The sequence below is a fragment of the Nannobrachium achirus genome, assembly GCF_963921795.1.
Source record: "Nannobrachium achirus genome assembly, chromosome: 16".
In the NCBI taxonomy this organism is placed as follows: Eukaryota; Metazoa; Chordata; class Actinopteri; order Myctophiformes; family Myctophidae; genus Nannobrachium; species Nannobrachium achirus.
In genome coordinates this window covers 1525036-1577500 of record NC_137823.1, presented here as the reverse complement: position 1 = coordinate 1577500, position 52465 = coordinate 1525036, and the positions used below count along the sequence as shown (strand labels likewise).

The 52465-nt window shown below is 45.2% G+C and overlaps 1 protein-coding gene across 3 annotated transcripts; it reads left to right on the top strand.

Moving 5' to 3' along the window:
* Positions 1-16001: 16001 nt before the first annotated feature.
* Positions 16002-52247, top strand: LOC308301323 (14-3-3 protein beta/alpha-like). 3 transcript variants are annotated; one of them, XM_080745272.1, is made up of 7 exons: positions 16002-16098; positions 21916-22009; positions 28093-28414; positions 43851-43974; positions 47990-48153; positions 48434-48529; positions 51173-52247. In XM_080745272.1, the coding sequence occupies exons 3-7, from the start codon at positions 28115-28117 to the stop codon at positions 51227-51229; spliced, it is 741 nt and encodes a 246-aa protein (XP_080601398.1). In that variant the 5' UTR covers positions 16002-16098; positions 21916-22009; positions 28093-28114; the 3' UTR covers positions 51230-52247. The 3 variants fall into 3 exon arrangements, with proteins under 3 accessions (XP_080601398.1, XP_080601397.1, XP_080601399.1); XM_080745271.1 differs by having other exon boundaries at positions 28090-28414; XM_080745273.1 differs by lacking the exon at positions 21916-22009 and having other exon boundaries at positions 16023-16098; positions 28090-28414.
* Positions 52248-52465: the final 218 nt, after the last annotated feature.

Sequence of the window (52465 nt, the reverse complement as noted above, 5' to 3'; positions counted from 1 at the left end):
TCTAGTGCTCTATGCTAGAGGGTCCTAGTGCTCTATGCTAGAGGGTCCTAGTGCTCTAATGCTAGAGGGTCTAGTGCTCTATGCTAGAGGGTCCTAGTGCTCTATGCTAGAGGGTCTAGTGCTCTATGCTAGAGGGTCCTAGTGCTCTATGCTAGAGGGTCCTAGTGCTCTATGCTAGAGGGTCTAGTGCTCTATGCTAGAGGGTCCTAGTGCTCTATGCTAGAGGGTCCTAGTGCTCTATGCTAGAGGGGTCTAGTGCTCTATGCTAGAGGGTCTAGTGCTCTATGCTAGAGGGTCCTAGTGCTCTATGCTAGAGGGTCTAGTGCTCTATGCTAGAGGGTCTAGTGCTCTATGCTAGAGGGTCCTAGTGCTCTATGCTAGAGGGGTCCTAGTGCTCTATGCTAGAGGGTCTAGTGCTCTATGCTAGAGGGTCCTAGTGCTCTATGCTAGAGGGTCCTAGTGCTCTATGCTAGAGGGTCCTAGTGCTCTATGCTAGAGGGTCCCTAGTGCTCTATGCTAGAGGGTCCTAGTGCTCTATGCTAGAGGGTCTAGTGCTCTATGCTAGAGGGTCCTAGTGCTCTATGCTAGAGGGTCTAGTGCTCTATGCTAGAGGGTCCTAGTGCTCTATGCTAGAGGGTCCTAGTGCTCTATGCTAGAGGGTCCTAGTGCTCTATGCTAGAGGGTCCTAGTGCTCTATGCTAGAGGGTCCTAGTGCTCTATGCTAGAGGGTCTAGTGCTCTATGCTAGAGGGTCTAGTGCTCTATGCTAGAGGGTCCTAGTGCTCTATGCTAGACGGGTCCTAGTGCTCTATGCTAGAGGGTCTAGTGCTCTATGCTAGAGGGTCCTAGTGCTCTATGCTAGAGGGTCCTATTGCTCTATGCTAGAGGGTCTAGTGCTCTATGCTAGAGGGTCTAGTGCTCTATGCTAGAGGGTCCTAGTGCTCTATGCTAGAGGGTCAAACCCTAGTGCTCTATGCTAGAGGGTCCTAGTGCTCTATGCTAGAGGGTCCTAGTGCTCTATGCTAGAGGGTCCTAGTGCTCTATGCTAGAGGGTCCTAGTGCTCTATGCTAGAGGGTCTAGTGCTCTATGCTAGAGGGTCCTAGTGCTCTATGCTAGAGGGTCCTAGTGCTCTATGCTAGAGGGTCCTAGTGCTCTATGCTAGAGGGTCCTAGTGCTCTATGCTAGAGGGTCCTAGTGCTCTATGCTAGAGGGTCTAGTGCTCTATGCTAGAGGGTCTAGTGCTCTATGCTAGAGGGTCCTAATGCCTATGCTAGAGGGTCTAGTGCTCTATGCTAGAGGGTCTAGTGCTCTATGCTAGAGGGTCCTAGTGCTCTATGCTAGAGGGTCCTAGTGCTCTATGCTAGAGGGTCTAGTGCTCTATGCTAGAGGGTCCTAGTGCTCTATGCTAGAGGGTCCTAGTGCTCTAATGCTAGAGGGTCCTAGTGCTCTATGCTAGAGGGTCCCTAGTGCTCTATGCTAGAGGGTCCTAGTGCTCTATGCTAGAGGGTCTAGTGCTCTATGCTAGAGGGTCCTAGTGCTCTATGCTAGAGGGTCTAGTGCTCTATGCTAGAGGGTCCTAGTGCTCTATGCTAGAGGGTCCTAGTGCTCTATGCTAGAGGGTCCTAGTGCTCTATGCTAGAGGGTCCTAGTGCTCTATGCTAGAGGGTCTAGTGCTCTATGCTAGAGGGTCTAGTGCTCTATGCTAGAGGGTCCTAGTGCTCTATGCTAGAGGGTCCTAGTGCTCTATGCTAGAGGGTCTAGTGCTCTATGCTAGAGGGTCCTAGTGCTCTATGCTAGAGGGTCCTAGTGCTCTATGCTAGAGGGTCTAGTGCTCTATGCTAGAGGGTCTAGTGCTCTATGCTAGAGGGTCTAGTGCTCTATGCTAGAGGGTCAACCCTAGTGCTCTATGCTAGAGGGTCCTAGTGCTCTATGCTAGAGGGTCCTAGTGCTCTATGCTAGAGGGTCCTAGTGCTCTATGCTAGAGGGTCCTAGTGCTCTATGCTAGAGGGTCTAGTGCTCTATGCTAGAGGGTCCTAGTGCTCTATGCTAGAGGGTCCTAGTGCTCTATGCTAGAGGGTCTAGTGCTCTATGCTAGAGGGTCCTAGTGCTCTATGCTAGAGGGTCCTAGTGCTCTATGCTAGAGGGTCTAGTGCTCTATGCTAGAGGGTCCTAGTGCTTTATGCTAGAGGGTCTAGTGCTCTATGCTAGAGGGTCCTAGTGCTCTATGCTAGAGGGTCCTAGTGCTCTATGCTAGAGGGTCTAGTGCTCTATGCTAGAGGGTCCTAGTGCTCTATGCTAGAGGGTCCTAGTGCTCTATGCTAGAGGGTCTAGTGCTCTATGCTAGAGGGTCTAGTGCTCTATGCTAGAGGGTCCTAGTGCTCTATGCTAGAGGGTCTAGTGCTCTATGCTAGAGGGTCTAGTGCTCTATGCTAGAGGGTCCTAGTGCTCTATGCTAGAGGGTCCTAGTGCTCTATGCTAGAGGGTCTAGTGCTCTATGCTAGAGGGTCCTAGTGCTCTATGCTAGAGGGTCCTAGTGCTCTATGCTAGAGGGTCCTAGTGCTCTATGCTAGAGGGTCCCTAGTGCTCTATGCTAGAGGGTCCTAGTGCTCTATGCTAGAGGGTCTAGTGCTCTATGCTAGAGGGTCCTAGTGCTCTATGCTAGAGGGTCTAGTGCTCTATGCTAGAGGGTCCTAGTGCTCTATGCTAGAGGGTCCTAGTGCTCTATGCTAGAGGGTCCTAGTGCTCTATGCTAGAGGGTCCTAGTGCTCTATGCTAGAGGGTCCTAGTGCTCTATGCTAGAGGGTCTAGTGCTCTATGCTAGAGGGTCCTAGTGCTCTATGCTAGAGGGTCCTAGTGCTCTATGCTAGAGGGTCCTAGTGCTCTATGCTAGAGGGTCTAGTGCTCTATGCTAGAGGGTCCTAGTGCTCTATGCTAGAGGGTCCTATTGCTCTATGCTAGAGGGTCTAGTGCTCTATGCTAGAGGGTCTAGTGCTCTATGCTAGAGGGTCTAGTGCTCTATGCTAGAGGGTCTAGTGCTCTATGCTAGAGGGTCAACCCTAGTGCTCTATGCTAGAGGGTCCTAGTGCTCTATGCTAGAGGGTCCTAGTGCTCTATGCTAGAGGGTCCTAGTGCTCTATGCTAGAGGGTCCTAGTGCTCTATGCTAGAGGGTCTAGTGCTCTATGCTAGAGGGTCCTAGTGCTCTATGCTAGAGGGTCCTAGTGCTCTATGCTAGAGGGTCTAGTGCTCTATGCTAGAGGGTCCTAGTGCTCTATGCTAGAGGGTCCTAGTGCTCTATGCTAGAGGGTCTAGTGCTCTATGCTAGAGGGTCCTAGTGCTCTATGCTAGAGGGTCTAGTGCTCTATGCTAGAGGGTCCTAGTGCTCTATGCTAGAGGGTCCTAGTGCTCTATGCTAGAGGGTCTAGTGCTCTATGCTAGAGGGTCCTAGTGCTCTATGCTAGAGGGTCCCTAGTGCTCTATGCTAGAGGGTCAAACCCTAGTGCTCTATGCTAGAGGGTCCTAGTGCTCTATGCTAGAGGGTCTAGTGCTCTATGCTAGGGGGTCCTAGTGCTCTATGCTAGAGGGTCTAGTGCTCTATGCTAGAGGGTCCTAGTGCTCTATGCTAGAGGGTCCTAGTGCTCTATGCTAGAGGGTCCTAGTGCTCTATGCTAGAGGGTCCTAGTGCTCTATGCTAGAGGGTCCTAGTGCTCTATGCTAGAGGGTCAAACCCTAGTGCTCTATGCTAGAGGGTCCTAGTGCTCTATGCTAGAGGGTCCTAGTGCTCTATGCTAGAGGGTCCTAGTGCTCTATGCTAGAGGGTCTAGTGCTCTATGCTAGAGGGTCTAGTGCTCTATGCTAGAGGGTCCTAGTGCTCTATGCTAGAGGGTCCTAGTGCTCTATGCTAGAGGGTCCTAGTGCTCTATGCTAGAGGGTCCTAGTGCTCTATGCTAGAGGGTCAAACCCTAGTGCTCTATGCTAGAGGGGCCTAGTGCTCTATGCTAGAGGGTCCTAGTGCTCTATGCTAGAGGGTCCTAGTGATCTATGCTAGAGGGTCCCTAGTGCTCTATAATAGAGGGTCCCTAGTGCTCTATGCTAGAGGGTCAAACCCTAGTCCTCTATGCTAGAGGGTCCTAGTGCTCTATGCTAGAGGGTCCCTAGTGCTCTATGCTAGAGGGTCCCTAGTGCTCTATGCTAGAGGGTCCTAGTGCTCTATGCTAGAGGGTCTAGTGCTCTATGCTTGAGGGTCCTAGTGCTCTATGCTAGAGGGTCCTAGTGCTCTATGCTAGAGGGTCTAGTGCTCTATGCTAGAGGGTCCTAGTGCTCTATGCTAGAGGGTCCTAGTGCTCTATGCTAGAGGGTCTAGTGCTCTATGCTAGAGGGTCCTAGTGCTCTATGATAGAGGGTCCCTAGTGCTCTATGCTAGAGGGTCAAACCCTAGTGCTCTATGCTAGAGGGTCCTAGTGCTCTATGCTAGAGTGTCTAGTGCTCTATGCTAGAGGGTCCGAGTGCTCTATGCTAGAGGGTCTAGTGCTCTATGCTAGAGGGTCCTAGTGCTCTATGCTAGAGGGTCCTAGTGCTCTATGCTAGAGGGTCCTAGTGCTCTATGCTAGAGGGTCCTAGTGCTCTATGCTAGAGGGTCAAACCCTAGTGCTCTATGCTAGAGGGTCCTAGTGCTCTATGCTAGAGGGTCCTAGTGCTCTATGCTAGAGGGTCCCTAGTGCTCTATGCTAGAGGGTCAAACCCTAGTGCTCTATGCTAGAGGGTCAAACCCTAGTGCTCTATGCTAGAGGGTCCCTAGTGCTCTATGCTAGAGGGTCAAACCCTAGTGCTCTATGCTAGAGGGTCCCTAGTGCTCTATGCTAGAGGGTCAAACCCTAGTGCTCTATGCTAGAGGGTCCTAGTGCTCTATGCTAGAGGGTCAAACCCTAGTGCTCTATGCTAGAGGGTCCTAGTGCTCTATGCTAGAGGGTCAAACCCTAGTGCTCTATGCTAGAGGGTCCTAGTGCTCTATGCTAGAGGGTCAAACCCTAGTGCTCTATGCTAGAGGGTCAAACCCTAGTGCTCTATGCTAGAGGGTCAAACCCTAGTGCTCTATGCTAGAGGGTCAAACCCTAGTGCTCTATGCTAGAGGGTCCTAGTGCTCTATGCTAGAGGGTCCTAGTGCTCTATGCTAGAGGGTCCCTAGTGCTCTATGCTAGAGGGTCAAACCCTAGTGCTCTATGCTAGAGGGTCCTAGTGCTCTATGCTAGAGGGTCAAACCCTAGTGCTCTATGCTAGAGGGTCCTAGTGCTCTATGCTAGAGGGTCAAACCCTAGTGCTCTATGCTAGAGGGTCCTAGTGCTCTATGCTAGAGGGTCCTAGTGCTCTATGCTAGAGGGTCAAACCCTAGTGCTCTATGCTAGAGGGTCCTAGTGCTCTATGCTAGAGGGTCCTAGTGCTCTATGCTAGAGGGTTAAACCCTAGTGCTCTATGCTAGAGGGTCAAACCCTAGTGCTCTATGCTAGAGGGTTAAACCCTAGTGCTCTATGCTAGAGGGTCCCTAGTGCTCTATGCTAGAGGGTCCCTAGTGCTCTATGCTAGAGGGTCCCAAGTTCAAACCCTAGTGCTCTATGCTAGAGGGTCCTAGTGCTCTATGCTAGAGGGTCAAACCCTAGTGCTCTATGCTAGAGGGTCCCTAGTTCACCCTAGTGCTCTATGCTAGAGAGTCAAACCCTAGTGCTCTATGCTAGAGGGTCCTAGTGCTCTATGCTAGAGGGTCCCAAGTTCACCCTAGTGCTCTATGCTAGAGGGTCCTAGTGCTCTATGCTAGAGGGTCCCAAGTTCACCCTAGTGCTCTATAGAGGGTCAAACCCTAGTGCTCTATGCTAGAGGGTCCCAAGTTCACCCTAGTGCTCTATGCTAGAGGGTCAAACCCTAGTGCTCTATGCTAGAGGGTCCCAAGTTCAAACCCTAGTGCTCTATGCTAGAGGGTCCCCTAGTGCTCTATGCTAGAGGGTCAAACCCTAGTGCTCTATGCTAGAGGGTCCCAAGTTCAAACCCTAGTGCTCTATGCTAGAGGGTCCCAGGTTAAACCCTAGTGCTCTATGCTAGAGGGTCCCAAGTTCAAACCCTAGTGCTCTATGCTAGAGGGTCCCAAGTTCAAACCCTAGTGCTCTATGCTAGAGGGTCCCAAGTTCAAACCCTAGTGCTCTATGCTAGAGGGTCCCAAGTTCAAACCCTAGTGCTCTATGCTAGAGGGTCCCAAGTTCAAACCCTAGTGCTCTATGCTAGAGGGTCCCAAGTTCAAACCCTAGTGCTCTATGCTAGAGAGTCCCAAGTTCAAACCCTAGTGCTCTATGCTAGAGGGTCCCAAGTTCAAACCCTAGTGCTCTATGCTAGAGGGTCAAACCCTATAGTGCTCTATGCTAGAGGGTCCCCTAGTGCTCTATGCTAGAGGGTCCCCTAGTGCTCTATGCTAGAGGGTCCTAGTGCTCTATGCTAGAGGGTCCCCTAGTGCTCTATGCTAGAGGGTCCTAGTGCTCTATGCTAGAGGGTCTAGTGCTCTATGCTAGAGGGTCCCCTAGTGCTCTATGCTAGAGGGTCAAACCCTAGTGCTCTATGCTAGAGGGTCCCAAACCCTAGTGCTCTATGCTAGAGGGTCAAACCCTAGTGCTCTATGCTAGAGGGTCAAACCCTAGTGCTCTATGCTAGAGGGTCCCAAGTTCAAACCCTAGTGCTCTATGCTAGAGGGTCCCAAGTTCAAACCCTAGTGCTCTATGCTAGAGGGTCCCAAGTTCAAACCCTAGTGCTCTATGCTAGAGGGTCCCAAGTTCAAACCCTAGTGCTCTATGCTAGAGGGTCCTAGTGCTCTATGCTAGAGGGTCCTAGTGCTCTATGCTAGAGGGTCCCTAGTGCTCTATGCTAGAGGGTCAAACCCTAGTGCTCTATGCTAGAGGGTCAAACCCTAGTGCTCTATGCTAGAGGGTCCCTAGTGCTCTATGCTAGAGGGTCAAACCCTAGTGCTCTATGCTAGAGGGTCCCTAGTGCTCTATGCTAGAGGGTCAAACCCTAGTGCTCTATGCTAGAGGGTCCTAGTGCTCTATGCTAGAGGGTCAAACCCTAGCGCTCTATGCTAGAGGGTCCTAGTGCTCTATGCTAGAGGGTCAAACCCTAGTGCTCTATGCTAGAGGGTCCTAGTGCTCTATGCTAGAGGGTCAAACCCTAGTGCTCTATGCTAGAGGGTCAAACCCTAGTGCTCTATGCTAGAGGGTCAAACCCTAGTGCTCTATGCTAGAGGGTCAAACCCTAGTGCTCTATGCTAGAGGGTCCTAGTGCTCTATGCTAGAGGGTCCTAGTGCTCTATGCTAGAGGGTCTAGTGCTCTATGCTAGAGGGTCCTAGTGCTCTATGCTAGAGGGTCCCTAGTGCTCTATGCTAGAGGGTCAAACCCTAGTGCTCTATGCTAGAGGGTCCTAGTGCTCTATGCTAGAGTGTCTAGTGCTCTATGCTAGAGGGTCCGAGTGCTCTATGCTAGAGGGTCTAGTGCTCTATGCTAGAGGGTCCTAGTGCTCTATGCTAGAGGGTCCTAGTGCTCTATGCTAGAGGGTCCTAGTGCTCTATGCTAGAGGGTCCTAGTGCTCTATGCTAGAGGGTCAAACCCTAGTGCTCTATGCTAGAGGGTCCTAGTGCTCTATGCTAGAGGGTCCTAGTGCTCTATGCTAGAGGGTCCCTAGTGCTCTATGCTAGAGGGTCAAACCCTAGTGCTCTATGCTAGAGGGTCAAACCCTAGTGCTCTATGCTAGAGGGTCCCTAGTGCTCTATGCTAGAGGGTCAAACCCTAGTGCTCTATGCTAGAGGGTCCCTAGTGCTCTATGCTAGAGGGTCAAACCCTAGTGCTCTATGCTAGAGGGTCCTAGTGCTCTATGCTAGAGGGTCAAACCCTAGTGCTCTATGCTAGAGGGTCCTAGTGCTCTATGCTAGAGGGTCAAACCCTAGTGCTCTATGCTAGAGGGTCCTAGTGCTCTATGCTAGAGGGTCAAACCCTAGTGCTCTATGCTAGAGGGTCAAACCCTAGTGCTCTATGCTAGAGGGTCAAACCCTAGTGCTCTATGCTAGAGGGTCAAACCCTAGTGCTCTATGCTAGAGGGTCCTAGTGCTCTATGCTAGAGGGTCCTAGTGCTCTATGCTAGAGGGTCCCTAGTGCTCTATGCTAGAGGGTCAAACCCTAGTGCTCTATGCTAGAGGGTCCTAGTGCTCTATGCTAGAGGGTCAAACCCTAGTGCTCTATGCTAGAGGGTCCTAGTGCTCTATGCTAGAGGGTCAAACCCTAGTGCTCTATGCTAGAGGGTCCTAGTGCTCTATGCTAGAGGGTCCTAGTGCTCTATGCTAGAGGGTCAAACCCTAGTGCTCTATGCTAGAGGGTCCTAGTGCTCTATGCTAGAGGGTCCTAGTGCTCTATGCTAGAGGGTTAAACCCTAGTGCTCTATGCTAGAGGGTCAAACCCTAGTGCTCTATGCTAGAGGGTTAAACCCTAGTGCTCTATGCTAGAGGGTCCCTAGTGCTCTATGCTAGAGGGTCCCTAGTGCTCTATGCTAGAGGGTCCCAAGTTCAAACCCTAGTGCTCTATGCTAGAGGGTCCTAGTGCTCTATGCTAGAGGGTCAAACCCTAGTGCTCTATGCTAGAGGGTCCCTAGTTCACCCTAGTGCTCTATGCTAGAGAGTCAAACCCTAGTGCTCTATGCTAGAGGGTCCTAGTGCTCTATGCTAGAGGGTCCCAAGTTCACCCTAGTGCTCTATGCTAGAGGGTCCTAGTGCTCTATGCTAGAGGGTCCCAAGTTCACCCTAGTGCTCTATAGAGGGTCAAACCCTAGTGCTCTATGCTAGAGGGTCCCAAGTTCACCCTAGTGCTCTATGCTAGAGGGTCAAACCCTAGTGCTCTATGCTAGAGGGTCCCAAGTTCAAACCCTAGTGCTCTATGCTAGAGGGTCCCCTAGTGCTCTATGCTAGAGGGTCAAACCCTAGTGCTCTATGCTAGAGGGTCCCAAGTTCAAACCCTAGTGCTCTATGCTAGAGGGTCCCAGGTTAAACCCTAGTGCTCTATGCTAGAGGGTCCCAAGTTCAAACCCTAGTGCTCTATGCTAGAGGGTCCCAAGTTCAAACCCTAGTGCTCTATGCTAGAGGGTCCCAAGTTCAAACCCTAGTGCTCTATGCTAGAGGGTCCCAAGTTCAAACCCTAGTGCTCTATGCTAGAGGGTCCCAAGTTCAAACCCTAGTGCTCTATGCTAGAGGGTCCCAAGTTCAAACCCTAGTGCTCTATGCTAGAGAGTCCCAAGTTCAAACCCTAGTGCTCTATGCTAGAGGGTCCCAAGTTCAAACCCTAGTGCTCTATGCTAGAGGGTCAAACCCTATAGTGCTCTATGCTAGAGGGTCCCCTAGTGCTCTATGCTAGAGGGTCCCCTAGTGCTCTATGCTAGAGGGTCCTAGTGCTCTATGCTAGAGGGTCCCCTAGTGCTCTATGCTAGAGGGTCCTAGTGCTCTATGCTAGAGGGTCTAGTGCTCTATGCTAGAGGGTCCCCTAGTGCTCTATGCTAGAGGGTCAAACCCTAGTGCTCTATGCTAGAGGGTCCCAAACCCTAGTGCTCTATGCTAGAGGGTCAAACCCTAGTGCTCTATGCTAGAGGGTCAAACCCTAGTGCTCTATGCTAGAGGGTCCCAAGTTCAAACCCTAGTGCTCTATGCTAGAGGGTCCCAAGTTCAAACCCTAGTGCTCTATGCTAGAGGGTCCCAAGTTCAAACCCTAGTGCTCTATGCTAGAGGGTCCCAAGTTCAAACCCTAGTGCTCTATGCTAGAGGGTCCTAGTGCTCTATGCTAGAGGGTCCTAGTGCTCTATGCTAGAGGGTCCCTAGTGCTCTATGCTAGAGGGTCAAACCCTAGTGCTCTATGCTAGAGGGTCAAACCCTAGTGCTCTATGCTAGAGGGTCCCTAGTGCTCTATGCTAGAGGGTCAAACCCTAGTGCTCTATGCTAGAGGGTCCCTAGTGCTCTATGCTAGAGGGTCAAACCCTAGTGCTCTATGCTAGAGGGTCCTAGTGCTCTATGCTAGAGGGTCAAACCCTAGCGCTCTATGCTAGAGGGTCCTAGTGCTCTATGCTAGAGGGTCAAACCCTAGTGCTCTATGCTAGAGGGTCCTAGTGCTCTATGCTAGAGGGTCAAACCCTAGTGCTCTATGCTAGAGGGTCAAACCCTAGTGCTCTATGCTAGAGGGTCAAACCCTAGTGCTCTATGCTAGAGGGTCAAACCCTAGTGCTCTATGCTAGAGGGTCCTAGTGCTCTATGCTAGAGGGTCCTAGTGCTCTATGCTAGAGGGTCAAACCCTAGTGCTCTATGCTAGAGGGTCCTAGTGCTCTATGCTAGAGGGTCCTAGTGCTCTATGCTAGAGGGTTAAACCCTAGTGCTCTTTGCTAGAGGGTCAAACCCTAGTGCTCTATGCTAGAGGGTTAAACCCTAGTGCTCTATGCTAGAGGGTCCCTAGTGCTCTATGCTAGAGGGTCCCTAGTGCTCTATGCTAGAGGGTCCCAAGTTCAAACCCTAGTGCTCTATGCTAGAGGGTCCTAGTGCTCTATGCTAGAGGGTCAAACCCTAGTGCTCTATGCTAGAGGGTCCCTAGTTCACCCTAGTGCTCTATGCTAGAGAGTCAAACCCTAGTGCTCTATGCTAGAGGGTCCTAGTGCTCTATGCTAGAGGGTCCCAAGTTCACCCTAGTGCTCTATGCTAGAGGGTCCTAGTGCTCTATGCTAGAGGGTCCCAAGTTCACCCTAGTGCTCTATAGAGGGTCAAACCCTAGTGCTCTATGCTAGAGGGTCCCAAGTTCACCCTAGTGCTCTATGCTAGAGGGTCAAACCCTAGTGCTCTATGCTAGAGGGTCCCAAGTTCAAACCCTAGTGCTCTATGCTAGAGGGTCAAACCCTAGTGCTCTATGCTAGAGGGTCCCAAGTTCAAACCCTAGTGCTCTATGCTAGAGGGTCCCCTAGTGCTCTATGCTAGAGGGTCAAACCCTAGTGCTCTATGCTAGAGGGTCCCAAGTTCAAACCCTAGTGCTCTATGCTAGAGGGTCCCAGGTTAAACCCTAGTGCTCTATGCTAGAGGGTCCCAAGTTCAAACCCTAGTGCTCTATGCTAGAGGGTCCCAAGTGCAAACCCTAGTGCTCTATGCTAGAGGGTCCCAAGTTCAAACCCTAGTGCTCTATGCTAGAGGGTCCCAAGTTCAAACCCTAGTGCTCTATGCTAGAGGGTCCCAAGTTCAAACCCTAGTGCTCTATGCTAGAGGGTCCCAAGTTCAAACCCTAGTGCTCTATGCTAGAGGGTCCCAAGTTCAAACCCTAGTGCTCTATGCTAGAGGGTCCCAAGTTCAAACCCTAGTGCTCTATGCTAGAGGGTCAAACCCTATAGTGCTCTATGCTAGAGGGTCCCCTAGTGCTCTATGCTAGAGGGTCCCCTAGTGCTCTATGCTAGAGGGTCCTAGTGCTCTATGCTAGAGGGTCCCCTAGTGCTCTATGCTAGAGGGTCCTAGTGCTCTATGCTAGAGGGTCTAGTGCTCTATGCTAGAGGGTCCCCTAGTGCTCTATGCTAGAGGGTCAAACCCTAGTGCTCTATGCTAGAGGGTCCTAGTGCTCTATGCTAGAGGGTCTAGTGCTCTATGCTAGAGGGTCCCCTAGTGCTCTATGCTAGAGGGTCAAACCCTAGTGCTCTATGCTAGAGGGTCCCAAGTTCAAACCCTAGTGCTCTATGCTAGAGGGTCCCAAGTTCAAACCCTAGTGCTCTATGCTAGAGGGTCCCAAGTTCAAACCCTAGTGCTCTATGCTAGAGGGTCCCAAGTTCAAACCCTAGTGCTCTATGCTAGAGGGTCCCAAGTTCAAACCCTAGTGCTCTATGCTAGAGGGTCCCAAGTTCAAACCCTAGTGCTCTATGCTAGAGGGTCCCAAGTTCAAACCCTAGTGCTCTATGCTAGAGGGTCAAACCCTATAGTGCTCTATGCTAGAGGGTCCCCTAGTGCTCTATGCTAGAGGGTCCCCTAGTGCTCTATGCTAGAGGGTCCTAGTGCTCTATGCTAGAGGGTCCCCTAGTACTCTATGCTAGAGGGTCCTAGTGCTCTATGCTAGAGGGTCTAGTGCTCTATGCTAGAGGGTCCCCTAGTGCTCTATGCTAGAGGGTCAAACCCTAGTGCTCTATGCTAGAGGGTCCTAGTGCTCTATGCTAGAGGGTCTAGTGCTCTATGCTAGAGGGTCCCCTAGTGCTCTATGCTAGAGGGTCAAACCCTAGTGCTCTATGCTAGAGGGTCCCAAACCCTAGTGCTCTATGCTAGAGGGTCAAACCCTAGTGCTCTATGCTAGAGGGTCCCAAGTTCAAACCCTAGTGCTCTATGCTAGAGGGTCCCAAGTTCAAACCCTAGTGCTCTATGCTAGAGGGTCCCAAGTTCAAACCCTAGTGCTCTATGCTAGAGGGTCCCAAGTTCAAACCCTAGTGCTCTATGCTAGAGGGTCCCAAGTTCAAACCCTAGTGCTCTATGCTAGAGGGTCCCAAGTTCAAACCCTAGTGCTCTATGCTAGAGGGTCCCAAGTTCAAACCCTAGTGCTCTATGCTAGAGGGTCCCAAGTTCAAACCCTAGTGCTCTATGCTAGAGGGTCAAACCCTATAGTGCTCTATGCTAGAGGGTCCCCTAGTGCTCTATGCTAGAGGGTCCCCTAGTGCTCTATGCTAGAGGGTCCTAGTGCTCTATGCTAGAGGGTCCCCTAGTGCTCTATGCTAGAGGGTCCTAGTGCTCTATGCTAGAGGGTCTAGTGCTCTATGCTAGAGGGTCCCCTAGTGCTCTATGCTAGAGGGTCAAACCCTAGTGCTCTATGCTAGAGGGTCCTAGTGCTCTATGCTAGAGGGTCTAGTGCTCTATGCTAGAGGGTCCCCTAGTGCTCTATGCTAGAGGGTCAAACCCTAGTGCTCTATGCTAGAGGGTCCCAAGTTCAAACCCTAGTGCTCTATGCTAGAGGGTCCCAAGTTCAAACCCTAGTGCTCTATGCTAGAGGGTCCCAAGTTCAAACCCTAGTGCTCTATGCTAGAGGGTCCCAAGTTCAAACCCTAGTGCTCTATGCTAGAGGGTCCCAAGTTCAAACCCTAGTGCTCTATGCTAGAGGGTCCCAAGTTCAAACCCTAGTGCTCTATGCTAGAGGGTCCCAAGTTCAAACCCTAGTGCTCTATGCTAGAGGGTCAAACCCTATAGTGCTCTATGCTAGAGGGTCCCCTAGTGCTCTATGCTAGAGGGTCCCCTAGTGCTCTATGCTAGAGGGTCCTAGTGCTCTATGCTAGAGGGTCCCCTAGTACTCTATGCTAGAGGGTCCTAGTGCTCTATGCTAGAGGGTCTAGTGCTCTATGCTAGAGGGTCCCCTAGTGCTCTATGCTAGAGGGTCAAACCCTAGTGCTCTATGCTAGAGGGTCCTAGTGCTCTATGCTAGAGGGTCTAGTGCTCTATGCTAGAGGGTCCCCTAGTGCTCTATGCTAGAGGGTCAAACCCTAGTGCTCTATGCTAGAGGGTCCCAAACCCTAGTGCTCTATGCTAGAGGGTCAAACCCTAGTGCTCTATGCTAGAGGGTCCCAAGTTCAAACCCTAGTGCTCTATGCTAGAGGGTCCCAAGTTCAAACCCTAGTGCTCTATGCTAGAGGGTCCCAAGTTCAAACCCTAGTGCTCTATGCTAGAGGGTCCCAAGTTCAAACCCTAGTGCTCTATGCTAGAGGGTCCCAAGTTCAAACCCTAGTGCTCTATGCTAGAGGGTCAAACCCTAGTGCTCTATGCTAGAGCGTCCCCTAGTGCTCTATGCTAGAGGGTCAAACCCTAGTGCTCTATGCTAGAGGGTCCCAAGTTCAAACCCTAGTGCTCTATGCTAGAGGGTCAAACCCTAGTGCTCTATGCTAGAGGGTCCCAAGTTCAAACCCTAGTGCTCTATGCTAGAGGGTCCCAAGTTCAAACCCTAGTGCTCTATGCTAGAGGGTCCCAAACCCTAGTGCTCTATGCTAGAGGGTCCCAAGTTCAAATAGGATTATTTTGATGCCTGAAAAGATTTCTGTCCATACAGGTTTGTGGTTGTGTTCCTCCATCATATGGACTCCTCTGCAGTGCATTCTATGATGTATAATAGTTTAGGCCAGGGGTCTTCAACAGGGGGTCTGGGACCCCTAGGGCATACATGGGCAACTGGCGGCCCGGGGGCCACATGTGGCGGCCCGGGGGCCACATGTGGCCCCCGGGCCCCCACCTTCATTTAATGCGGCCCACAGGTTAATACCGGAAAATTGATATATTATTGATTTCAGCTGTTATAATTCCTAACATGACCCGCTTTAATTCCGTCAGTCTATATTAGTAGCTTAATGACAAGTATAGTAGTATTAAAGTGTATTTTCTTATGTCCAATGTATTTGTGTTTAGGTTCATAAAGTTAACATGAGTACATAACTAAATGAGTTTGAAATTAAAGGATTCCAATAAAAAAAATAACAAAATATTATTTAGGATTCCAATTCAAAAGAAGAAAAAATAGCCTGCGATGCGTTTTGAGCTTGTAGATCTGCTATTTTTGCTTCTTTTGTATGAGATAGTAGAATGACAAAGTTGGACATTGCATTATGCATTGTGGCCCTCTGGAGTGAAGGTGGAAATATAGCGGCCCTCGCCATCATCAAAGTTGCCCACCCCTGCCCTAGGGGGTCCTCAGAGTTACTACAGGGGGTCCTCCACATCTTTGTGTGATAGAAACCTTTTTGTCCTTTTTTATATTAACCTCTTGAACTCTAGGCATCCATATTCTGAGAACTTTAGCCAAAAATGGCAGATCTACCATTTTTGGCGAAAAGGTTTGGTGTAGAGGTTTGGTGTAGAGGGGAAAAAGAGCAGACTACGTACAGAGTGAAAGGTCAAGTTTATTAACTATTGACGGTTCAAGTGGTTAAATATCTGAAAACACAAATTAACATGAATCCAAAATACACTGATGATTGTGCTGTCAAACGATTCAAATTTGAATCTATGAAAAGGTTGTGGGTGTCCCTGCTTCATCTCTCTCTCAACTAAGGGGTCCTCGGCCTGAAAATGTTGAAGACCCCTGCTATAGAGCATCGCAGAGGAAGTGGATTCCTGGTGCCACTTAATATTCCCCATTCATTTTCACCATAGACTTTTACAAGAATATTTATAACAATTATGTTAAGCCTCGAACCAAGCCATCCAGGATGGCAGTAAATCATGACCCTAAAACCTTTGTTTCTATGAAAAGAACATTTTGAAAATCGCTAAACAAAGGGTAGTTATGTAGTATATTAAATAATGTAATATTAAAATATATTTTCACATAGGATCAAAGGTTGTATGGTCATGATTCACTGCCATCCTGGATGGCTTGGTTCGAGGCTTAACATGTTATACATATTTTTGTAAAAGTCTATGGCGAAAATGAATGGGGAATATTAAGTGGCACCAGGAAACCACTTCCGCTGCGATGCTCTAATAGGCTAATATCAATCTATGATTGTATAATAGTATAGGCTAATAGAGGCCTATACTATTATGTGTTGGACTAGGCTGAACCTCCCTAAATAAAATAAATTCAAAAATTACAAAAGAAAACAATAAGTTAATTAAAACAATTCAAACTGAATAAATTAAAAACCTCCCCCCCATCTCTCTCTCCCCCCCCTCTCTCTCTCTCCCTCCCTCCCTCCCTCTCTCTCTCTCTCTCTCTCTCTCTCTCTCTCTGCCTCTCCCTCTCTCTCCCCTTTCCCTTTTCTCGTCATTCATTGGTTCACAAACTGCACATTAAAGCAGTGGGCGGGTTTTTAGCGGGGCCATGATCTGCCACCATTGGCCAGCGGCCCCGTCGAACGTTACGTCTCCCATTGGCTCCGACGTGGCCGGGGCCCCGCCCCCTAACCCCCCCCCCCCCCCCCCCCCCCCCCCCCCCCACACACACACACACACAGACAGACAGACAGACAGGCTAGGTTGTAACGTTCCTCCGTACGGCTCACAGCAGCTTGCTAGCTTCAGTCAGTACAGCAGCACCAAGAGAAGCCTCGGAAACAGGTCAGAAATTACACACATTTATAGACATATATGGACATATTTATACATATTTATACATATTTATACATTTATCCACTTATGCCGTCAGCAGACGTCTTTTGACGCCGTTTCGCTTCGGGTCAGTGCGCGTGTTTGTCATTTAAATGTAATTTTTCTTTGACGCTTTAAAGCCCGAAGAATCGGGGCTGCACTAAAACACTACTACCGCAATCTGGGAACCCAGCGTTGAAAAAGGGGGGGAAACAGCGCCCTCTTTGTTCTCGAGAGGTTACTACTACCGAAAATAGCAGATCTACAAGCTCACGGCGCGTCGCTGACGCGACGCGCTGTGAGCTTGTAGATCGGCTATTTTCGGTTCAGCGCTATTCTACGTTAGCCCCGTTCGGGCTAGTAGCGTCATGCTAACCTGATTCAGCCTGTATTGGAGAAGAAAAACCCAAACGTTGCTGTTTAGAGCTTTTTGATGGCTTTTATGATCTGTGATTTTGTGTTTCTTATTCATAACGGGTGGTTTGTAGATTGTGTGATGTTTATGATTATGATTAATGATGATCTGATTATTGATGATGAAACATGGATGCTTTATGGATGATAATGACACTGCAATGAGACATGATGTGTGTGTGTGTGTGTGTGTGTGTGTGTGGGGGGGGGGGGCTGTGTTCACTGGCTGGGCTGAAATGCACGTGTCATGCACTGTAAATCTACAATCTAGGGGAATTTATTTTATTTTAACGCGTACAGGACACAAATAAATCCATTGCATTTGAATGACCAACAACAACAATCCACTGACAATGAATTGCATTGAAGTGAAATTGGGGTGTTGAAAAATGCACTGCAGCAGCTGTGAAATTGAATGTCAGAATGTCCTTTTGTGAATAATTGCAGTGCGTTGAAGTGAATTGCATTGCAAATTTAACTGGTATTTATGATTACAATATTCCATACAGTGTCAGGTATCTTTTAGTCCTAATATAGCAGTGATGACATGGAGCTCTGATATGAGTGACTGCTACACTAGATAACACCAGTCTGGTCTAGATTAGATCTGAGATGAGACTAGAATAATGTAGACTAGACTATGATTTAGATTAGATCAGACACTACAATAGAGCATCGCAGCGGAAGTGGATTCCTGGGGTCACTTAATATTCCCCATTCATTTTCGCGATAGACTTTTACAAAAATATTTATAACAATGATGTTAAGCCTCGAACCAAGCCATCCAGGATGGAGGTGAATCATGATCATATAACCTTTTTTTCTATGAAAAGAACATTTTGAAAATCGCTAAACAAAGGGTAGTTATTAAATGTAGTATATCAAATAATGTAATATTAAAATATGTTTTCACATAGGATCAAAGGTTATATGATCATGATTCACCTCCATCCTGGATGGCTTGGTTCGAGGCTTAACATAATTGTTATAAATATTTTTGTAAAAGTCTATGGCGAAAATGAATGGGGAATATTAAGTGACCCCAGGAATCAACTTCCGCTGCGACGCTCTATAGGTAGAGTATGATTTCCCCCTCTGAAATGATGTTACATTGTGTCCATGGTGTCCTTGTCTTTAACCCATTTAGGCCTAGAATTATTGAATGCTTTAACTATTGAAAAATAGCAGATCTACAAGCTCACAGCGCGGCACCACTGCAAGCTTTTGAAAAAAAAAAAAAAAAAAACGTTTTTCTTCTTTGAATATATCTTTTTAAAAGCGAACATTTGTAACTCGAATATTTGCTTCTGGGTGGTCCCTGGAACAGCATACTTTGAGATGGGGGTCCTTGGCCAAATACATGATAATTTTGGGGGGTCCTTGACGAAAAAGTTTGAACCGCTCATTTAGGATTTAGAAGACATTTCTAGTGTCGGGTCAAAGATATTCAAAGACTTGCACAAATGTTCACGATTCTTAAAAAAATAGCAGAACTACAAGCTCACAGTGCGGCACTCGGTGCCGTGTGGTGAGCTTGTAGATCTGCTATTTTTGAATACTTAAAGCATAAAATAATGGTTAAAGCGGTTCAAAAAGGCCTTCTGCGTTCAGGCCTCAACAGGGTATATTTGGAGATTTCAGGGTTTGTTCTTGAATCGGTATTCTTGACACACTGACCTGCTGAAAAGCGCTCTGGTTAACATTTAGGACAGGGGTCTTCAACGTTTTCAAGCTTGTAGATCAGCTATTTTTGGCTAATGTTCTCAGAATATGGATGCTAGGGGTTCAAGTGGTTAATATAAAAAAGGAGAGAAAAGGTTTCTATCACACACAAGATTTGGAGGACCCCCTGTAGTCACTCTGAGGACCCCCTAGGCCCTAGGGGTCCCGGACCCCCTGTTGAAGACCCTTGATTTAGGCCTTTCATCTTTGGCTTCAGTTGTATCCAGGCACCTTCATCAGGTGTAGAAACAATTCATGAAACGTTGACATTTTGACACATTTAGACATAATGGCTATATATGGGCATGTTAGGGGACGCCCACCCACCGTCTACAGAGATCCGCCATATATGGGCGTGTTAGGTTTGTCCACCTATCCACCCATACAAGGCAATTTGATGAATGCATTTACCTGAAATTAGGGATGGGACGATTATCCCTATTATCGTTTATCATGATAAAAAAGCCACTCCCGATAATCGTATCGTGGAGATTTTATTGATCGTGATATCGTCCTCCGTCATGCACTGGGATCAATTCACTTTTTACTTGCCGAGCTGCATATCCGGTACCACTTAAACCCTCTATCATTGGTAAATCGGACCTGGCAATAACATACTTGATCACTCTCTACCAATAAATCTCTTTGACAAAACATAGCAGATCTAGCTCACAATGCTCACAATGTGTCGATTAACGCGATATTATTGCGATAATCAAAATCCATTATCCTGGGGCGGAACATTTGCCAAAAGATAGCAGATCTCACAACGCGTCGCGTTGTGAGCTTCTAGATCGGCTATTGTTTGGCAATGACATTTGATAGAGAGTGAAAAAAAGACGGTATCAAGTCTGTATATTATAAGTACATTTTACCAATTTTAGAGGGTTTAAGTGGTACTGGATATGCAGCTCTGCAAATAAAATGTGAATTCCAGTGCATGACGGAGGACGATATCACGATAAATTAAATCTCCATGATAAGATTATCGTGAGTGTTTTTTATCACGATAAACGATAATATCGCGTATCGTCCCATCCCTAGTCGCACGATATGCTATTTTTTGGCAAATGTTCTGCCCAATGAAAATGGATGTTGTGGATATTTTGATTAATATCGTGAATCTTAATTTCTTTGGTCACAGTAATCGTGACATGAAATGTTCCTATCGCCCCATCCCTACCTGACAGATCTTAGATCTTAACATATAGACATATTAATAGGGGTGGGCGATATGGCGATAATTATCGTCTCGGCGATACAGCTTTGCCACGATATGCCTTTTCAGATTATCGTTTCTCTCGTGATACAAACAGTCATACAGAAAAGGCTCTGGATACAGCGAGTGCACGTTCTATGAGTCGCTGCTCTATTGCTTAATTTATACTTCTATAGTACGGTGGTGTAATTCACCAAAAAGAACAGATCTACAAGCTAACAACGTGTCGCGGCTCAACGTGTCATATGGCTTGAGGATCTGTCCCTTTGCTTTCACGGCCCCGCCCCCGGGCAGCACGCAGACAGGCTCCGAGTGTCTACTCTACACTCTACAGTGACTGACCGGAGCACCGAGCAGCACGGCACACTGGTCCACGACCACGATTTAGTTTCACTTTCACGGGACTTTATAAAGCAGTGATGCAGCTTGCCCTGCATTCTTTGGAGCATATTTTTAATAATGGATGCATTAAACTAACAGGACGCAAACTACTTTATCCGTCCTGCTATCGCTATCAGCCATCTCACTGCAAACTGCTGAGCTGTGTGTGTGTGTGTGTGTCAGTGGAGTCCACAGCTGTGTGTTCTGGCAGTATTGATGAGGTGATTTAGATCGCCTTGTAAATGCATGCTTCTGTTTTTATTAACTACAAACAAGTAGCTATAAAGTGCTTTGTTTGTTATGCTTTCACCGTTGAAGCATGCGTGTGTCTCCCGGTGAAATCGTAGCGTCTATTTCGCGTCTATTTCATAATTGGCTTAGTTATAAAACCATGCCATTTTTGTTTAGTAGAAAAGCTAAAAGCTAGGATGATAACTGTATTGTAAAATACGGAGTAATTCTGTAAAAAGAAAGCTTGTATCATAACAAACCTCCTGACTTTGGTTGGTCGTAGGGTAATTTGTTTTCCCCCAAGTTTCAATGGTAAGGCATGGGTTGTTGTCAACCTGTGGGACGAGACCCCCAGAGAGGTCCCGAAATGATTTAGCCAAATTGTTTTGAAAATAGCCGTTCTACAAGCTCACAACACTCAAAAACATTTTATGGGAACCCATAAAACATTTCTTAAACCCATTTGAATGACCTGAACCATCATCACACCAACTAGTAAATATTTTGAGGTAAAAGATGTTAATTGTTTAATCAAAAATCAAAATGTTATCATTAAAAAAATCATAGATTAGGATATCTATCTTTCTATATGCAGCATAACAATGAATAGATTATCAATAGAATATCTGTGTGGGTCTAATAATCATAATGAACCTAAAAACTCGCATAAAACAGTATCGTGATAATATCGTGTATCGTGATACTGCATGAAGAGTATCGTGATAATGTTTTTTTCCAGTATCGCCCACCCCTACATATTAAGTAGCTTAGTTCTTTTAGCAACTTAACACTGATTTTAATGTGGTTATTCTTAAGACTGTAGCTGCTGCTTTGCTTGCGCACAATGAATTTCACTTGCCCTTTTACTTGTAAATTGGTATTGTTGACGATAAAGTTGAACCTTGAACCTTGAGTTACATTTTGATGGCGTCGAGCAGAAACCTCTTATCTCCATCATTTAACCTTTTGTGTTTTTCCGTAAAAATGAACGCCCTACTTCAGGGGTGGGCAACTTTGATGATGGCGTGGGCCACTATATTTCCACCTTCACTCCAGAGGGCCACATTGCATATTGCTACATCCTACTTTGTCAATCTAGTATCTCATACAAAAGAAGAAAAAATAGCAGATCTACAAGCTCAAAAAGCATCGCGGCAGGCATCAACTAAAACACATTGTCACGATTATGACATTTTACACAACATAAGTGGCGTTTCCAAAAAGCCTCTTAATGTGCATTTAAGGCTTATTCACAAAAGCTTTTTATGGAAACACTTATATATGCGAATAAACTTTCATTATCTGCAAAATATTTTATCCGCTTGGAGGAGGTGGATTTTGAGGCTTTATCGAATAAAGTAAATGCGCATTTGTGAATGGAAACGGGTCAGACAATAAATGTGAATACATTATGACATTCTGGTCCATATCGCCCTCCTTTAACACTTTACCCCGCCGCTTAATTAACGTCCATTAATAGTGTTAGCCCACGGAGTGACCCTTCGTCACCACACCGTGTTGCGCGTGGCAAATGTGCCCGATCTACAAGCTCTCAGCAGCTCGCATCTGCACATCTCTCGGTCTGGAAAAATCAGCCCCATCCCAGCTCTCTGCACTGTGTGCAAGCCCGCGGGAAGTATTTACAGCAGGTCGGTCAGACGGACCCAGGCAGGATCTCCCAAGAATCGCATTTCATCAGTTTAATGGAAACAGGCTAAATTCGCTTTGATATCAAAAGCAGAAGTATGACCCCCACCTCTTGTTGCATCAGTGGTTGCCGTAACAACGAGCTCTCCTCTTATCTGTGTGGTTTCTAACAGGAAGTGCCAGCGACCAATCAGCTACTCCTCCTCCCAACACCAGGACCCTCCCTCCTCCTCCCCTTAGCGACAGTCTGTGCATCCTCACCCACTGGTAGGTCTGTTTCTGATTGGTTCATTCAGTGCTTCTCATCCTGAGGGTCGGGACCCCCAGATAATTAATGTGCAACATTGTTTTCTCACTCAACAGTAAACACACCAACATAAAGTTTAAGTGTATAGAGGGTATCTGCACATTTCTAAAGTGGCAATTTAAAGGCATATTCCACTTTCAACAGGGAAACAGCTTATGGGCTTTTCCACACACACACACACACACACACACACACACACACACACACACACACACACACACACACACACACACACACACACATTTTAACCATTTATTTATGTCCACACAAAGGAGATGCATACAAGGACACAAATATTATAGGTGCAGTAGAGTTACATTTACAAAATCATGTCATATGTCCTCATGATACAATAGCAAGGCACTTTGTACTCTACGGGTATAAGTAACAGCGTCTCCGCCATATGTGGCGGCTGCCGATTATAGCGGAGACAGAACAATACTTTGCCAGCCTTTTTGCCTCTTTTTTAGGCATCCCAAGTTGTTGTAACCCTCTAACAACCAGCCTGTGGGTATGTCCTAGGCTGCCAAATATAAAAACAAATAGTCTGCACCTGTACCCCAGCTCTGAGATCGTATGTAGGAGAGGTTGGTATTTAATGACCTTGGTCATGAAAGCTTCCTCTAGGCTAGGGTCAAAGGTACAGGCCATCTCTAATATCGAAACTTCCCTGGACTCTTCATTAACCACAACAACATCTGGTGTATTTGCTGTCAAAGATGCAAAAATGTCCAAGTTATCACAGAGATGAAACATGGATGGAATGACACGGGAATGTTTGTACATTCTCACTGAGGGTGCATGATATTTTGATATGTCCTTTGCAATGAGTTCCACTATTCTATCATGGCGTGCTATGTACATCCCTTTGTATGCATAGCAGCCATTCAAGATGTGTGACAGTGTTTCAGTGATCTGTTCTGTGGTGTGATGCAAGCAATGAGGAACCTGAGTGCTGGGGAACCAGATGGAAAGATTGAGTCTGGTGGGAAGGACTTGTAATCTGGCTTTAACTGTGAATGTGATAATGTCCTCATTGAGTGCAGTGTTCTTTAGGAATGAGTGTGAGACAGAGTGGTCAGCATAGGGGAGACATGCAAGTTTCCCTTGGAGTTTTAGTCCAGTCCAGTGTTGTTGTTGTTGATGCTGGTGTCGATCCATGAGGACCCGTCTGGCACCTGTAGCTGTTAGCAGGTGACTGTGACCAGCATAGGTGGCTGTTGCCCTGACCTGGATGAGAGGGTCAGTTATAATGTCCTCTGAGACCCTCACAGTCCCAGAGTCAGACCTCACCCACTCCAGAGTCACTCCAGTGCGGACACAGAGGTCGTTCAGATCTGGCCAATCTGACCAGACCCCAAAACCAGCAGAACAGGTCTCAAGTTTCCCACTGGGTTTCCTCTTAAATCCCAGAAAGTGGGGCTCTGACTCCCTGGCCAGTGGGACCTTACGCCTCCTTAGGTCCAGGAACAGGGAGGAACGAGCCAGCTCCCTTACATCCTTGTCGTCGTTGTTAAGCATTTTCAGAAGATGGGAAATCCTCATGCTGGTGTATATCCATTCTATATTGGGCACCCCAAGCCCACCCTCCCACTGTGGATGGAAGATGATGTCACGGGTGCTGTGTGAATTAAGTCCAAACCATTTTCGCACTAGGCTCACTGTTTGGTTGTTCATTTCACACAGTACTTTCTGTTGGATGTGGACATTAGAAAACAGGTGTTGAACTTTAGAGAGCGCCACCTGTCTGACAGCTTCTAACTTCATTGTCAGAGGAAGCGGACATCTGTCAATCAGGTCGAGCCGGGATGTAAAATCGGACAAGATGTTATTGACCTGCTCCTTCCATTCTCCTGCTATGTTAATCTTATGTCCAAGGTAGGTGTATGTCTCATGGAGAGCATATACACGCAGGGGTTCTGAGGCTATGGTGAATACTGGGGGTGTGTCCGTTTTGGAATGGTACCACCGGTTCCCTCCACTCCTCCTCTCATACAAGACAGCACATTTTGTGTTTTTGACCTCTAGGCCTGACCACTCTAAAAAACGATCTGTCCTGGAGAGCATGTTCTTGATTGTACTCTCTTCCCTAGAGGCCAATGAAATATCATCCGCATAGCCCTGTACAGGATTAGGGGAGATTATGCCATGGGGGGCACACTGACACATCCACTTTATCCACTGATTGGTGGCAATTATAAAATTAACTGCGCTCCATGGACAGCCAGTTTTAATGCCGATCTGTAACGGTGTTGGCTTTGTTAGATTCTTCCCACAAATGACTTGAATAAAGGAGCCGCAGTAAACATTTTTCACAATATCGATAAATATCTGGGGCAGCTGTATTTCCTCCAGCGATTTAATCATGACATTATGATTTAATGTTCCAAAGGCGTCTCTGAAGTCAAGGAACACAGAGTACAGTTTGCAAGACTCATGCTTAAAGTCATCTATCCCCGTTTTAAGGCTAAAAACATGTTCGTTCATACCCTGCCTGTTGATGTACGCCTTCTGCTTGGTGGACAAGATGTTATCATCCACCAGCCATGGAAGGACTCTGGCCAGGATGCACTTCATGAATACCTTGTATATGGTGGGTAACAGAGATATGTCCCTCCATGATGTTAAATCTTCGGGGATATTGTCCTTTTTGGGGATACGGTGGATTAATGCTCCCTTCCATGTGTCTGGTACTTTTCTGTTTTCCAAACAGACATTAAAGATTGGCGTCAAAATATGACATGACTGAGTGGATTTTAGAGTCTCATATGTCACCCCATCTATGCCACTCGCTTTACAGTTGGGGAGGCCATGTAAAACAGCCTGCACCTCTTCTACTGTAAAGTGCTCTGTGTTAGGGAGGAATGTGGGTTCAGGTGGTGGCACATCTCTGTGCCAAGGTGGGGGTGGAAGTTCATTATTTCGCCCAGGGTTCTTACATTTATTGTCATAAAAGGACTGTATGACAGTAATGTCACTGGGGCAGGAGGGAGGGTTGGGGTACTCACTGTTGTTTAGGATCACCTGGATTGCCTTAGATCTCCTGTTCTGCCAGAGATCAGCAAGTTTTTTCCTGCTAACTTTGCGCCCCCTGTTGGAATTGGGGCGCGCTGCAGCTGTTTCCAGTGACGGCAGGACGGTGTCGCGCAGGAAGCACAGCTGGAGGCGAATCCAGTCAGCTGTTGTAGTAGCTGTCAAAACATCAGGTTGTGGATGTAGACGTGGGAACTTCTTCAGAACTCTAGCCACATATTTCAGAAGTTGTATTCCAAATGGTGTACCACCGTGGCTCTGAGCAGCGAAAACTCCGTTCTTGAAGAATATTCCAATAAGTAGTTTAGCGAGCTTTTCCCACTTTGCCGGATCTCCGGAGGAAACAAAGGTCTCGGTCTCGCACGGCCGCTTGGTGTTCAACCGGTCCCTGTAGATCTTCTCATGGGCCTGGAAATCCTCCCATTGCTGCTCCGACAGCGGACGGACGTACTGCTGGAAGTCATCCGGGCTTGGTGCCTCTCTCCCCGGGTAAATATTCGCGGGGGGGGCGCTGTCGGGGGGCCGAGACGGTTTGTAGATTCTACCCGTGAGTAGTGCCTCCTTGTACACAAGCCTGATCGCCGTGATCAGGCACATAATCCACAATAGTTGCAAATGCATCTCAACTCTGCACCAACTACATTAACGGTGGTAGTTACAACGGGTGCGGTTGTTAATAGTTTATAGAAACAACATTGGCGTTCACCGGTGCTTCACCTCTGTGCTGCTACACACACACACACACACACACACACACACACACACACACACACAACCATTGTAACTTCAAACTCCATTTTAACCCTGATAGATTTGCTATGGCAAAACGATGAGGAAAAAGGCTACAGACACACAGGCTATGCTACACACGCACGTTTTGCTATGGCAACACGCTGAGGAAAAAGGCTACAGACACACGCACAGCCACTCTATGGAGCGGTTTACCACCGCTCAAAAATAATTTTAAGTTATAGAAAAAACACCGCCTGCTCACGTATTAGGAGGGTAGTATGAGTCACCAGAAACAATGGGTGTTTTTAATGAATCTATCATGGTTAAAATGGAGTTTGAAGTTACAATGGGTGTGTGTGGGGAGAGGCCCTGGGCCTGGAGGGCCTGGTAACATTTACATCAAATATCTAAATATTGAATCAAGCTAATTAAAAACTGCGGCCTGAAAAGGTTGAGAACCACTGGATTAATAGATTGATTGAATACTTTATTAGTCACACATGTAAAAACAGCATGGGGTACGGTCAGACATTTAGGCCAAAAGGATGAAGACGATGATGATTGTAAAACGGACCTGTAAATAACGTACTTGATACAGTCTTTTATTTGTTTTTTCAAACTTTTTCACTTTGTCAAATCTCTTTGCCAAAAAAATGGCCGATCTACAATTAGATCTGCTGTTTCTTGGCGAATGTTCCGTCCCGGTATAATGGACGTCGGGGGATATTTTGATCATTGTGCTAATATGGTAAATCGCAATGTCTTTGGGTCACAGTAATCGTGATGTGAAATCAGGGGTGTCGCACCAAATTCTGGGCCCAGAATTAGACTGAGGAACGCATTATTACGCATATTTTATGCTTTAACTATTGAAAAATAGAAGATATACAAGCTCACTAGCGGCACTGAGTGCCGCGCTGCGAGCTTGTAGATCTGCTATTTCTGAAAAAAAATATATATATATTTTTGTTGAAAAACCTATGTTACTATGTCAGTGGTGCTCAAGCGTTTTCATGTGAAGGACCCCTAAAATGATATGTATTATTTGGCCCACGGACCCCCATCGCAAAATATTTAGTTCCAGGGACCCCCCAGAAGCAAAATTTGAATTACAAATGTTCGCTTAAAAAATACATATATTCAAAGATTTGCACACATTTTCACGACTTTTGGGAAAATGGGCCCTGGTAACTCGGTCCCACTTTCCCCCTCCTTGTGACGCCCCTGTGTGAAATCTTATCATAATATGATAAGATTATGATAAGATAATTACTACAAAACATGCTGCAAGTAATGCTCCCAAGAAAGAAAACGTGTAAATCCATTGATCCAAACTGTAGAAGACCGTGGCGTGCTTCTGCTTTAGCTGTCTGCTTTATAGTCCAGTAATTTTAGGCCAAAATTAGGCTAAATCTAAAACAAATTGCAATAGTAGCAAACTCAACTGATTTTGTATCCTCAATATGTCCTTAGTGAGAGAAAAAAAGTCCCAAGGAATCCCATCAGGGGAAAGTTTTGAAAACGACCTACCTACCTTCACTTACTATACACTACAGTGTAGTGTATAGTAAGTACTATTGCAATTTGTTTTAGGTTTTTTCATATAATGACTGGACTATTAGCTGTGTACAGCAGATGCTCCGCAAGCTTCGTAGCCGACGTTAAAGAGTACACTGTAAACACTTTCTTTTGTAATAGACTTTTTTTACACTGTAAAAACGTTTTCTTTTGTAATACACTATTTTAGTGAAAAATAAAAACTACAAAAAGGAGAAAATGACAGGATGAGCATATAAGGAGGGGAGGAGGTAGAAAAGACCAATGGCCACTATTTCTGACATGGCTGCAAGCACTATAGCACAATATATTACCACAGGTCTACTACTAAATAGTAGTTTTAAATAATTGTAGTGGAATAAAAGTACATTTGAAGTTGACAGCTATACCACTGTGGGTGTGGTTTGACTTGGGGGGAGTGATTTAGGGGTGTAGGTAAGTACCTATTGTCCCTCCCATTGTCACACCCACTTCTGGCCACCTAGAGGTGTAAAAATGTTCCTTGCATTCAAATGGCTTTTTAAGCACTTTGGGGTTTATGGTGCAACAAGTTTAAAATGTCCATAACATCTTCAAATATGCTCCAATTTCAACAAATGATACATCATATGAAAGCTTAGATTCTGTACTTGGATAACCTGTACAAAAAAGAAAAGTGACCAATGCAGACATAAGGAACAAAGTACCAGACCTAGTCACATATCGTCTCCATCCCTAGCAGCCCACCACCAAACCGACCAATCATGGACAAGACGGAGCTGATCCAGAAGGCCAAGCTGGCGGAGCAGGCGGAGCGCTACGACGACATGGCGGCCTCCATGAAGGAGGTGACGGAGCAGGGGGCGGAGCTGAGCTGCGAGGAGCGCAACCTGCTGTCGGTGGCCTACAAGAACGTGGTGGGCGCGCGGCGCTCGGCCTGGCGCGTCATCTCCGCCATCGAGCAGAAGAGCACGGAGGGCGGCGCCGAGCGCAAGCTGGCCATGGTGAAGGAGTACCGCGAGAAGGTGGAGGGAGAGCTGCGCGACATCTGCAACGACGTGCTGGTGAGTCCCTGGGATCTGACGTTTATTAGACCGGGTACGCATTATGGCGTATTATTAGATTATGCTTTAACTATTGTTTTAGCGTTCATTGGCATCTTTTAATGGGTGGGTGTTGGGGGCATCAACATGTTGGGGGCAGAGTGGTAGAATGTTGGTTCTAAAATTGGGTGGTAGCACATCATACTGTTCTTCTATGGAATCATGGTGTGCAGTGAAAATAGCCCACGTACAAAAGCTCTCAATGTGTCTGCCATCCCTGCACCCAGCAAGAAAACCACAACATAATAGAGCTAGGAAAGTACTCACCGAAAGTAGCTGGTCTACAAGGCTTGTGATTGGCTACTGGACTTTAGCTGCCTAACTTTAGTGTTCCCAGTAGGACAACATTATAGTTATCTATGAATGCCTACCATTAGGGCTTCTACGGTGGTAATGTAAAGTAAACTTGAGTGCAAATCATGCATTCACACCATAGTTTTATGCCTTTTATTATTATCAAAGCTAACAGTTCAGACACCATTTATGCATCTTCAGGTACCATTTAAAATAAATATTATGGAGGGGAAAGGAACTGGTTGGAATAACGTGTTCCTTCCACTCGCTAGGTCCAAACAGGGGAAATCCCCCCTGTCAGGTGAAAAGAAGCAACTTGGGCTCCTCGTGCATAGAAGGAAGCATGAGGTCAGTCCGTTGTCTCCCCAGGCGCGGCAGAGGGAGAGCAGAGCCCAGGATTACATAGGCAATTGGCACTGGGTGAAAAAATAGGTTACAAAATCTTGGTGTAAAAATCTTTAGAAAAAAAAAGAGCTTGTCACCACATAATGACTATACAACTCTTTTTCCCCAATTAATTTCACAATGAATCAACCAAAATGGCAAATGTACAAGTGAGCTTGTACATCTGTGATTTTTGAATTATTTAGAAAAAATATTGAACATGTTTGGCAAATGAATTGAATTTCTTTTTAACTTAAATCTTCTGGTCTCGGGTCTTCTCCCCCTTTTCTTGAAAAGCAACAGTTTTGGACACTATGGGGTTTCCTAATGTTCTCACACAGTAAAACAACTAAAGAAAGTGTATCAAGCTTCAGTAAAACTCTCCTCACTCAAGCATGTAGACTGGGTGTGTGTGTGGGCGTCTGTCTCTCCTATGCAAGCTTCTCTAGCATTTACAGTACAATGTTAGAATAATTAGCCAGTGTTCCTGTCGAACCGCTGAGCACATAATGACTACTTCTATGAAGCTCCGAGAAGGAGCAAAGAGATATTTATATTCACTGATATATTCTCCACAAGTAATACATTTATACATTTATATTCACTGATATATTCTCCACCAGTAATACCTGCGACTTAGAAACATTTGATTTGATTTAGGGCTGCAACTTATCATTTGCCTTTTTATGCTGATTATTTTCTTGATTACTTTTTTTGGAATCAATGAAATATCAATAACCGAGAAGCAGGTTTTTACATTTGATTTGATTTAGAATAGAACGGTGCCTGTGAGGTTTGTTGAATCATGACAAGAAATTATGATCGATAATTGTGAATTCGGTTAGTTTTGCATGACATGGATTACGTTTTGGGTTGTGTGATTAATTGCGATTATTTAATTACAGAAAATTAAGGCGATTAAAAAAATTAACGCATTTTAATCGCACTTAGTTTTTGCATCACAGAGCCTTCAGTTCCGGGCATACCGATCATAGCGATGCACCAACCAAGAAGAGACAACAAACGCAAAGGAAGAAGTAGCCAATCAGAGCGCTTTGCTTGGCCTAGTGGATGCAAAATTTAGATTAAAAAAACTCACTCGTTGATTCACTCATACAACAAAATGTGTTTTACTTGAAAAAAAAAGCTTCTCAGGTCAAATATCGATGTGCGATTAGAATGCGATTAATTAATCACAGAGCCTGTAATTAATTAGATTAACAATTTTAATCGCATCCCAGCCCTAATATTTAGGTTATGTGTCATATATGTGCAACTTCAAAACCTACAGACTAAACAGAAATTTCTACCACTTTTTGTGGTCACATGTTCAGATACTGGATTCTGATTGGCTTAAATCGGTGGTAAATCAGTCAACAACCTTGAGTTGGCTCATGGACCCCGCCCACTGTTGTGTTGCACATGTATAACTAAATAACCTTACAAGTTACACCTGTGTTTTCTTTCATTTATATGGTAGACGTGGTAGAAAAGCAATTTACCATTCGAGGGTCATGGGTTGTTGGCTGATTTACCACTGTTTCAGGGTTGTTTGATTTACCACTGAAACAGTGGTAAATCAGCCAACAATCCACTCCCTCTCATGGTAAATGGCTTACGTAATGGACCGTATGTCAAATCCCGCCCCATTTTGCTCTTAGGTGGGACGAAAAAACCAGGGCAGATTCTTTTATAATGGAAGTGGATTGGGGAAAAAGATTTTTCATAGCCTCATTATAGCTATTTAAAGTACCAAAAGAAACACATCTACGTGATATTAATACGAAGGGAAGAAAAAAGTACAGTAGTTACATTGCAAAACAGGAGTTTTCCCCCGAAAATATATGTTAGTTTAATCCTCTGGAACAGGCAGAGGACAGAAATAGATAGAGAAAGCGCAGTGCATCTTGGGTAGGAATCTGACAGCCAGCCTATAATTCCACTGCATAATAGGCTGGCTGTCGTAATTCTGCCCATTTAAAATATTTGTACCCAATCAAAACTCTTAGTTACATTGATAAGGTTCATGTGAACTAGTCTGTTGAAGCTTATTCATTATAATGATCGAAATCGCTATGACCGCGCAGCGCCGTACTGCACGCTGGCCGTGCTCTGCGTCACGGCACCGCGGTGAAGACTGAAGAGAGATTCTCCCACTGCATAACTCCACCCCCGGTAGCGAAAAGTGAATGTTTTTTTCTGGTTGGCCAGTCAGGGAGGCGTGATTTGGAATTGCACACGCGTTCTGGGCAAACCCCGCCCATGGAAGCTTTTGATTGGCTGAACCGGCGCTAGGGAGCGCTCCTTTTTGGTCGCTTGGACCGCACGGAGGTGCGTTTATCGTGGGCATAAATATAACGATTGCATTCACCACGGCTTCGTAACTCGCGCGGCCGGCGCTTGCAATGTCGTGGACAATAATCAAACGCCTCCGCCCAGAACTCATGTGCAATTCCAAATTAAGCGTCAGGGAGTCTCAGGGACCAATCAGAAGGCTGACAAACGGTCTATTGTCAACGACAAAAACACAATTAAATAGTTGATTGATCACAATTATTTGAGTGACAAATGAATGGTCATGTAAGATGTCATAATGGTGACAGCCCTAGCGTTGATGCTGGGCCTCCAGACGGTGACATTGCAGAGCGGAGCGGTCAGACTGGTCACTCAGGGTGATTCTCATCAGGAAGCAGAAAACCTTCTGTCCTCTGCTCCATCTGTGGTCGGTGGAATGACCTTCCTCTCTGCCTGCTCTCCTTATACACTGTAGCAGGGACTGGACCATGTGAACATTTCATGTCATGATTATCCTTTTATGCTTTAACTATTGAAAAATCACACCCGTGTGAAGTGGAGCTGTGTGTGTGTGTGTGTGTGTGTGTGTGTGTGTGTGTGTGTGTGTGTGTGTGTGTGTGTGTGTGTGTGTGTGTGTGTGTGTGTGTGTGTGAGTGTGTGTGTGTGTGTGTGTGTGTGTGTGTGTGTGTGGATCATGTGTACCGATTTTTGTGACATTTGAAGAAAATATGTAGGAAAAGGAGCAAAAAGTGTGTTTTGGAGAAAATTCAAGATGGCGGAAAATCTATCCTGGCGCAAATGGGCGTGGCCTATATATTGACCCAAGGAATCCAGGGAAAAAAGAATTTTAATTTTCCGATCTACGGTTCAAGAGTTACGGGGCAAAACGTAAAGTGGGCCGTTATAGCGCCACCATGAGGCCGAGTGATGTAATTATTTTTCGATTCATTCTTAAAATCATTATGAATCTCCTCTCCGAGGTTTGAAACTGTAGCTCCTATGGTTTACGAGAGAAAAATACTTGAAAGTGATTTCTTGCATTGTCCCATTATAAGTCAATGGGAACAATTAAGCGTCGTTTTTTGCCGATTACGTCGGCATTGTAAGGCGGATCGGAACGAAAGGTAATAGAACACCATTCCCGTCCGAGCCGCACATTTTGATGTATATATTGCGCGAGTGGCGTAAATGGTGCGGCACTAGTTACGCGGCGAAGTCAGGCTACATACACACACACGGACAGACACACAGACCCACACAGCCACGTATAGGGAGCTGCTCCAAAAATAGCAGATCTACAAGCTCACAGCGCAGCACCGAGTGCCGCTCTGCGAGCTTGTAGATCTGCTGCTTTAGAAAAATCGTGAAAATTTGAATTTTGACCCGATTCTATAAGTGTCTTTTGAATCCTTCTAAGGTTTTTTGAAAAACCCTATGTTTCTATGTCAGCAATCTGGCCAGCCATCGTCAAAGAAAAGGTCCTTTTCACTTCAACTGGAGCTCAGTTAGTCTGTTCTTGAGACAGAGAGACTACTATGTCAGGGGTTCTCAAACCTTTTCACGTGAAGGACCCCCAAACTGATATGTATTTGGCCACGGACCCGCATCTCAAAATATTTCGTTCCAGGGACCACCCAGAAGCAAAATTTTAGTTACAAACGTTCGCTTTGAAATATATATTCAAAGATTTGCACACATTTTCACAACTTTTTCAAAAATAGCAGATCTACAAGCTGGCAGCGCACTGTGAGCTTGTATATCTGCTATTTTTCACTGGTTAAAGCATTCAATAATTCTAGGCCTAAATGGATTATTGTGACCAAAGACATTGCGAGTCACGATTACAATTTAGCACATTATCGCGATTCGTGATAATGAAAATATCCCCATCATCCATTTTCCTGGGTCGGAAAACTAGCCAATCTACAAACTCATAACGTGTCGCAATGCGAAGCGTTGTGAGCTTGTAGATCGGCTACTTTTTGGCAAAGAGATTTGGTAGAGGGTGTGAAAAAAAGACTGTACCAAGTACGTTATTGCCACCCTTCCAGGTCTGTTTTATCAATTCTAGAGGGTTTAAATGGTATAGCAGCTTACTGTATAGGTCAGTGGAAAGACTCTCTGTCTGCACCCATATACATCCCTATATACAGTATGCTGCGTCTGATCTCAGCTGATCTATCATGGGTCTTGCTGAGCCCCATAGGGCAGGAGCCTATCTCCTGTTTCTGTAGCATAAGGCAGCTTGATGTACACAACATACTGTTACACCTCTGGACATGATGCTGGTATGTCACAGGGACTTACTGTACACCCAACCCAACCCTTGATACATACTCTAGTCTAGTAAGGTAAAAAGCACCTCAAACTCTACTTACTAACAACACTTGTGTAAATATACTTTCTCAATTCAACACGTGCCGCTTGGCAATCACTAACAGGCTGTTGAGATGCTCATAGTGTAGCAACCACCATGTAAACATTGGATGTGATTCAGGATGGTTGTCTGATGCATTTAACCTACTGTACTTAGTATTTATTTATCGTTGCCAGGGTTGAACTGCTAGGCTGTTGCCAGCTGATTATCTGTGGCGTTGATAACGTTTTGCTGGAGTGCGTGTAGTTTAAGACAGATTGTGAGGTTCACTCAGTGTTTACCTGTTAGTTATCCGAGTTGGTCTGAGACACTACGTTGTTCTCTCTGCACTTTACTTTGACTATCATTATGATCTACAAGCTCACAGCGCGGCGCAGCGCTGCGATTTTTGAAAAATCGTGAAAATGTGTGCAAGTCTGTATATTTCAAATCCTTCTAAGGTTTTTTGAAAAACCTATGTTTCTATGTCAGTGGTGCTCAAACCATTTCAGGTGAAAGACCCCCAAAATGATATGTATTTGGCCACGGACCCCCATCTCAAAATATTTAGGTCCAGGGACCCCCCAGAAGCAAATATTTGTTAAAAATGTTCACTTTAAAAATACATATATTCAAAGATTTGCACAAATGTTCATGATTTTTCAAAAACAGCAGATATACAAGCTAGCAGCTGTGAGCTTGTATATCTGCTACTTTTCAATAGTTAAAGCATTCAATAATTCTAGGCCTAAGTGTGTGTGTGTGTGTGTGTGTGTGTGTGTGTGTGTGTGTGTGTGTGTGTGTGTGTGTGTGTGTGTGTGTGTGTGTGTGTGTGTGTGTGTGTGTGTGTGTGTGTGTGTGTGTGTGTGTGTGTGTGTGTGTGTCAGTACACTGGTGTCATTGTAACATCATCAGGCTGTGTGGGATGCGCTGGAGTCCTGGGGGGGAAATTCCCCGTCAGTGAACTTTAACCTCTGTCTGTCTGTCTCTCTCACGCTCTCTCTCCATCATCTGTGTGTGTGTGTGTGTGTGTGTGTGTGTGTGTGAGTGTGCGTGCGTGCGTGCGTGCTCTGATATAGTGAGTTCTAGGCAGCTCCAGACTGGGTGATTGTGTCTTGTGCCTTCAGGACACCCATTGCAGTGTGTCTCCCTGATGCCTGAGCTCATGCGTTTCACTGCTACCACGTTAGCACAGACACACTAATCTACAGGACACCCATTTACTTAAACAGCCGCTGACATTTTAAAAAAGGGGGGAAAAAACTGCTCTTTTTATTTGCTAATATTGTTATGTCATTGTGGGTAGGCAATAAGCCAATCAAATTAATTTACTGTACTGTACTAATGGTCATCTGTTGTTGAGGGCGAGGGGCAGATGAAGTAGGGCTGTCACCATTATGACATTTTACATGACCATTAATTGTCACTCAAATAATTGCGATTAACGATTTAATTGTGTTTTTGTCCTTGACAATTACATTTCTGTTTGGCTTTTAGGCTTTGAAGTTGAGTTTACCAGTTGAAACATTATTTTGGGGTCACGGCCTGAAAAGGTTGAGAACCACTGTTTTAGACGCTCTCTCCTATTGTCTCCATAGTTCAGCAACACTGTGTGTGTGTGTGTGTGTGTGTGTGTGTGTGTGTGTGTGTGTGTGTGTGTGTGTGTGTGTGTGTGTGTGTGTGTGTGTGTGTGTGTGTGTGTGTGTGTGTGTGTGTGTGTGTGTGTGTGTGTGTGTGTGTGTGTGCGCGCGCGTGTGTGCGTGCGTGTAACTGTTTTACCCCCCCCCCCCTTCACCACTATAGTGGAATTTGAGAAACAGACCAGCTATTTTTGGCTTTTGCCTCATCCTTGGACACGGCAAGACATTGTAAGAAATGTCTTTCATACAGTAGTCGCTGTTGTACTTTTGGACGTCCTCGTAAGTATAGTAAATGTAAACGTTTACATGCTGTAACTGTAACTGGGTCAAGAGATTGATGCTGCAGTTGGATTAAGTGTAGTTATGTCTGGTCCACACACGCACGCACGCACGCACGCACGCAGGCAGGCACGCACGCATGCACACACACACACACACACACACACACACACACACACACACACACACACACACACACACACACACACACACACACACACAGGAACAAGAGGCTTTTTGAAATGCTCCTACAACAACAGTGAACACTGTACAGGAAATGTCACAGGTTCAAACCCCTCCAAAGGGAACCCTGGAGGAGAACAGCAGTATTGATGTGTTTTAAATGATCGCTCAAAATGCAGACATTAACAGTAAATAATGTCTTTCTATTAGGGCTGTCACGATTATTACATAATCGTCTCATCGCAATTATTTGACATAATCGCAATTATTTGACATAATCGCAATTATTTGACATAATCACAATTATTTGACATAATCGCAATTATTTTGTGATAATCGTCATAATCATTTACGTGTTGAAAAATGTTTATATATGTTCAAACATAAAAAAATTGTGGAAATAGTCGACCTACAGGCTCACGACGCGTTGTGAGCTTGTAGATCTACTATTTCCACTATCGAGTTTCTTTTTCAAGTATAAATTTGTCAAATATGTCCGTCATTTCTTTGCATATTTAGGTCATGTGTCATATCTGCCATGTGCAACTTCAAAGCCTAAAAGCCAAACAGAAATGTAATTGTCAACGACAAAAACACAATTAAATCGTCAATCGCAATTATTTAATTAATCGTCATGTAAAATGTCAATCGTGACAGCCCTATATCTCTCTCTCACCCCCCCCCCCCCCCCCCATGTTAGATATGCAGAATACCAGATTATATCTATAGTGTGGATATGGATAAACTGTATGGAGCCATATTTACACAGCAGGCTTACATATTCACTGTGGAAGTCACTAATCCACAGACAGTCTTAATGCACACTACACCCCCCCCCCCCCATGTACACACACACACACACACACACACACACACACACACACACACACACACACACACACACACACACACACACACACACACACACACTGCTCTATTTCAAGATAGATTTCAAGAAGATATCTCAACAAGATAAATGGTGTTTTTACTTTTATGGTTAATTAGGTTTTTTTTAGGCTTGATTACGTAGGCTTCTTTGTAACCCTGCTGTTGCACACCCCCCAAACATATCCGATCTACAAGCACACGATGCGTCGCGGCGCAGCCTCAGCTCCTAAAACACTGTCCTCACAAATACAGTAATACAAACGTGTGTGTGTGTGTGTGTGTGTGTGACATGTAGGTCAGTGTACGTTGAAGTGTTATTGTAGCATCTGGTTGAACAGCTGCTGCTACAGTCATCATTACATAAGGTTGTCTTCACTGTTTCTCTGCACTGGACACTATAGTGATTTGTCCTTCATCACTAATGGACACTATAGTGATGTCTCCTTCACTGGACACTATAGTGATGTGTCCTTCACTACTGGACACTATAGTGATGTCCTTCATCACTACTGACACTATAGTGATGTGTCCTTCACTACTGGACACTATAGTGATGTGTCCTTCATCACTACTGGACACTATAGTGATGTGTCCTTCATCACTACTGGACACTATAGTGATGTCCTTCATCACTACTGACACTATAGTGATGTCCTTCATCACTACTGGACACTATAGTGATGTCCTTCATCACTACTGACACTATAGTGATGTGTCCTTCACTGGACACTATAGTGATGTGTCCTTCATCACTACTGACACTATAGTGATGTGTCCTTCATCACTAATGGACACTATACTATAGTGTCCATTAGTGATGAAGGACGCATCACTATAGTGTCAGTAGTGATGAAGGACACATCACTATAGTATAGTGATGTGTCCTTCATCACTACTGACACTATAGTGATGTGTCCTTCATCACTACTGACACTATAGTGATGCGTCCTTCATCACTAATGGACACTATAGTGATATGTCCTTCATCACTACTGACACTATAGTGATGCGCCCTTCATCACTTATGGACACTATAGTGATGTGTCCTTCATCACTAATGGACACTATAGTGATGTGTCCTTCATCACTACTGACACTATAGTGATGCGTCCTTCATCACTAATGGACACTATAGTGATGTGTCCTTCATCACTACTGACACTATAGTGATGCGTCCTTCATCACTAATGGACACTATAGTGATGTGTCCTTCATCACTACTGACACTATAGTGATGTGTCCTTCATCACTAATGGACACTATAGTGATGTGTCCTTCATCACTAATGTACACTATAGTGATGTGTCCTTCATCACTACTGACACTATAGTGATGTGTCCTTCACTGGACACTATATTGATGTGTCCTTCATCACTACTGACACTATAGTGATGTGTCCTTCATCACTACTGACACTATAGTGATGTGTCCTTCATCACACAGTTCTCATAATTGGTTCTACTGCGCAGAGAGAATCAATAATAAGTAGACTTGGTAACCTGTCTAAAGAAAGTAACACTTCTTTAAAGAACCTTGGAGTGGTCATTGACGCTGAATTGAATTTTAATACACACATTAATCATGTCACCAAGATTGCCTTCTTTCACCTTAGAAATATTGTGCGAATTAGAGCCTATCTGACATTGGACGATGCAAAAACGCTGATCCACGCTTTTGTTTTCTCTCGGCTTGATTACTGCAACGCACTTCTCTCTGGTCTGCCAAAGAAAACAATTGACAGTTTACAACTTGTTCAAAATGCGGCAGCCAGAGTTTTAACTAAAGCTAAGATGAGAGAACATATTACTCCAGTCTTAGCGTCGCTACACTGGCTCCCGGTTGTTTTTAGGATTGATTTTAAAATTCTTTTACTTGTTTATAAAGCTCTAAATGGTCTGGCACCTTCGTACCTCTATGACTGCCTGCATAGATACGTTCCAAACCGCCCACTCGGGTCTTCTAGTGCTGACCTACACGATGTGCCTAAAATGAAATATAAAAAATATGGTGAAGCAGCTTTCTGCTTCTACGGACCGACAGTTTGGAATAAACTCCCACTACACCTAAGACAGGCAGCCTCTGTGGATAGCTTTAAAGCACAGCTCAAGACCTATTTCTTTACTCTTGCTTTTAGCTGAATTCTTTAATCTCTTTGATGCTATTGACGTCCACGCTGTTCTGAAATTGTTCTTCAATGTTTTATGTTTTTATTTTTCTGCTTTATTGTATTCATGTGTATTTAATTTTTTTCTGTTAAGCACTTGTGCTTCATTTTCTGCTCTGTAAAGCACTTTGAGCTGCATTTCATGTCATGAAAGGTGCTATACAAATAAAGCTTTATTATTATTACTAGAAGCTGGGCCGCCCTTCGGGCGGCCCAGCGTCTAGTCGGCGACCTGGCCAACTCGGGAACGATGTAAATAGGGAATGAATGCCCCGCCCTTTAATGCAAACCCCATTATACCTGTTGTCATAGGACCCGTTTTGACCATCTGTTTGCCTGTGTCCATTTATGCCCATATATGGAGATATCTGTATCTGTCTGTCTGTCGGCGTCCATTTTATGTCCATATATGGAGATCACTGCAGATATAGTTCTGGGTCCATTTTATGCCCATATGCCCATATATGGAGATATCTGTCTATTTGCGTCCATTTTATGCCCATATATGGAGATCTCTGTATCTGTCTGTCTGTGTCCCTTTATGCCCGTATATGGAGATATATGTTTATCTGCGTCCATTTTATGCCCATATATGAGATCTCTGTCGCTTTTTGTTTGTTTCTTCTTTAAGCAGAATACACAGCCTGCTTAAATCTGCATCATTCAAGTCATCCTCCCAGTCCCACGCTTTGTCGCTTGTCTTATGTTTGTCTTTGTCTCTTTTATTTTATTTTTTGGAGCGGACCCCATGAATGCCCCACCCTTTAATGCAAACCCCAATATACCTGTTGTCATAGGACCCGTTTTGACCATCTGTTAGCCTTTGTCCCCACCCTTTAATGCAAACCCCAATATACCTGTTGTCATAGGACCCGTTTTGACCATCTGTTTGCCTTCTGTTAGCCTTTGTCCCCACCCTTTAATGCAAACACCAATATACCTGTTGTCATAGGACCCGTTTTGACCATCTGTTTGCCATTGTCCCCTTATGCCCATATATGGAGATCTCTGCACACACAGTACCGGTTGCGGAAAACTCTGATGTCAGACATCAGCTCCGCATTCGGGGATTCATTTTATGCCCATATCTGGAGAACGCGCGTGCCGGTGGGAAGAACGGTTCTCGAGATTCACATACATACATACACATTCACAGAGATTTTTTGTTGACTCCTGGCGTACGTGATGTCAGAGCCTTTTATGAAGTGATGTCACAATGAGTCAGCGATTGTGCCGATTTCCTCAGGAACAGCCTGATGTCAACAATCAGCTCCGCGTAAGGAGATTCCGAACGTTTCGCGCCGGTTTCGGAAAACCGCGAGTCGGGTCGGGTCGAGGCCCGGCACTGCACTCCGCGCGGCGGCGGGGAACGCGCGTGCCGAATCTGAAGCCGGTGGGACGAACGGTTCTCGAGATACGCGGATTACAAACAAACAGACAGAGATTTGTCGCATTTATAGATAGATTATTACTAATGGACACTATAGTGATGTGTCCTTCACTACTGGACACTATAGTGATGTGTCCTTCATCACGAATGGACACTATAGTGATGTGTCCTTCATCACTAATGGACACTATAGTGATGTGTCCTTCACTACTGGACACTATAGTGATGTGTCCTTCATCACTAATGGACACTATAGTGATGTGTCCTTCACTACTGGACACTATAGTGATGTGTCCTTCATCAATACTGGACACTATAGTGATGTGTCCTTCATCACTACTGGACACTATAGTGATGTGTCCTTCATCACTACTGGACACTATAGTGATGTGTCCTTCATCACTACTGGACACTATAGTGATGTGTCCTTCATCACTACTGGACACTATAGTGATGTGTCCTTCATCACTACTGGACACCATAGTGATGTGTCCTTCATCACTAATGGACACCATAGTGATGTGTCCTTCATCACTACTGGACACCATAGTGATGTGTCCTTCATCACTACTGGACACTATAGTGATGTGTCCTTCATCACTACTGGACACCATAGTGATGTGTCCTTCATCACTACTGGACACCATAGTGATGTGTCCTTCATCACTACTGGACACCATAGTGATGTGTCCTTCATCACTACTGGACACTATAGTGATTTGTCCTTCACTGGACACTATAGTGATTTGTCCTTCACTGGACACTATCGTGATTTGTCCTTCACTGGACACTATAGTGATGTGTCCTTCATCACTACTGGACACTATAGTGATGTGTCCTTCATCACTACTGGACACTATAGTGATGTGTCCTTCATGAGTGATTCACTACCGGACACTGACAGACACCCCCAGGGTTCCAACCCAGGACTTTGTGCATGTGTGTATACTGTGTAATTTAAATCTGTGGTTCAAATCAAATTATTGGCTCAGGAATAACACTAATAAATCTCCTTGAATTCAAGGCTCCATGGGGGGTGTAACTGATAGAAAATAGGTACTTTTTGGGGGGACTGCTCCTTTTAAAGGGGAATACCGCTCATTTTCAACTGAACTATATGTCATTAATATACCTTAGAGTTGTTGTGTGGAAATAAGAAAAAAGCCCCGCCCCCTTCTGTGTTGCCTAGAACTGATTGTGTGATCAGTGACATCAGGAAGATGTACTCTGCAAGCCATGTCACTCTTTGGCTTGCAGAGTACATCTTCATGATGTCACTGATCACATGGCTCCACAATCAATCCTCCAGTTCGAGGCAACACAGGAGACATTACAACTAAACCGTTGCAAGGCGTTGCAGAGAGACATTACAACTAAGCCGTTGCAGAGAGACATTACAACTAAACCGTTGCAGCTCGTTGTAGAGAGACAACTAACTGCAGAGAGACATTACAACTAAACCGTTGCAACGCGTTGCAGAGAGACATTACAACTAAACCGTTGCAGAGAGACATTACAACTAAACCGCTGCAGAGAGACATTAACACTAAACCGTTGCAAGGCGTTGCAGAGAGACAACTAAACCGTTGCAAGGCGTTGCAGAGAGACATTGCAGCATGTCTGAATCGCTACGCCGCAGGTCACTGCTTTGGGTATGCTGTTGCAAGATGCAGTTTGTTGTGTTGAATGACAAACACACTCCGCTCCAACACCACATGATGCAGTTTGTTGTGTTGAATGACAAACACACTCCGCTCCAACACCACATGATGCAGTTTGTTGTGTTGAATGACAAACACACTCCGCTCCAACACCACATGGGGTTGAGTTCATACAGGAAACGGGGTACGAGTGTTGTTCTGGTTCACACAGGAAGTGGAACACTGTTGATTGTTTGTGTCTGTGGCTTTTCTGGGTGAAGTCACTGCTCGTGGCGGAAGACCGGTGACTCACTCACGTCAGTCTCTTTACACCCAGGGACACAGGGCTTATTATAGGCACACAAAAGATGATCTAAAACAAGGGTCTTCAACAGGGGGTCCGGGACCCCTAGGAAGCCCTCAATGTTACTACAGGGGGTCCTCCAAATCTTTGTGTGTCCATAAAGTTGTCCATGTTCTGATAACTGTAGCCAAAAATAGCAGATCTACAAGCTCACAACGCCTCGCGCTGCGAGGCGTTGTGAGCTTGTAGATCGGCTATTTTCGGCAAAGCAGGGTTTTCAAAGTGGGTGACGGGGCACCCTGGGGTGCCGTGACGGCAGTCCAGGGGTGCCGCGAGATAATTTGATAATATTTGGAATTTATTTGGACACACATATCTATACTATAATTTTGCGAATGTCTGCCTGAGTGAGTGAGTGTTTGTCACAGCGTTTCTCCTCAGTGGCTGGAGCAATTGATCTGAAATCGCATCACCATTAGCATATGAACACACCTGACATAACTGTGAAGCCTGTTTGTCACTTTAACAAATCATATGCTGTATATTAGCATTTTGATGGTGTATCTACTATCTATTCTGCATCTAGCATGAGGCATATCTATTCTGCATCTAGCATGGGGCAACATGTTTAACCAGGTTTGTGTGTGTGTGTGTGTGTGTGGGTGTGTGTGTGTGTGTGTGTGTGTGTGTGTGTGTGTGTGTGTGTGTGTGTGTGTGTGTGTGTGTGTGTGTGTGTGTGTGTGTGTGTGTGTGTGTGTGTGTGTGGGGGGGGGGGGGGGGTGGGGGGGGTGTTGGCTGGCCCTGTTACAGATGTTGTCATGTAGATCGGTACACAGTATCTCTGTAGCCTTTAAACGAAACGGGTATTTCTTACATTGATGCTCCTACATATTATCATGCAAGCACCAGAAAGTTACTTTCCATCCCTCATATACTGTGTGCACAGTGCACACCCCATAACCCACACACTGCACATCATTTCGGAGCTCATATCTTTGAACGGGTAAGGACTAGTTTAGTATAATTTTAAACTTGAAGTACAAAGTTATTTTCAGTCAGTTCTAACCAAAATGGCTATTATCTCAATGTTTTCCTTGCAACATAATCACTAAAATATCATCACTGTTGGTCAGAAACCTCGTATCTCCAAGTTTCAAATGTGTACGTCTTTTGGTAAAGCAAAGCCCTGCTTCATCATACAAGACTGTCGCACGAAACTAAACAGCCGATCTACAAGCAGTGTGCATTGTAGATCTGCTGTTTTCACTAGTTTAGAACATTTTATAGATGATAAATACAAAACGGTTTTGGACATACAAGGTTTCCACCCAACAACGACAATATGCTATAAATATAAGGTGCTGAAGGTGAACATTATAATGTAGGGGTGCCTCGGATTAAAAAAATAGTTATGGGGTGCCCTGAGACAAAAAAGTTGTCTCTCAACCTGTTTTTAATGTTGGGAAACGACTTTGTCTTTCTGACAAACTACTCAGCCTTTATCAAGAATGTCGTACCAACCTAGCACGTCTGTTAACCTCCATTCCTGTCTGTCTGTCTGTCTGTCTGTCTGTCTTCAGGGTCTCCTCAACAAGTATCTGATAGAGAACGCCACCAACCCCGAGAGCAAAGTGTTCTACCTGAAGATGAAGGGAGATTACTTCAGATACCTGGCCGAGGTCGCCTCTGGAGAGGACAAGAAAGGTCTGTCTGTCTGTCTTCAATGTGACTGCTTTCATTCAGGGATGGCTTACATACGGCCTATCTGCAGCAGGGCATACGAGCGCGAGCGGCGCGGGGAGCGGAGCGGGCCGTTTTTGACGTGAGCGAGAGCGAGCGTCTTTTCAAATGGGTCTGAGCGGCTTTGGAGCGAGGATTTTTCCTCCGCTCCTTGGAGCGCCGACCTCCTCCGCTCCTAGCCGATCCTGTTGGGTCCGCGCACCACATGTTGCCAACAAACAGTCTCTCGGCTAGTCCATGGCAGCGCAGCCATCATGATGAGCCATGTCGGCACCGTGTAGAGGAGAGGAGACAGAGAAATGTATAGATATCATCCACACAAGTAGGCTACGTTATAATAAGTAGCCTACCTTGTGTCAGTTAAGTTATAGACTATATCATCACCACCAGCCAGTCAAAGGATACGATTTGAAATGAAAGTTAGACTGATTTGGCTGAATGAAAAACACACGCCACGAGTCGCTTCCCTCTCTTGGTTGTGGTGATTAGCCTAATCAATAACCAACAGGATTTAATATTGCCCGTCTTAAAATACAATGCCTTAGATTGCCTAGACAGATCTCCATCAAACCGAGGCTCACGTTACCGCAGGCATTTGTGTTGGGAACACACTGGCAAAGGAGAAAGTGTTTCGGACATGGTAGCAAACCTTTTTTTTTTTTGCTGCTTTTTGACGACCCTGAGCGGAGCGCACGATACGCAAATCAAGGTGAGCGGCGGAGCGGGGGCGAGCGGAGCGGCGGCGGGGGCGACATGAGCGAAGAGTGAACGGTACCATAGACCCCTGGAGCGCGGAGCGGCTTTCCGACCCGCTCCACTCTGCTCGTGTGCTCTGATCTGCAGTAGGGATGGGACGATACGTGATATTATCGTTTATCTATATTATTATAAGCTCACAACGCGCCACGTTGTGACGCGTTGTGAGCTTGTAGATCTGCTATTTTTTGGCAAATGTTCCGCCCCAGGATAATGGATTTTGATTATCGTGATAATATCGTAAATCAGGATTTTTTTTGTCACAATAATCGTGATATGACATTTTCATATCGTCCCATCTCTATTCTGCATCTGCAGTACTGTAGGTTCAATCCCCCCAACTCCATAGCTGTGTTGGGTAATCCTCAATATGACATGAAGGTGAACTGTAAGAGACCATCTCTACCTCCCATATTTAACCAGAGAAAGGTATTAACAACAACTTGTGACTGAAATAAGACCATTTGGACACACTAGGCCAGGGTTCCCCAATAGGCGGCCCGCGGGCCATTTGCGGCCCGCGGGGGGGCTACTGTCTGGCCCCCACCAACCCCAGTAATAATGGTGGTATAAGAGCAGCAACAACAGTAGTATATCGTCGTTGTCGGGTGGAAAACCTGTATCCAAATTTGTACGTTCTTTCGCAAAGTAAAGCCCTGCTTCATCATGCAAGGCCGTCGCACAAAAGCAGTGAAAACAGCAGATCTACAAGCACACAACGCCTCGCGGTGCGAGACGACGTGTGCTTGTAGATCGGCTGTTTTCACTAGTTTAAATCATTTTTAAAATGATAAATGCAAAACGAACGGTTTTGGACATACAAGATTTTCACCCGACAACGGCGATATCTGAACTGTCACTGGAGTAGCAGGAACGCCACCGTCGCCCACTGCAATGTCGTGGCCCTCGGCTTGGTACCCTAGACATAATTCGGCCCTTGGGGGAAAACTAATTGGGGAACCCTGCGCTAGGCTGTCTGTCTCCTTACAACAACGACATACTCTTCAATGCACAGAGACCCAGCCATTCCTCAACCTGGCCACAGAAGCAAGGGAAAAAACCCTTGAACATTGAACAGAGCCTGGGCTCTAGGTGGGCTGCCATCTGCCTCCACCGCCCGCTTGGGTTGAGAAGGAGAGAGGGGGGAGGGGGGAGACACAGAGATGCACACGGCACCAGCAATGATAACCATAGAATCACAGTTCCTATCAAATTTACAATTTACAATCGTAACTGCTCACTGCCGTGATTAAAATCGACTAATGTCTTCAGTTGCCACCATTTTCTTACCTTTTAACGTGCACAGTGGTGCACGGATCATGCGCAGATAATGCACGGATCATGCACCACGTGTGTGCACACTGTTCACAGCTTTCCAACAAAAGAAATCCGCTTGGAAATCCGTTCAGGCATTCATATAGTGTTTTCTGCCCTCTCCAGAACATGAATGCAGTTTTTTACTATGGTGAAAGAAATGTAAATGCCCTACCTGACGGCAGCAGTCAAGAGAATTGCCGTGTCCAAACTCTCCTGAACTTGAATGCAGCATCTTATGTTGAAAGAATTGCCCTCTCTGTGTAGAAATCCATGCCGTTACGCCACATCTCCAGTATTGACTTGATTACGCTTAGTTCAGTGTGGTATCAAATAGCTGACCTCCAAACTCACAACGCAGCGCGACACATTGTGAGCTTGGAGGTCTGCTATTTTCGTTTGTCACCAAAAGGTCCTTTTGAAAATGTCAGCCCCTGCCTCTAAAGCCTCTATCAGAGTCCAGGGTGAAGAGCTATTCACCGCAAATTTTAGGTGTAAAGCTATCCACCTAAAGTGAGAAAATAAGTGGAGGCCATCATAGTCAGTCACGGTGAAGTCCTATCACTGTGACTGACTGGTCTAGATCGACCAATCAGTGAACGGGGTGAAGAGCCTATCTGTCTGAAAGTAAAAACAGAGAGATGTGTCGGGACTCGCAGTGGAAAGCGATGACATGACGTTGTAGTTTTATGACTCAAAAAGACTACACCGCGGTTGATAGCTCTTCACCGCGGTACCGACTCTGATAGGGGCTTTACATTCTCTGCACGTACCTGCTAGATGGCACATGTGTTGCAGAGTCACAGTTTAAGTGCTGTGCAACACGCTCGTTGACGCCATCAATGGAGAACAATAAAGGCTTGGGTTAAAAAGAAACAGGGAACTTTGTGCATTACAGGCCAGAATTTGTGGAGAGTGGTTGGACAACTCTTGGTCCTCTTGAGGCTGCTAGTGTGAAGTTAACATTTTTACACTCCCAAGAGTTATAGGGGTCCTTGAAATAAAAATAAGTTTGAGAACAATACGATCCACTGGAATAAACTCCTAGTTGGACTTAGAACGGCAGACTCACTCCCTAGCTTCCACCGTGGCCTGAAGACTCACCTCTTCAGACTCCACCTTAGCCCATAGCACTTACCGTAGCACTTGCATACCCTCAATGACCATACATATAATTAAGTGAGGCGTTGTGAGCATGTAGATCGGCTTTGACAGTTTGGACAGTCCTGTCGAATATTCGAATACTTTGAGGTTGAATAATTTGAATACTAAAAATCACTATTTGTGAATGCCCACACACACACACACACACACACACACACACACACACACACACACACACACACACACACACACACACACCAAATGTTGGGCCCTGGGTACAAGTATTCACTGAGGGCCCCCCATGAATGTACTTCATAGGGGGAGGGGGTTTAACCCATTTAGAATGGGAACGCATTATTTTGCGCTTTAACTATTGAAAAATAGCAGGTACACAAGCTCACAGTGTGGCACTCGAGCTTGTAGCTCTGCTATTTTTGAAAAATCTTGAAATATTTGAATATTTCAAATCCTTCTAAGGTTTTTTTTATATAATTTTTATCACAGGATTTTGTAACCCATTTTTTCACCCAGTGCCAATTGCCTATGTAATCCTGGTCTCTGCTACGCCCCAGAAGCTAAACTTGAGTAATAAAATATTCGCAACAAACTGTACAGTATATTCAAAGATTTGCACACATTTTCACGACTTTTCAAAAATAGCAGATCTACAAGCATACATATAATTAAGATGGCACTCCTCCTGTAGAGACCATCAGTAACTCTGTTGTTCCTCCTGTAGAGACCATCAGTAACTCTGTTGTTCCTCCTGTAGAGACCATCAGTAACTCTGTTGTTCCTCCTGTAGAGACCATCAGTAACTCCCAGACAGCCTACCAGGATGCGTTGGACATCAGCCAGAAGGAGATGAAGCCTACTCACCCCATCAGACTGGGTCTGGCCTTGAACTTCTCCGTCTTCTACTACGAGATCCTCAACTCGCCCGACACGGCCTGCAGCCTGGCCAAGAAGGTACACGCACGCACGCGCGCACACACACACACACACGCACACACACACACACACACACACACACACACACACACACACACACACACACACACACAGCACACACACACACACACACTCTATACACTTCAACGTTATGTTGGTTTGTTTACTGTTGAGAGAGAAAACAATGTTGAACATTAAGTTAATCATCTGGGTGTCCCGACCCACAGGTTGAGAACCTCTGTGCTATGCATGTCATGTTGTGAACCCAGCAGTGCTCACTGAACTGTTGTTCTTGCAGGCGTTCGACGAGGCCATCGCAGAGCTGGACACGCTGAGTGAAGACTCCTATAAAGACAGCACACTGATCATGCAGCTGCTCCGAGACAACCTCACAGTACGTACACGCACGCACGCACGCACGCACGCACGCACGCACGCACGCACGCACACACTAGGGCATTCACCAAATATTCGAATATTCGAATATCAAAGTCACTATTCGACGTTGATCATTGAAGTCGAATATTCGTTTTTTTATTATTTATTTTTTCTTTAAAATATATATAGTTTATAAAGCTTGGCTAGATAGGAAGTCATAAGAATGATTTGTAGGCCGTGACCCCCAAAATAAACATATTTGAACTGGGGACCCCCACCCTGAAAGCACTTGGAATTGTAGGTATTACATTTAATGTGACTCGGTTCCGCAGATAAATATTGTGAAAATAGCTGATCTACATGCTCACAACGCCTCGCGTTGCGAGGCGTTGTGAGCATGTAGATCGGCTATTTTTCACAATGTTTGCCTCTTGCTTACTTAATATTTGACAGTTTGGACAGTCCTGTCGAATATTCTAATACTTTGAGGTTGAATAATTCGAATACTAAAAATCGCTATTTGTGAATGCCCACACACACACACACACACACACACACACACACACACACACACACACACACACACACACACACACACACACACACACACTAGGGCATTCACCAAATATTCGAATATTCGAATATCAAAGTCACTATTCGACGTTGTTCATTGAAGTCGAATATTCGTTTTTTTATTATTTATTTTTTCTTTAAAATATATAGTTTATAAAGCTTGGCTAGATAGGAAGTCATAAGAATGATTTGTAGGCTGTGACCCCCAAAATAAACATATTTGAACTGGGGACCCCCACCCTGAAAGCACTTGGAATTGTAGGTATTACATTTAATGTGACTCGGTTCTGCAGATAAATATTGTGAAAATAGCTGATCTACATGCTCACAACGCCTCGCAAAACGCGAGGCGTTGTGAGCATGTAGATCGGCTATTTTTCACAATGTTTGCCTCTTGCTTACTTAATATTTGACAGTTTGGACAGTCCTGTCGAATATTCTAATACTTTGAGGTTGAATAATTCGAATACTAAAAATCGCTATTTGTGAATGCCCACACACAGACACACACACACACACACACACACACACACACACACACACACACACACACACACACACACACACACACACACACACACACCAAATGTTGGGCCCTGGGTACAAGTATTCACTGAGGGCCCCCCATGAATGTACTTCATAGGGGGAGGGGGTTTAACCCATTTAGAATGGGAACCCATTATTTTGCGCTTTAACTATTGAAAAATAGCAGGTACACAAGCTCACAGTGTGGCACTCGAACTTGTAGCTCTGCTATTTTTGAAAAATCTTGAAATATTTGAATATTTCAAATCCTTCTAAGGTTTTTTTTTTATATAATTTTTATCACACGATTTTGTAACCCATTTTTTCACCCAGTGCCAATTGCCTATGTAATCCTTGTCTCTGCTACGCCCCAGAAGCTAAACTTGAGTAATAAATTATTCGCAACAAACAGTACAGTATATTCAAAGATTTGCACACATTTTCACGACTTTACAAAAATAGCAGATCTACAAGCTCGCAGCGCGGCACTCAGTGCCTGTGAGCTTGTATATCTGCTATTTTTCAATAGTTAAAGTATAAAATGATGTAGGCCACTCCACCTTGGGGCCCTAGTAACTCAGTTACTTTTAATGTTATCTGCTCCTTTGTCTGCTGAATATTGCTTGTACGGACTTAGACTGTTGTTCCACAAACTGGTGGAGATATACTGTTTTTACACTTTCCATAAGTATTATGTCTTATAATTCCTAATATATATGAGTTAAGTAAAATAATCTAATCCAACAAAATGAGGGGGAAGTGTATTAAGAATTTAAAGTTATACTATGTAACTTTTTTTATAAAACATATCTTAAAATTGTCCTAACTATTAAATCGCTAAAGTTTTAGAACCCCCACTCTGTTAATTTCAGCTCCCAAAGCCTTTTCTTTATATGTGTTCTACTGAGCCCTGGTGGCCGTGACCGGGGCTGTTTTTCCTGGCAAAATTACGTCATATGCATCATTCTGTACACGTGTCTCCCTACCGGCCAATCAAAGCCCAGATCATACACTGCTGAGCTCTTCAGGAAGTACACTGCAGTGTTTACACTGGGCTAGCCTGCTAGGAGGAGTCTAGCATGTAACTCCCCAACCGAGGCTCGTAGAGGGACACGAAAGACCTCTATGGATAGGTCTTGGCGAGGCGAGGCGGACGCGGTGGTCTGAATGCCCGGTCCGCGGCGAAAAACGGCCGAAAAAAGCAGACGCGACCGTGGTTTGCTCTACTGCTACTGACCACTAGTTGAGCAACTTACACAGTATAGCTTTAACAGATAAAAAAAACTTTGAGTTTGTTGTTTACAGTTTGGTGGAAAAAATCGTCAAAATTTTAAAATATGGACTTTTTCGTCTCAGGTACTCATTTATGGAAGGATGATTGTTATTGCTTCAACATGTAACTTTATAATTGTGTGGGACATAATTTGCATTATATAGTTGTTAAGAAGTTACACGGTTGCTGCTTTAATATGGTGGTCGTTGACATGGAAATGTTTGAGAACGACGCATTAATCAATATAATAATAATAATCGTAATAATGTCTTTTCCTGTTCTTTCTAGTTATGGACGTCTGACAACGCAGCAGAGGAAGCCGAGCCTGGCGAAGGAGAGAACTAGAGCGCCCCCTGTCGTTTCCCCCAGAGAACTACAACCTTTTTACACCTTCTTTCATTCCTTTGTCGTTTCCACTTGAATATATTATTATGTCAACGCCCAGTGTCTCCATAGCCGTGTGTGTGTGAGTGAGGGTGTGTGTGTGTGTGTGTGAGAGTGTGTGTGTGTGAGGGTGTGAGTCTTGTGATAATTGAGATGGTTAATTGTTCTCAACACGGTTAATATCGTTACTGTTGGGTGTTAAACCTCATTATATCCAAAACTGTAACTTTCAGATTTAACTAATTCGCTGCCTTTTCAAAATGGCTGCCAAGTACCAGGATGCCAAAACATGTAATTTTTAGTGCACGGATCATGCACGCCCATGCCTAGATCATGCACCATGTGTGTGCACTCTGTTCACAGCTTTCAAACAAAAAATCCGCTTGGAAATCCGTTCAGGCATTCATGAGCTAGCAGCCATTATGTTTTCTTCAAATGTAAACAAACATGGCTGCCATGTTTGAAAGATGTGGTTGGTATGAGGGTTAAACATACAATTTCGCGATTGCGATCATGCATACTACTTTTTCAAAATGGCTGCCAACTCGGGAAACTCGGGCCCTGGCAGCCTCTAACAACGGTAATAACTCGGGAAACTCGGGAGGGGGCAGCAAATGAGCTAAGAATAAAAAAAAAAAACGTTAAAATGCAGATATAAGAGGTTTCTGCCCGAATGTAACAATATGTTCTGTGTGTGTGTGTGTGTGTGCGCGCGTGTGTGTGTGTGTGTGTGTGTGTGTGTGTGAGAGAGAGAAAGAGCATTTGGATCATTAATTGTCTTCAACATAGTTAATATGTTCCGTGTGTGTGTGTGTGTGTGCGTGCGTGCGTGCGTGTGTTTTGCATGTAGAATTCGTGTGCCAGATTTTTTTGACTTTTGACCTGCTACTCCACTCCTTGCACCTTCCTGTCCATAAATAAATGAACCAATAAAAACAAAACAACTGAGGATTTAAAAGAAAACATGTGGATGCCAGTCTGGGTGCTTTTAAGGGGGCGGGGGCGGGGGGGGGGGGGGGGGACACACACAAACCTCACGTTTTAACGAAATCCAATGAGGTGTGAATGTGAGGTGACCCACGGTTGTGGTTCAAAAGTAATTTCATACAGAACGGTTACCAACGGAAATACCCCCACTGAGGTTAGGGTTTAGGTTAGGTTTAGGTGACACCTCCTTTTAGAAATAATGGAAGTCAA

Bases quoted from the DNA above. Each gene is read 5' to 3' on its own strand.
- LOC308301323 (XM_080745272.1), top strand. From the start codon at position 28,115: ATGGACAAGACGGAGCTGATCCAGAAGGCCAAGCTGGCGGAGCAGGCG. The intron at 43,975-47,989 runs GTCTGTCTGTCT...TTCCTCCTGTAG, and splicing joins CTCTGGAGAGGACAAGAAAG to AGACCATCAGTAACTCCCAG. The intron at 48,154-48,433 runs GTACACGCACGC...TTGTTCTTGCAG, and splicing joins CCTGCAGCCTGGCCAAGAAG to GCGTTCGACGAGGCCATCGC.